Genomic DNA, 69,419 nt, shown 5'->3' with positions numbered 1-69,419 from the left:
CGTTTTTAGCCGAAAATAACGACCATGTATAGTAAGGCGTTTTTAGCCGAAAATAACGACCATGTATAGTAAGGCGTTTTTAGCCGAAAATAACGACCATGTATCGTAAGGCGTTTTAACCCGAAACAAACGACCATGTATAGTAAGGCGTTTTTAGCTGAAAATAACGACCATGTGTAGTAAGGCGTTTTTAGCCGAAAAAAACGACCATGTTTTGTAAGGCGTTTTAACCCGAAAAAAACGACCATGTTTCGTAAGGCGTTTTTAGCAAAAAAAAACAACCATGTATAGTCAGGCGTTTTAACCCGAAAAAAACGACCATGTATAGTAAGGCATTTTTACCCGAAAAAAACGACCATGTATCGTAAGGCGTTTTGGGCCGACAAAAACGACCATGTATCGTAAGCCGTTTTGTGAATTATTTCTTGGTGTGAGTGTGACCACGAATAGTATCGGAAAAATGCACGGCCATGCACAGGAAAGCCGGAGCCAGATTCGAGCCCTGCACCTCTGCAGCACAAAGTTGACGCACTTACCATTCGACTACCAGGCAGGTCATGAGTACTCTCCAGGGTTCCCATGGTTCTTTAAAGTTCATAAAAAATCTTTGTGTGAAATTAAGTTATTCATTGTCCTTAATTTTCAGGGAAAGCTTCTAAAACCAATAAAAATCCTTTAAAATTCACCTGTGGTGTTCATTTCATTTGTGTATGTCACTTTCCCCACCCTTCCAATTATTAGTTTTGTCAGAAAATGCACCAAGGCGCTCTTCCGTTCAAACCACGCATTCGGGCTTCATGCCTTCCTGGTTCTCACTCTGCTTCTCCCGCCATCTCCGATCAGTTCCCGATGATGATCACGTGATCACTTCGGATCATTTCGGGCCAGTTTGACATACAGTATGTCAAATAAAGGGTAAGCTGATTGAAATAAAATAAAATGAAGATGTGCCCTTCCTTTGGCAGCAATGATTTGAACACCAGCTCAGTGATATGTGGCTTTCTGTTCATTAAATCCACCGTGAACCCTTGCTGAATGGAGAAAAAGTCCTTAAAAGTTGCTAAATTAGCCCTCAAAAGTCCTTAAATGTCCATAAATAAAAAGCAAATGGAAGAGTTTGAACCCTGCTCTACATTGTCCCTTGGTGTCAGTGTGAGCGCGAAGAGGATAAGAAAATGGATGGCGACACATCTTTTTGGAAACCTGCACAGGTACAGGGAGAACGTGCAACCTCACACCGAATGGCTGGAGCCGGAATTGAGCACTGTACCGCCGTAACACAACGCCGACTGTGAGGCTGAAAAGTTGTGCGGAAAAGAGGATCAGAAAATGCCACACACATTTTTGAGCACATAGAGGAAGAATAGAGCTGGATTCGAACCCTGCACCTCTACAGCGCAATGCCGACGCACTAACCATTTGACTACCAGGCAGGTCACAAACATCTTACATTGTCCCGATATAGGACCGTTTTTTGAAATGTGAGCTCATGGATTGTAAAGCTTTTTTTTTTTTGTAAAGTATTTTTTTAAGGATAGTCAGGCGTTTTTCACAACAACAACAAAAAAAAAATTGACCATGTACAGAAAGGCGTTTTTACAGCCAAAAAAACAACCATGTAGAGTAAGGCGATTTTAGCACACAAAAAAACGAGCATGTACAGTAAGGCGTTTTTAGGCCCCTAAAAAACGACCATGTATAGTTAGGCGTTTTTAGCCAAAAAAAAAAATTACCATGTCTATTAAGGCCTTTTTAGCACACAAAAAAAAAAGACAATGTATAGTAAGGCATTTTTAGCCAAAAAAAATGACCATGTACAGTAAGGCGTTTTGGGCTGAAAAAAGGACCATGTATAGTAAGGCGGCCGAGAAAACATCGACCATGTATAGTAAGGCGTTTTCAGCCGAAAAAAACGACCATGTATAGTAGGGCGTTTTTGGCCGAAAAAACGACCATATTTAATAATGCGTTTTGGCCCGAAAAAAACGACCATGTATAATAAGGCGTTTTGGGCCGAAAAAAACGACCATGGATAGTCAGGCGTTTTGGGCCGAAAAAAAAAACCCACCTTGGACAACAAAAAAATGACCATGTACAGAAAGGCGTTTTTACAGCCAAAAAACAACCATGTAGAGTAAGGCAATTTTAGCACACAAAAAAAAACGAGCATGTACAGTAAGGCGTTTTTAGGCCCCTAAAAAACGACCATGTATAATAAGAAGTTTTGGGCCGAAAAAAAACGACCATGTATAAAAAGGTGTTTTTGGCCGAAAAAAAACGACCATGGATAGTATGGCGTTTTGGGCCGAAAAAAACAACCATGTATAGTAAGGCGTTTTTAGCCGAAAAAAAATTACCATGTCTATTAAGGCCTTTTTAGCACACAAAAAAAAAAACGACAATGTATCTTCAGGCATTTTTAGCCCAAAAAAACGACCATGTATAGTAAGGCATTCAACCATGTATAGTAAGGCGTTTTTGTCCGAAAAAAAACGACCATGTATAATAAGAAGTTTTGGGCCGAAAAAAAACGACCATGTATAAAAAGGTGTTTTTGGCCGAAAAAAAACGACCATGGATAGTATGGCGTTTTGGGCCGAAAAAACCCACCGTGGATAGTAAGGCGTTTTGGGCCGAAAAAACCCACCTTGGATAGTCAGGCATTTTGGGCCGAAAAAAGCAACCATGTATAGTAAGGCATTTTTAGCCGACAAAACGACAATGTACAGTAAGGCGTTTTGGGCTGAAAAAAGGACCATGTATAGTAAGGCGTTTTGGCCAAAAAAAACAACCGTGTATTGTCGTGTATAGTAAGGCGTTTTAAGCCAAAAAAAACCGACTATGTATAGTAAGGTGTTTTTGGCCGAAAAATAACGACTGTGTATAGTCAGGCGTTTTGGGCTGAAAAAAACGACCATGTATAGCAAGGCATTTTTGGCCGAAAAAAAATGACCATATATAGTAAGGTGTTTTTGGCCGAAAAAAAACGACCATGTATACTAAGGCATTTTGGGCCGAAAAAAACCACCATGTATACTCAGGCGTTTTGGGCCGAAAAAAACGACCATGTATTTTTAGGCGTATTGGGCCGAAAAAAAACGACCATGTATAGTGAGGCGCTTTTGGCCGAAAAAAATGGCCATGCATAGTAAGGCGTTTTTAGCCCAAAAAACGACCATGTATAATAAGAAGTTTTGGGCCGAAAGAAACCGACCATGTATAGTGAGGTGTTTTGGGCCGAAAAAAACGACCATGTATAGTAAGGCGTTTTTAGCCCAAAAAACGACCATGTCTTACAAGGCGTTTTTAGCCGAAAAAAATAACCATGTATCGTAAGGCGTTTTTAGCCGAAAATAACCGACCATGTATACTAAGCCGTTTATAGCCGAAAAAAACGACCATGTATAGTAAGGCGTTTTTGGCCAAAAAAAACTGACCATGTATAGTAAGGCGTTTTAAGCCGAAAAAAACCGACTATGTTTAGTAAGGTGTTTTTGGCCGAAAAAAAACCGACCATGTATACTAAGGCGTTTTGGGCCGAAAAAAACGACCATATATTTTTAGTTGTATTGGGCCGAAAAAAAACGACCATGTATAGTGAGGCGCTTTTGGCCGAAAAAAACGGCCATGTATAGTTTAAAGTAAGTAAGTTAAAATTAAGAGTCGTATGCTATTTGTACAGTACACATTGTTTCAGTATGGAATAACATTTACCGGTACGTTTTTGGTTGAAAAAAAACGACCATGTATAGTAAGTCGTTCTTAGCTGAAAAAAAACGACTATGTATAGTAAGGTGTTTTTGGCTGGAAAAAAAACGACCATGTATAGTCATTAAAATTAAGAGTCTTTTGCTATTTGTACAGTAGACATTGTTTCAGTATGGAATAACATTTACCGGTGCATGGTAATGTAAATTATTGTTATTATTCCTTTTTTTTTTTTTTCCACTGTATATTCAACACATCAGTTCAACAGGGAGTGCTTGGATTCCCAAGATCCCAAATCAGCGGTTAATAATTTGTGTTTACTCTAAGATAGGAGTCTTCAGTCGAGTTCCTTGAGGGTCGCAATCCTGCCTGTGTTCCATCTCTCCCTGCTGCAGACCACCTGATTCAAATGATCAATCTTCTGCAAGGACGGCAGAAGTTGGATAACATCCCGATCATTCGAATCAGGCGTGTTTCAGCCAGCAGACTTATAAAACATGCAGGAAACTGGCCCTCGAGGAACAGGATTGAAGACCCCTGCTCGAACAGATGTCGCTGTCGGCGGGTGTGCGATCTACTAAGATTTCAATCTTTTACCAGGATCGCCAAGAGCGGGCGCTAAATTTAGTGTTCCTTTTCTCATTCCGATAAGATTGCACGTGTTGTTGGCAACGGGTGCTTAAATTGGAGGAGCACCCCATGCGCAAAAATCAAGTTTGAAGTGATGTCATTGGAAGTGGAGAGTTCATTAGAACCCTCAAGATCAAGGATTGAAACCTCCTTCACCAAGAACTAGTCATCCTCTTTCTTCAGCTTTTGTTTAACAAGCATCAAATGTTATCATGATATGCGCAATGGCTTCATATATTTAAAGGGTTAAGAGTCGACTGTGCAGTTGTCTCATCGCCCTTCTCCCCCGCTTTTTTTCTTTGTCGTGAGGCCCCATCCTGTACATTCTGATACAGTCGTGAATAATCATCAAAAGGAATTCACGGGTTGCAAATGGTATACAATTATGATCCACGTTAGCAGAATATTTATTTAAGAATAGGGTGAAATATTATTTTGGCTCAAAAGGAGAAAAAAACGTTTTTTTTTTCATTCCCTGCTTGCGTCCGTCCCAGTTCAAAAGACATACATTCAACACGGGCAAAAAGTCATTTTGCCTCAAAATTTGCCAAGGCTGTGATTCATTTCGGACTCAACTACTGCACGTATTTGGTCCTGTTTTTGAAAAGCTGTGCACCCATCTTCCCCCACCTCCCAAATTTCATTTCAAGCAAGCCTCAACTTTGTGCAGAGCGGGATGGAGGAAATAAAGCAGGCGAGCGCAAGAAGAGTCGCAGTCATGAGGGGCCAGGAGGGCAGCTCAGACGGGAGATGAGAAAATTAGGCATTCTGCTCATGTGCTGCAGGAGGGAGGAGGACACCTAATGCATCCTAACATCAAAAAGCAGAAGGATATGGGTTTAACCTTTGCACACAAGGCCACATGGGTTTGACACCTGACCTCAATAAAGATACTATTTCTCTGGCTGCACGCACACGCGCGCACACGCACAATCCCACAGAGTGTTGAACCTGTTCAAATGTATCCTCGTTCTCTTTGTTCCCGTGTGGGTTACATGTTGTACTCTCGCTTTGGTCGGTTGGAAATTCTGCGACTGTGGACGTGGTTGTTTGTTCCTACGTGCACTGTGATTGGCCGGCAAGCAGTTCAGGGTGTATCCAGCCTCTTTGACCATATCAACTGTACCCCTCACCACACTGATTCAGGTGGGCATGGACGGAAAGGAGTAGGAAGTCACTCTGGGCAAATTCCAGACTCGTTCTTTGGCAAACTCCTACCAGAAAATTCGTTAAATCGACGCAACATCGCGAAGTGTCTTTTTACCGTCGCCATCTAATGTGCTTGGAGCATGCCGTGAAAGTCTGAAGATATTTTCAGATCTGTAAAAAAAAGGGACGTGATGGCCCGTTCACTGTTTAATTATTAATTATTAATCACACCCTCCCCCATACATGATGAACTCTCAAGTGCCTCACTTAAATTAATCATACCCACCCAGTTATTAACATTCAACGTGTTCGGATCGTGGCGTAAGATTTCATAACACCGCGCGGATCTCAAGGCTCTCGGTTTGCTCTTTTGCTTCCACGGACGATTCAGGCAGTGGCAAATGTATGCAGATGCATGCGCCCGCAGTCCTGCTGGCACGGGGTTGTAAGGCTGCAGGGCGACTACTTAATCACACATCGTGTCAAAACATTTTTAATGCTTTTTATTATTTGCATATCTCCAAGAATGCCCCATATGGTTGGAGGGGCAATTACAAGAAACAGCTGCATAATGTAGTCTCAAGCCCTTTTTTTTTTCTTTTTTCAAATGCAATGTCACATGCTGGGCAGCAATCTTTTTTTTTTTTTTTTTGGTGCATTGTCATTTTAAAAAACAAGAAAAGAAACCAATGGTTTTGAGAAAATCAGTGGCTGGAGCAATCGACGTCACAGAATGAACTGTGTTTCGCATTTGTGTGTGTGTGTTTTTGTTTTTTGTTTTTTTTCCCCTAACCACCGTAATTGAAAGCAGCATCGGGTCAAGGGAGCATGAAAAATATGACGGAAGGTATGACAACACACGTTTAGCCCGGCAGCATCTGTTTCCCTTTAAGAAGCCCTTTAGGTGGTTTAGTGGATGACAGAACGCATCACTTGTAACCTCCCTGATAGTTTTGCGTTCAGCTGGTCCACCTTCGATTTCGAGTTAAGTCGGAACATTTGTGATCACAACAGCGATTGAAAATGAAGATTTCCGGGCTCGAATATCGCTACCGCTGAGACTTAGATTTGTAGTTCTTCTTCATCTGCTTCCCAGTACGGGGTATAGAATTTGGCTTGAAATGCAACCATTTGTAGCAGTGTCCAACTACAATGCTGCACAATCATCACAGTGAGAGGTGCCGGTTATCTAACTGCCAGTCCGCGTTACATCACCACTCAGAGAAACACCTGGATGTACATTATGTAACACGACGGGTTTCGCAGATCCTCACACGTTCACCGTGGGAGCCGGTAAGGAACACCAGGCCCGCTGGAAACGCGTGAACACAGAAATGCAGATGTGCACAGGTCTGCAGCGATGCAGATAAAAGTAGGACGAGTTGGAATCTCAGAGGAACGCAACCTTGTATCCGCCAAGTGATTCGGCAAACACAAAGTGCACAGGCCGGGCGAGCTGGATAAGTGGTTTTATTTGTCTCATCTTTGCGCCTCCATGGTCAGACTAGTCGCAGCCATTTGTCCTAAAATAAAGACTCATGACTCTGGATGCACACTCGGAGCTCCTTCCCATTTTGCACATTGAGAAAAAGTATTGCTCTGGTCAAAAAGATCGTTTCATACTTGGGTATAAAAAGGGACTATGACCTTCAAAGTTTTGGGGCCACAATGTTGTATGAAAATATGCCTGAAGGTTCAAAACAATTTGGGTGGGACAGTAAGATTATTGTAGTTAATGAAAACCAACAAAAAAATGACTGACTGAATCTAAAATTGCAAAAACATTCAAAAAAAAATTACATTTAAATGAAGCCTTTTCACCATGGAAAAAAAATAACTGAAACTGCATTCTATATTACTAAAACTAACTTCAATAATAGCGAAAAATTTCTTTGTTTTCCTCTTTGTCAATTAATCTCATATCTGAGTTTTTGAGGTTTTTTTAAAACCTATTTTGATGTATGTACGGGAGGAGGAGGGTCAAACAGTTTGTAGATTTTAAAAATAATAACACTAAAGCTAAAAAAAAACGTAACAAAGCTGCTCTAAAAACATTTTAAAACTTGCTGACATAAAAATTAAACATTTTGAAAAATCCTAAACTATTATAAGCCTTCGGCACAGCAACCATTTAATAAAACAAATATTTTATTTTGTCCGTACAATCAATTCATCATTTATTGAATAAGATTAATAAATCCACATTAATAACACGTGAATCGAGACATTTTAATTGACTAACGACAACATGAACATGCCAAATTTTACAGTCCTCTTGATAAAACCTATGGTCAGTCTGCCTGATTAATGAATGGAGTGGGGGCCGTATTTTGTCCGCGGGCCACACTTTGCCCACACCTGTGACAAACACATGGTCAAATATGGATGTCTTTCCAAAAAAAATTGATGTCTTTACAAAGGCATACAAATAGCAAATCAAATTAATTCCTTATAGTGAGCGCTGATTCCGATAGGAGAGTTTTGAATAAACGAGGAGAATGACGCAAGTGTACAATAGCAAGCATATTGTTCGTCAAAAACTGAGCAATATTATCTCCAAAGACATTTTGCAGAAACCTGAAAAGATCACCGGTCATCAAACCATGACAGGACGCACCAAAATCAACCGGAAGTTTTCGGTGTGCTCTGCATTAATGTGCAGCACCCAGTGGGTCCTCCTCATCTTAACATAGCTCGCATACTGTAAAATATCTAAATGAGGCCCATCGGGGATATGGAGACGTGCAAGTAAACACCAGCAGCCAGAATAAATGCAGCGTCGTGGTGCTACTAGGACACGCTGGGTGACAGCTCGGCACCTGCTCGACTGCTTTCAAGGCTATTTGGGGACACGGGGCTGCAAATGAGCAGAGTGAGAACCTGTGTGAAAAATTGGACTGACTTGGATGTAAATACAAACAGGCCGTCGGGCGGCAGGGTGTCACATTATCTGATTTTATTCTCGCGCAATCGCAGCTGGTTCGCACCCTTGTAATGAGCTCACTTTGCACTCCTGGATGATGGTGTCTGCGTGTGTGTTGAGGACACTGTCACGCTGTGGGGAGTCTTCAAATGAAGTCTTACTGTCGTGATGTGATTGTTTGGGCTAATGTTTTGAAAATTACCCGCAAGGCAGATTTACCTTTAGGATGAATGTCACAGATTAACAGATTAATCGGGTTTACATAGATTCAAATCAATAGTCATTGTTTGAGTCGAAATATCAGTGTTTAGAATGCTGAATCTATCCGAATTGTTTCAACTCTCCCTCCTTCTCATGCAATGGACTATTCCATTTGTTTGCTCAGCATGCACAGATTTGATTCAGGGAAACAGTCGCACAGGAAACGTGTTAGTTTCGTTGTGAGAGGAAAAAAATGTGTGCAACCAACAACAGCAAGAGCCAGACACGTTTGCTATTAACTGTAGCAGGACGGTTTGTGTCACCCTAGGATGATGCAGTCGAATTGAATTGGAGAGTGAAACACGCAATTGATGCTTTTAACCATTTTATCACTGATGATCTTATGGTGTTAATGTATGTTAGCCTGTGAGTATTCCTGTAGTATCTGTCTAGCTGTGTTGCCCCACCGTTTGCGTTCAAATATCTCTCGCTTCATGGGTGTAACCCCTTAACACTGCTGTAATTCGGAAGCCCATCTCGGGCATTTGGCTTTGTTCCTGATCATTCAGCTTAAACGGACTATAGCAAAGCTGCAATATGTGCTTGTTTTGATTACGCAACTTGAAATGTTCTCTGAATGGCAATTAACATCTTGAAACAAGCACAATTGGCCTTGTTACCGAAGAATTGTGGGTGCAGCACTCACCCTTCCTATCTCAAATATTAGCATAAATATAATAAAGCAAAAACATTGGCTGAATGATGACGCGCATCTTGATATATATATATATATATATATATATATATACTTCCAAAGTTTTAGAGTATAATTAGTATAATTCTGCTTTTCGCAAGTGTGCCTGACATTTATGGATGGCTCAATATTTTGCCAAGCACGAGGTTATCCCGTAATTCTTATCTGATCATATCCATAACAGGGTGTTAGGGTTTAACAAAATGCTTTATGAATAACTATGAATAAGGGTGCCCTTCTTCATGACTGCAAAATGGTAGTGGAAATTCTGTTAATACTACAGGCTGGTAGAAATTAATTTTTTTTTTTTTTTGTGTGTCCCCCAATTTTGCTGCTGTAGACTGTAAATTTCCCCAGTGTGGGACAAATAAAGGATATCTTAATCTTAATTTAAATGGATGGATTGTTTGTGATGTTGTGTGTGTGAGTTTTTAACACACGTTATTTGTCTTTTGGCTCTTTCTTGTGTCATTTCCAGCTGAAAGACACCCATTTAACACACACAAACATTTTGCCCCCAGGTATGAAACATTTCGGGCCCAAGTTTACTCTATAGATTATTTACACACCAAGAAGCAATTAAAGTAACAGCACACAAGTGGCTAACCTACTATGGCGAGCAACGCTCCTACGTCATAGTTTAGCAACACAACTGGGATCATTGGTGAAGTGAATATTTGCATGAACTCTCCCCCTGAAGTAATCCTGCCCCTTTAGGATTATTAGAAACAATGCTGACCTCAGCTGGACCAGCAGAGTTACTGCTTTAATGACGAGACTCCGAATCAACGCCCCAGTGGAGATGTTAGCCCATTTGTTAGTTGCTTAAAATGAACAGGTGGACGCCCATAGAAACCAAAGAAAGAAGGCAATGAGGCACCGAGGAGAACTAATGAGGCAGCTGCTTTGCAAGACATTGTGTCTGCGACGGCCCGCGCTGCTGAAAGCGCAAACAAGCACGCATATAAAGATAACCTTGCATAACCTCTTCTGCGGGGGAAAAAAAGACTGAAGGATGGAAAAAGAGCAGGCAGCAAAGTAAATGAGATTGCGGGGATGGGGGGAGGGGAGGGGAGACAGCACCGAGAGGATGAGTAGGAGTGGGGGTGGTAGGATGGGAGGAAAAGAAATGGAATGTGGTACCAAAAAGAAAAATAGAGAAGGTTACAGAGGGCAGGGTAACGACGAGGACCGAATTTTGAGCGCAGCAGAGTGGAGAGAGGAGCGTGGAGGCCTGATGAGAATGGAGGGGAGCTGCGACCCTCGCAAGCGGCCGCGGCTTGAAGATCATCTCAAGGTTGTCAGATAAGACGACGGACGGGAAGAAGGGATGCGTGGCCATTCCATCGAATGAATGGTGGAGAAATAGGAGGGGAGCATAACCGAGCAGGAGAAAAGAGAGTGACCCAGCCCACTGGAAATGATTCAAGCACCCTTGCCGCTCTGAGGCGTGTGTGGGCGTGCGTGTGGGTCTATGAATGTGTGCGTGAAGGCGAGAGAGACTTGGACAGGAGTGATTAAGTACAAGGAGGCGGCCAGCCAATAAACAAGCAGGCTGTGTTCCATTCCTTAATGAGTTCCCTATCTACCCCCCTCCTTTGCTTGCGCTCGCCTCCTCACATGGATACTTTTATTTACTGTCCTTTACATGATCTCATTTGCTCTTCCTCCCATGTCCCATTATCATTCGTCTTACATTTTCCACTTCTCAATATTTTCGGCCTCCGCTCTTTTTTTATGTGTCGCTTTACAATCCCACCTCTTTTGTTTCTGTCTCTCTTTACCGCCCCCCTGGCGAGTTGGAAAGCAGGAGAGGACACAATGTCACACTTTGTTATGTGGAACACTAGCATGGCTCATTTTCGCACATTTAGAAGGCTCTTCTTCACACAGTTTCTTGTTCTCTTTGATGCTGCGGGAGTGAAAAAAAAAAAAAAAACTTTAATAGGCAGAGGTGTCAAACGCAAGGCTGGGGGGCCAAATTTGGCGCACTACATACTTTCCAGTGGCTCCCAAAGTGAATTAAGTGCTCATGTTTCTGGCTAAAAACCTTAATACAAAATTTGTTCAAAAATATATTTCTCCACTTTCACTGGGTTTACAAGATTTGTTTGAAAATACATCATACATGTTTGAAGATATGCCATCTGATTGGCTGGCGACAATTTCAGGGTGTAGTGCGCCTTTCTCCCAAAGTTAGCTGGGATAAGACTCCAACCCCCCCCCCCCCCCCCTTTTTTTTCACTTTAGGATACGCGGTGCTGAAAATGGATGGATGGATGTTTGAAGTTTAAGAACTTCATCGTTAGTGGCTATCTGGCATAGTTGCGAGTTACTTAGTTATAACAGTAATCACATTTCTATCACCATAGCGTACAGTTAGCTAGCTAGGTAGCTATACCTACACCCTGATCAATACACCCTCCTTGGATACCACAGTTTACAGAACAGCTCGGTGTCATTATAGAAATTGCCAAGTGTAATGAATTTGCTTGATAAACAGTTAACTTTCCCTGAAGTGTCGATGTTATGTGGACCCATATAGCAAGCGGGGCAGTGAGGTATTGGATGAGCCCGCTGCCGATCCGCGGCGTCTGGGAGCCTGTTAGCCCACGCTTCTCGTCACGCCCTGTGATAACGATTAGATATTTCAGCTGCCAGAGGCTTGAAGTGAATATATTTTCTCGGCTGAAAAATATAAAGATGTGTTGGCATGAAAGATGCTAGACGTATGAATGTATTTGATTGCCATTTGGAAGTTAAGCGGGGTGTGTTTTCAGCAGACTTAGTGGACACACCTACAGTATATGAGAGTCAAAAGAACATCACGATATTCAAGCCTCATTTTCTAGAATCTGCAACTTTTTTTTTTATCATTCAAATTTGGCTGCGTTAATAATAAGAGCCTTCTCTGTGGTGTGTCAAATTTATATGGCGTATTTATTTTCACTTTACAAGGACTAACATCACAAAATCAACTCGAGACCAGAAAACAGAACCTGAGAGCCCTGACCTCAACCCAGCCAAACACATTTAGGGCAAATTCGGGCAAACGGAAAATATATTCTAAAAAGTCTTGGAAACTAGTGCGGCGGCAAAGGAAATGGACATTTTCTTTCTGGAGTTGTCAATTGACTTTTTTTTGTCACAACACAGGGCAGTCGAATTGAATTGGAGGACGGAAACTGAGCAACCTTCCCCGTTCTCATCATTGAAAGAGTTTTTGGTCAGAGACTGTGGCTATGATGGAGGGTGACGTTCACCAATCAGCAAAACATTATTGTTTGCCTGGAGTGATTCTGAATCTATCATTTCCAACGGAAAGATATTCTCGGGGTCCCATTACGCAAGTGTTGATGTGACACGATATCACCTGCACTTGACTTGAACTGAACCGCTGCCTTGTGTAAATCAAATTAACGCCAGTTTGATGGAGTTAATGGGATTAGAGTCAGGGACACAATGCTTGAAGACATCAGTCCGGTCTGGAAGTGGGCCATGGGTTTGGTTCTTTCAACATCTCGCAGGGTCTCCTTAGCCAGCTGGCAGGTGCTGCTGTACTTCCATTATTCGCAGCAATCTCTCCATTATTTGGGGGATTTTATTACTGTTTTCAAATGAGTGGAAGTTACGTGAGCGCTATTTATTTAATCAGTTCGATTTGTAGTGGATGATAGGCTGAATAATAAACCTTTTTTTGTCCATGTCAGCACTTCTCTTTCCAGTATTATGTCATCGATGCTGTTGTCAAATCTTACAAGACAAACAGCATACATAGATCAACAAAACATTGTAAAATGGAGGCGTTAAACCATGTTTTCATAGGGGGAGACATCCAAGTGAAGTTTGTTTCAAAAATATTGACAGCTAAGGAAAAATACTCGCGAGCAGACATTTACGTGCTTTGGTGGGCCACAAGAAATGGTGTGGCAAACCAGAGCTGGCCCGCAGGCCTTGGATTTGATACAACTGGTGGAAAAAGGTTCTTGTGGTTGGTGACTTCACACATTCAAAAGACAGACAGCAGGTGCATCTTCAAAAATGAGAATAACTTAGAACTCCCTTTAGATTCAAAAAGTGAAACTTATATTGCCACACACAGAAATATATCATGATTTGAGCCAAGAGGAGATTCAATCAACATTATTTTTAATACAGAAATTAAGTAGTGTTTGTTTAATGAATCTGTAAAATATATCAGTTCCACTTTTTTAGTCAAACTGCTGGAAAAAAAATAAAAACATTTCTATGATTTCTTAATCATTTTTTGGATATGCACCTATATATGTGATACTCCCCCCCCCCCCCCAAAAAAACCCCAGAAAAGGCATTGACAAGCATATTCCGAATCAAGAAATACACAAGACATTTGAATAGCTCCTAAATTGTAAAATATCAATACGGTATTTTTATTTTTCAAAATTGCAGCAGAAATGTTTTATGCTTTCACACAATCGCACCATCCACCGAGTCAATATGAAAAAGAAAATGCCTCAATCAACCTGTTCCACTGTTGTTTCAGTGGGATTTTTTTTTTTTTTTTTTTGCAAAACTTCTTATTTTACCATCCAAAAATTTACATTTTTTTTCCAGGTGTTTGGCTGACATCAACTAAAATCTCTTATGTATATTGGATTAAATAGTGTGGCAAAGTAGCATGGTTTTGGAGAATGAACATTTGAGTGAGGGAACAGAAAACGCAACACGGAAGTTGAGGCCGTTGCAAAAGGGTTACTCAAGTGAAAATGCAGGTTGGCCAACTTTTTGATTTGCAACAGGACTGGGCCTTTGTCAAAGTCAATTTTTGTGGCAGCTACGAGAGCGGCATCACTTCTGCGACGTGACTAGTTCATATGAATGCACTCGTATTTATTTATTCGAAACGTAACTGACAAAAGAGCCCTTAAGCTGTGTGAAGCCAGCTGGATAACCTCCAAAATCTGTCCAAAGTAGAACTCGTCATGATTTACACAAGAAGCTGAAGCCTGACTAGAAGAATGGCAACTTGATTACAAAAAATAAAAATAAAAAATTAAACGGCCCTTGCAAGGGTGTTTCAAATGCTAAAAAAAAAAAAATTAAAAAGCAATACGCGGCATGAGATTAGTATAGCAAGTCTTCAATGGCAAACGCAAAAAACAAATGATTAATGGATCATTTCTTTTTTTTTATTATGCGAGAATAAAAGTGAAAGTAATTGAACCCTTTATTAGAGCACTTGTTGAAAGATTTATAAATTCAACATTCAAATCCCAGGAAATTATTGCAAGACATTAGAAAACTTTTTTTTTTCATTACCATGATATTAAAAATACTTGTTTTACATTTCTATCATTAAATGTAATTATACTTTGGCAACTGTTTTTTTTTTTCTAATTGGCCAGAAATCATCCGGTTCCGGTTCCTTGCCCTGTATAGGGCCACGTAATGATCAAGAATAAAAATTGAACCAAGAAGTGAAAGTGACTCATTCGTCAAATGGCAGGATGCTTGTCATTCTTTTGCTTTGATTTTTTTCTTATCAGGATGCAATTATATTTTGTTGAGTTTATGGCGATAGTTTTAAGCCATTGTTGGTTAAACAAAAAACTACTACAACAAAAAACTACAATGCGTAGAAGTGGTTGCAAAGAAAATATTAATTTAAGAAAAAAAAAATTACATACAACACCTCATGTTTTTTTTTTTTTGTAATTATTGTATTTTCTGGTCATTGTGAACAATGGAGGTAGAATCTTAATTTGCTCAGTTTTTTTTTTCTTCCCCAGTAACCTGTGAATCAAAACAAGCAGCCTTCAAAATAACTCAACCGAATTGGACCCTTTTAGGAAATTAGGGCCAGACGAAGGGGAAGGAGGGCAAGCGTTCTGAATGGCGGTTGGCTGGTGCTCAGTCATCTTAGCAATGTTGCATTATCTACACAATACGATCTCATCACCCTGGTGGTCAAACAATTAGCCAGGACGCTGTCCGAGAATTTCTGACGACGAAACAAGTAGACCGAGACGATTACAGTGGAGACTGGTTGAAATGATGACAAACAGCAAAAGAACGCCTTTTAAATATTAAAGTAGGTGAGCGAGCGAGACATACAACCAGCCTTGCTTCAGGACATCTATACAACAATAGAGTAATATCAGAAATGAAAGCAATAATGTGGTTAAATAAGTCAATGCAAGATCGAGGTAAATGCTATAAATCATAAGCTATCATCTCTCCCTTCTATTTACAGTAGTTGAACACATAGCTGGTTAGAGTGATGCTCGAGTGGAACATCTCGGAGAGCTGGTACGATATACCGCTCTCGGTCAAGTTCGAATCTCTTTATTTTTCCTTCAGCTAAGGTTGTTTTCTTTTTAATATGTAGTCCCTCCTGCTCTCCTTCGTTAGGATGTTCTCCTCAGCTCAACTTGTTCCGGGACAAATCTCTTTTTGTTGAAAAACAGAAAAAGAAATGCTACATTCACATTTCACAGGTTGTTCAGGTGGACAGCCAAAGTCCCTTTCTGTCTCGCCCCCGTTCTTTCTGCGTGGTCAATTCTGTACCTTCTCAACTTAAGTCCGACACTTCCAGTCAGAGAGCTACAAGTTGGTCCACAGCTAACCGCTACTTGCTCAAGCGCAGCCAAGAGCAAGGAGGCGGCGTCATATCCAAAGCTGCGCCGCATACAATTTGCTCCAGCACAGACCGCTGTTACTCGAGCGCCCCCTTAGCTACACGAGTTAAAATTAAGTCCCCAATTGACTGCTCTTGCTCATCGCCATATCCGAAGATTCGCCAGATACAAGCTGGTCCACCACCGACCTGCTGCTCATTGCTTGAGCGCCGCCTCGAACAAACATGGCATATCCAAAGCTCTCCTCCGTAGAAATGCATCTCCACTTCTTCATCTGCTCCCACACAGCTGTTGTTTCCTCCTACTGCTATGTCTCTCCATCTGGAACAATCCTGCAGGGTCATTAGTAGAGGTATTTGTGTGCTATGGTTTCGTGTGTGTGTGTGTGTGTGTGTGTATGCGTGTAAGCATGTGTGTTGTAATTATGTCCCGCTGGGGGCAAGATTCTTGCTGCGGTTATACACGTGTGGTAGAGTGTGTGTGCGTGGAGATGTGTGTGTGTGGCAAGTGCGTATTACTGTACGGGCTGTGGTGCGTGTATCCCTGGTGGGGATGGCCCATCCGCATCCCTACCACCGACCCGGGCGTCATGGGGGTCATGGGTGTGGCGGGGGTAACGGGGTGCGAGCCCGGCGTCACGGGTAGCGAGCCCGGGGTGAGCGAGGTCATGAGGGGGACGTCGTCGGGCGAGCGCCGCAGAGTGAGGGTGTAGTCAGGCGGGCAGGTGAGGCGCACCGTGTCCAGGGTGCTGTAGATGTCCTGCGTGTCCAAACCGTCCAGAGCGTCCAGCGTGTCCAGGGTGTGATGGTGGTGCGTGTTGTTCCTCTCGTCAGCTGACGCCACATCAGATTCCAGCTGCTTCACCTGCAACCATCAATCCAAGCATTAATTCCCGAACAGTTTTAAGCAGCGTTAAGACTAGATTTTCAAAACAGAGGGCTAAGAAATCTCAAATTATATATTCCTTTTGAAACGAATGGATATCCCATTAATCAAGCCCAGCAAAAAGTGTGGAGCAAAAATAGCACTTCATAATATTGTAAAAGACGGACAGAAAATACATAATTGCATAAAGTTACAAATAATAGTTTTTTTTTGTTACACTGCATCAATTGGTCATTGTGCTGCCCCTTCTGGTATTTCTGCCTTGGTCACATGGGCGCAGTTTAAGACAGATTGATATGTTGTTCAATCTATATGCTCACTCGTCTCTCAGCTCATCAGTGCGGCACAAATATCAGTCACTCTACACAGAGGACAAATAATAGATCACTGTGGGTACTGATATATTGTCTGCATAAATGTGTTGTCACAAAAAGATGCACGATTGGGGGTGGAACGCAGTCTCCAAGTGCCCACTTAACTGCGGAGAACTTTACATCATCCGCAAGTCGAGAGCTTTTTGCAGTCCCCTATAAACGTGTCTTGCATAGACTCCAGCAAGCGAGCCGCTTCACTTGGCTGGGAATCAAGTCACAAAGGTGCAAACACTCATTTCTGACTGCGCGCGTCGAAGTCTAGGAAAATACCAAAAGAAAAGACATGCGCACAGTTAGACGACACTTTGTGCCCGACTTGTACTGGGCATGTAACTAGGGCCCTACATGTCATATATTCAAAGCCAAAAAAAGATCCCTTAAACCACCCCATCAAACTTAAAAGAACTTCACCCCAACTGCCAGCCCACCTCAGCAAACAGTATAGCTTTACCTTGGAATAATCTTTGTACTTGTATTTAAAAAGATGACCTTGGTCACGTGACTCCAGCACAGCACCCCCCTTTGCCCATTTGTTTTCCTACATTTGGTTGAATCCCAAAACGTATAAATGAGCATGTCATGACAAACACTTTGCAGTGGTGTGAGCCGGAACCACAACAGGGAGAGAGTGAGCACATAGAACCGGGCCCATCGGGTTGTATTCATGACAATTATGCCATATGCTAATGCATGGTGACAGGTTCGTCTTCACGGACATTTTATTCAATCATCCAACCAATTTCTCAAGCGCTTGTCCTCATTAACATGACAGGTGATTGGTTGCCAGCCAATCACAAGGCTACATATATAAGCAAACATTCACACAATTACACAATTCAGAGTCTTACACCTAAAAGCAAGCATGCAGAATCATGCAAGCTCTATAGATCTTGTGTTCGTTTACTGCCATTTTCGTCCCGCAGTCACAATTATGAGTAACGCAAACATCACATCGGTAATGTGCTCATGGGGAGGGAAAAAAAGACAAAGTGTTGGATTTTAATTTGTCACACTAGATGTACCCGTGGGGGAAATAATAGATGCGGAAGAGGAGCGGATATTCCAAATAAAGAGGACACAAAAGCAGTTGCGCGGCAATCAGCAGAGCATGTCAGTTTGAAAGGAAATCTGGCATTTAGTGCTCGCTAACACCACGTGTGAGCCAACAAACAGAGCAAACAACAAGCCAAATAGTCCACAGATGACTTTAAATGGGAATCGAGTGAGGCACCTGGACACGACTCACATGTGCGCATGTGCCCAAACACACACACACACACACACACACACACACACACACACATACACACACACACATACACACACACACATACACACACACATCTTCTCGCTCCAATGGCATGCTATCTTTTGCAGATGTGCTCCAATGGCAGCTGATCCACTGACAAGAGAGCACCATAAAGATACTCACGCACAAACCCCTCACATGGCTTTGTGTTACTTGTAATGAAATTGTTTGATTAATTACATTACTGAAACGTTTATGTGGCCACTGGTTCCAGACGCCCCCCCCCCCGACCCCCACCTCATGGTCTGGCATTGAACCTGGACTGGCCTGTGAGAAGCAAAATGGTGCCCCAAGGCAATTCTAAGACTCAAAGGGGACACACTGTACAAACATTCAACTCAGAGTTACCCACTTTCGTGTTTCTGAAGTCTGGCAACAGAATCATAAAGGGGTACTCAAAAGAATTCTTTTTGGTACTCTTGTGGCACCAACCGCAGTGGTCAAAAGATGGAGCGGTACTCGCTGCACTCTTATGATCGATTGGCGGCGATTTGTCAAAACAGGGTTGAAGAAGAACAGAAACAAATCAAACCAAAGTGTGACTTTTCTGCAACACAGTTTGTCTCCTCGTAATAAACGGCCACAAGCCGAGAAGAAAGATGACGGAAACGCCAGCCAAGATCAAGGTTAAATCATTCCATTGAACACGGACAAAAACCGCTGACTCACCTGTAATGACATGAGTCCTTCACCCTGAAGGTGAGCGGCGACATCGGCGGCCGTGATATCTCGCCGCGGGGGAGGGAGCGGACGTGGCCGGCGATGCTCCAGCCGCCTCTTGTCTTTCTTGTAGAGTAGAGCGGCGAACGCCAAGATGTTCAGAAACAACAGCGAGGCTCCCACCGCGATGGTCACGGAGAGTTCTGTTGAATAGTCCTCGTTGGCGACATGGACTCCGTTCTCGCCGCCGCCGCCCTGTCCTAGAGCTGACTCGGGAGGCTGTTGCGTACCTCCTTGGGATCCCGGGTGGCGGGTGCTGCTCGGAGGCCATCCCTTGGAGAGGCGCTTGGTGTAGGAATAAGGAGTGTCGTCCTGCGGAGAGGGGCTGTGCGTAAAAGAGGACACCGACTGGAGGAGCTCGTTCACGTGGTGTAGGTGAGGAACCAGTTGGAGCCAGAAGGAGATCTTGGTCGCTCGATAGTGGTCTCGGACGCGAGGCTTCAGACCGATGTGGAGGTAGAGCTGCTCTTTCGGGGTGTACTTAGACCAGGCAACCTCCTCAAAGCGGTTCGGTTTCGTGTGGATGAACTTGGTGTCTTGGGGAACAGGCTGGTTGGGGTCCCTGGAAAGGGAGACATACAATATTTGAAGTTTCTGCAGTATGTTGGCGCAAAGTCAAAAAAGGTGTTGTCAGACTCAACGATTTGAAATACAGGATTACCTGAACATGCAACAAGTTAATTGTCATTGCGGTATTATTTAATACAAGCAAAACCTTAGCTTTGTTTGAAGCAATGAAAGAGGTAGCCCTTTCTTTCCCTTACTGGAGAAAGCTCAACATATTGCAAAGAAACCTGTCATGAAAGAAGGTTGTTAGCCAGCTCTCTGTTCCAAATTATACCCTTACCCCAGTAATCTTGGAACTCTTTGAAGGACACTACTGATGATTCACTCAAAGTGGAGCAGACAAGCTCTTTAGAATCGTTGCTAGTAATTCATGGAAATCCAGCGCAAATTATTAGAATGGATGACAAACATCCGCACTGGATCTGCTTGTTTGGCTTTAAAAAGCCAAAGAAGATTTCATTCTTGTCCCGTTCTTTAATATAACTTTTTTTTTTCAGGAACGTCAGATGACATTATCGAACATCTCCATCGTGCTTTTTGCATGCAAACTGACGCACAATTGGAATACTACGAGAGTTTGACTAATAGGGCATTTCTGTGAAAGGTCTTCTTTCAACATTGACAAGGAGGTCAAAAGAAGCAGGGGCCTCATATACAGAGGATGGTGCGTGCAAAAATATGGCTGGCGCACTTTTCCACACTCATGTTCAGATGCGTCAAGTGTGAAAGGATCGTGGAAATGTGCGACCAACCACCAACCAGGCATCGTTTATCCTGATTTGCATATTTATATAAGTCGGTGGACAGGGAAGAGTCTGGTAGCGCTAACATTTTCGCATTGATTGAGAAAGGAATGCGTTTGGCTTCATGTGTACGAGGAGACTCACGCATCTGGATTATTATTTTTTTTTTTTTTGTGTGTTCGATATTTTCTGCACCTGGTTATATGGCGTATTTTAGTATGAAAGCCACGCAAGTCTCTGTACAATGAGGCCCCTGGACTTTGGATGACACTTGGAAGAATCCAGGTTTTACTCAGAAACAACAAAAAAGGGAACGCTATAAATCTTGAGGTACAGAAAAGGATATCCAAGGAAGATTTGAGAAGTCCCAGCACGCCATTCTTTGAAGTCATTTCGAAGTCCACAGCTTTCTGTACCACAACCCATAAATAAATGTTCTCTTCTGACAATACGTTCAGGTTCACAGGACGGGAATCTATCCCACCTGACTTCATGATTCTAAGGCAGACTTCACCTTGGATGGCTAACCAGTCAAACTCAAGATTCAAACATTGAACTCGAAGACAGATAAGCTAACCAACAGGCCGCCAATGCTGTCTGTCAGGAGCATCGTATTTTCCTCATGTTCTTCCAATCAATGGATTTCGGACCTTCCTTACGCTTACGTGGTACCCTTGACAGCCAAATGAAGAGATTTTGTCCGAGGGAAACCGTCAACTCCAAATGAAAAGCTACATAACTTAACTTTAACGTGAAGAAATCAATTTACTCTCTCGTGCCTATTAAGACAACATGAACTCAACATTGACAAATGCGTGTTACCGCCATAGTAATGACTCGGCAAATCAAATCCAAAAGCCCTTCTTAAATACTTCAATAACTACAGGCTTCACATGTGAACACCCTGCATTAAAATTGAACCAAGGCATGGTAAATATCCATTTCACATTCCGGTCGAACAACACGGGCGCAATCAAGTATTATTCATTCATGTGTTTTTGCATTAGGAAATGTCAGGAGAGCCGCCGAAGACTTTTTTTCCGCCCGACCTTGCGCACACCCTCTTAGGACTTTCTGTCATCAATAGAGTGGCCGAACATCTTTTCAATCAATAATCAAGTAACGCAAGACAAGACAATGATCGTACTCTTGAGAAAAAAAAAAAATGTTTCCCGCAGAGAAAGCCAATATGTGATTCTGCTAGCATGTAACTGCTTTTGATCTTGATTGTATACTTTGAGTCTTGGTGGTATTTCAGAACATTGCTGTACATCCAGGCAGAGGCACGTGGTAAAAAAAAAAAAAAAAATTGTGTGATTCTTATGGCATCTGCTGCTTTTTCCACAGCTGTAATTGACACTTTCTCCCTTAAAACTCCAAATTGAAAGCTTTGGGGTTTTTTTTTTTTTTTTGCAATGAGGCATATGCCCATACAGTGAACTGTTTTTTCTGCCATGGCACGTTGTTCTAATTCCGTGTGCCCCGACTGACAACATTTCTCTGTGATTTAGATGAAGGCCGCTCTGTAATACTTTGTACAAAGTGCGCAAGAGTCTCGGTGGAGCGTGCCTCCAATGGATTAATTACTGGGAACGACTCACTTGGAGCGCTGAAAGACGGTCCAAACACAACCAATGCTTTTATCTCGAATGTGTTGTCAGCGCAAAGCGATAAAAGGTCCCCTCATAAGCTTGTATTGTCACATTTTGACCGTTTTCATGTGGAGTCTTTCTGGATTTTCCACGGCCACTAATGTACTTCCACTTTGAGATAATTAAATTGGATCTACAGAAACATTTTTCAACAAGTGGCAGTTCATTTTCATATGATATTATAAAGGAGGCAGGAATAACGGCGCCCTCTTCTTTTATTACGTCGCTTCGGCTTTCATTGGTGAAAAGTGGTTTGAAAAGGCATCTCGGATTCGCCCAGTCGCAGTCCAAAGAAAAGCTTCAAGATGCTGTTGTGACAAACGGCATTTAAATCACGATGCACTTTTCAAGTGTCATTTGTTTGCTTTCCGGATTACATTAAGGTCAAGTTTAGTCATATCTTTTGCTTGTCTGGTCGTGACGTTGGCACAATTTGAATTTCAATATGAAGGTAGTGGAAAAATATACGCAAAAAAGAAAACGAAACTTCAAACTGCAATCATGCGTGAAAAACCCGAGAGTCTTAAGTTCATTGAGCGTCTGCTTTTTGCATGTGTTCTTTGTTTATTTATTTTTTTAATGATTCCGCCACAGCATTGTACCAGTAATAGCGAAGAGGAAAACTGTGATGACAACCACATATCATTCCATCTTCTAAACAGCAAAAAAAAAAAAAATCAAGCAAAGAAATGACGAATATATGACTAAATTTAAGCAAAAATATCTGCCAATATAACAGGAAATTCTGACTTGGCAAAACAGCTAAACGTAGCTCATCCCAAAATCCCCCTCGGGTGTTGAAAAATTAATGTATTCATAGCACCTACTACACCTGAGGCATTATTCACTTCTTTTTAATTTTCTTTAATTTCCGGCTAAACACGACATTCTGATTAATCTTGTTTAAGTGGAATGTGAATTAAGCAGCAAAAGCCACCTGTCATCTCAGAGGGCGGCCATTTTGTCACTTGCTGTGCACGGAAAATGACATCACAATGCTCAAAGCTCAGTTAATGAATATTCACGGCTCAGCTTTCGAAGGTCACATGACCAAAATCGTAGAACAGGTGTATAAGTAGAATATACTGTATATCTATTTTAAAAATTAATCTGGATCCAGATTGTTTTGTGCAGCCACTTGATGAAATAAAATGGAGTAAATTCAACACCTAGGCTCCAGCACCCCCGCGACCTTTGTGAGGATAAGCGGATTAGAAAATGGATGTATGGATGGATAAATTCAACACCATTTTTTTTCTAGTGTAAGAAGAAATACCTTGACAGACAAAAGCAGATTTTGGTTTGAGATATTCAAGCTCAGATTTTATGATTTGCAGTGTATGGCACTTGTCCTCCTTCGGGTCATGGGTGAGCACACTGCCTGCGTGTTAAGTCAGGCGGGCGAATCACGATACTATCAGTGATCCAAGATGTCATTAAGGCATTAAATAAAAAACTGCTGATCAACAAGTGCACGACGATTATACTGGTCAGTTGTTTCTCATGTTAATGATGTGGGAAAAGAAGTTGCCTCAATGCCTGTTGCTGTTCAATAGAGCACACCTAAGTTAAATGTAAATTATCTTCATAAATGTGTAAACGTATATAGCATCAAGCACAAAGCAAACCTGAACATGACCAGAGAAGTATTCCATCAAAATTATTATTTTTTTCCTATTTGTAAATCGACTTAGCTTTAAAGGGTAAGAAGTTTTATTTCTTGGTCGTTTTATTCAAATATACACTTGTATGAAACGAAGAAAGTTAAAACCTTACTAAAAACATCGCTAGTACAGTTTAAAGTTTTCTAATGTTAGCGTTCGCTTGACGTTGTAGCTTTACGGAAAAAATGAATTTTCGAAATTACAACAACCAGCGTTTGAGAACGGATTCTTTTCAGCTTTGGAGGTTCCGCTGTAATGATGGCTTGTGAGAACAGGCTGTTCATTGAGCAGGGGTGGCAGAGGTGGTCAGTGCGGGCCAATGCGGCATCTTGCGTCTAAAATTTAGACTCTAAATCATCCCTGACGTGCGTCCCGGTGTGTTTATGAGTGACCTTGTCCCGACTGGAGAGTGTGTCATTTTGTTTGGTGTGTTTAGCATTGTCTATGAAGGATGCACACACGCTTCAGGAGGCCGGCAGAATAAGGCTAAGCCAACAACAACGTATAGTAACGCACTGCACAATGACAACAGGCATGGTATTCGACAGTAGTGTATAATAAATGTATTGTATGTGCACATTGATGGGCTGTTTGGGCCTATCTGTGTCTTATAAAACAAGCACTTGCTATTGACGTGCCTGAGAATGCAACAAAGAAAATGTGATTTCATGTGAGGAGGTGTTTGGGTTTTACGAGCAAAGGCGGCAGGAATCTTGGCTCTTATTTCTCTCATGGAAGAAATTTGCTCTTGTGCTGCCCACACAGGCAGCGTGTATTCACAATGTGAAATCTTTTTTCTCCTTTCTTTACAATGAATGTCCATTTTTTCTTTATTCTAGTAGAGCATATTTTCAATTCTATAGTGGGAATCTTTGGGCTTTCACTTAGTTGGTGAGATATTGATTTATTTGCAAATAATGTATCATTGTCCCTCTATCTATGCTGGCGATTTATAATGACATCAAGAACAAATAAATGATCTTCTATAATATGGCAAAAAGGATGAAATTGATATTTGTATCCTCTTTTTGTGACAAGTGTGTTTGGTGGTGTAACGTGTGATTTTTCAAACTTGAAATATGTGCCTTGGCTCAATTAAGATTGGGAATCACTGCTCTAGCTCACCCGCAACCCCAAGGAGGACTCGCGCTAGATACACGTTCACAGAATACTGTTCTGTGACTCACAAGGTAGTCGATATAACAGAGCATAGTCAATTTTTGCTCAAATGATGAAGCTTAACTTTAATGTTAATTTTATGTTTGCTTTTTCTTATTTTCCGGGTGAAGATTGAAGAATGACATTTATGAGCATTAAAAAGACTGCGTGTGAGAATGTCGTGGAACAAGGTCAAACAAGCCCTTGCAGTGTGCTTTTTTTCAGGAAATTCACTAAAAATAAACCAACGAGAAAGTACATTTGGGTATGGTACCAAACATTCAGAGAGGAATGAAAAAAGGGAAATGTTTCGTCTCACAGGCGGTGCTCATATTGCTTTCTGTGAAGCTTTATGAAATCGGTGAGAAAACCCATTTGAACATATTGTTTTAGCTTTGATGAATACATCTTTTATTTTTCAACATGAGACCGACTTTAAATTTTGTTTCGCTGACATGTAGTTGTGTACATATATTCCACTTTTTTTTTTTTTTTTTTTTTTTTGCAACACCCAGTATAATGTAATAATCAGTGCTCCGTATTTTTATGGCTGCTATATTGAGATGGGGAAAAAGGTCTCCAGTAAATACGCCCATGCATGGAAGTAACTGTAGTCTGGCCAAAGGGGGGCTAGCAAAGTTGCGCACTGCAGCTTTAAAAAAAAACCAAAAAAAAAAAACAAATTACAAATGGATGCGTGTGTCTTGAAGGGCTGATATAAATAGATGTGAAGAATGCTGAAGCTGTGCTTTTGTCTTTTGGCTTCTTGCAGTAGTCAGTTAAAAGACACAACATCTCCTCGGAGGGCAAATCAATCCTTCGCGCATCCGTGTGCTTTTGTAAACACTCACCCCGTCTTGGCAAAGTTGGTCCAGTAGGTCATCACCACGGCGCTAAGCATCACATCGTTCTTGGAGAAGTTACAGTTGAACAGATCGGTGGGACCCACCATGGGCACGCCAAATACATACGGCACCTACGCCACACACACACACACACACACACACACACACACACACACACACACAAAGATGTCAGTGGGAGGGGGCATTTAGTGTGACAGGTTACATTCTCTTGACAGGAAACCTAAGTTTAAATGACTCATGGCAAAATGTGATGTCACAGTGTCAGCGGAGGTAGACACGTCTTCATGCTTGAGGGAGCTGAAAGTCATTTCTCTAAACTCATCTTCAGCTTGACAGGTCGCGTCTAATCATTTGGGAACTGAGATCCAGTGCGACCGTGTCCTACTATTCGCAGAGCTGCACGTATGCACAGACGCACACATAGTGAGTGCTGAGTGTGGACTTTGAAAGTATTTGAGTGTTTAGGATTACAATAGTTTTGTATTTTTCATCATAGTTTTTATTTTGGTTTGACTTTTGTTTTCAGTTAGTTTTAATTCATTTTTAAAGTGGGTTTCTTATATTTTATTGAAATTGATGCTCCATTTTGCTTTAGTTTTAGAATTAGTTTTCGTTTTTTTTTTTTAGTCTATGGAGTATTTGTCGAGTGCAAAATGAAAAATGGGGCCATTAACTAATGTGTAATAAAGTAAGCTTTGTGCTTCCTGTACAATAGGTGGCAGTATGCACCAAAGAGCTGTAATTTACCAATGAACCAAGAAGAAGAAGAAGCAGACCACGAGCATTTATGGACAGGTGTTGGAGTACAATCGACTTGGATTGGAATTCACCTTGGCAACAATGCAAAGCAACATTCTGGTTAGGATTAGCAATTTTAAATTTTGAATTGAAACCGATTGGCGTTTTAGGGGTTAAAACAGTTGCAGGCAGCCACCAGCATGCCTCCACTTTACTTTTACAGGTCAGTAGATTGGCAAATAAGTGTATATGAAATGTATGTTCGTGTATGTGTGTGTAGAACTCCCATCCTATGATATAGATACACTGACATATAGTGCACCCCATTTATCATTTTTATCACAGTGGATTTTATTATCTGTTGGACAATGACATTTTTAGAGAGGGGGGTGTTTGACAGACTGATGATAGCAAGATTAGCGGACCGGTGAAATTTTCTCTCGGGAATGCGGTTAAAATAACATGACGGACTGACCGACTAACCATTACAGTTTGGTTCAGCTTGAAAAATTGACGGCCAGGCCACTGACGGATGACAAATGACAGACTGGCAACATTTTGTAAAATGCCGACTTCTGTTAAAGCCCAAACATGACTGAATCCAGTAATTTTTTATAGATTCACCCGCTTGCGTATTGGAGTAAGTTGCTATTTTTATCATTCATCCATAGAATTACAAATTTGGATGTTTCATTTGTCAGATACTTAATATAGTCCCAGGTAAATATACAAAAAATGTCTGAAAAGGGAATACAGTATTGAAAACTGTGTGAATTGAAAAGCCTTCACGCCGGTTAGGTATAATAAGCAGCTCTTCTAAAGTCACCAAACATTCTCTGAATCTTTTAAATCTCTTTAACCATTAATCTTTTACACATCCTCAGTCTAGCATCAACAATAAAAAAATCCAATCTCCACGTTGTGGGTTGAGCGGATGACAGTGTGCTACTGCTCACACGAGATTTGCGGTTTGCCAGTTTTATTATCACTGTAATATATAATATTTTCCACAAGCGTGATTATTACCGCAGGCAACCATGAGCGCAACACCTCTCCTCTGTTGCTAGATTTATGTTGATCAACCACAAGAAGCAGTCAGGCACATCAGACCCCTTAGCTGCAGCTACGCTAACATTAGCATGTCCGACCCGAGAAGCGCGGTCCGTTTAATGGAGTCGTAAAAGAGAGGCGGAAGAAAGAGCTACATATTTATGAAGCTGACGACGAAAAAACTGTGTGTAGGGTCGGCCTTATCGGCACACTTTCAGGATTGCGGCGTGCAGGTGGGCGGGAAGAGATGCTGCCGCAGTCCATCTCCATTAACTGCTAGCATTCTGCCTTTAGATACTAAAGTCTTCTAAAAACATATAGTTTGTTCTTGTATAATAAATAAGTCTGGTGTGAAACAATCTGATATTGAAAATGTATGAGCTCGGCAAGTTTTGACCACAATTATTGTTGAGTTGAACTTCAATTTGGTTGGCTTACAAAGTAAAACCTATGTGCTCGGTGTTCCTCCCTCAAAGTACTGCTGGTATCAAGCTCATGCAATCATTGGACGATCTCACATGTCAATCATTGTCACAGTGCCCCTCTTTCAAGGTGAAATTTCCCCTCAGCTGTCAAAAAGTGAACATGCTTCCTTAATGTATACAATTAACGGTAAAGAATATGACTTAATGCTTAGCATGACACAAGAATTGGGGCTCAAATCTTGAGTTTACATGCTCTCTCAGAACTTGCCTCTCGCCCTGATTTTGGGCGTGAGGCGGGGTACACCCTGGACTGGCCGTCAGCTAATCACTGGGCACATATAGACAAAAAAATCATTCACACTCGGATTAACACCTATGGGATTGGAATCCCCAAAAAATCTTGGAATTTTGGAGCGTTATTTTTCACCAAACAATCAATACATCTCCAAATCATAGAACATTTATTTGTGTTTTCAGCCCCTAAATTTCCATGATCATTTTTTTTCCCGTTTTTAGTTGCACAGAGCGTAAGAAATGACATTCAGACAAAATGCTCATTTGTGACCACAAAATGTTGCGCACAAAATACAAATTTGGGGTTTAAGATCATTCCTATGAACAACTTGGACACCTAGGTAAGCATATGGAGCATACTTTTGCTAGAAATAATACCGTAGCAATACACAATGAATAATTCCTTGTGATGGCAAGCTTTTCAGAATATCTTTACTGCTCATCCCCAGCCTCAAATTAAATTCAACACTATCCTCAGCCATTGTATTGCTCTGGTCACAGATGGTGTGCTTGATTTGCTTATCCAACTGGCCACAATGAAGCAACAGTTATTTTACTGCCACAAATTAGTATTGGGTGCCCACATTATTCCTTAGTTATTTATTGCAGTATTTTGTGGCCATAATTGAAAAATATTTCCCAAATGTCATGTCTGGGACTCACAAAATAACAAAAACAGTTCAATATAAGGATTTAACAGGATAAGGAGGTAAGGATTTAATATCTTACCTCATCACCGTGTGCGGAGTCTGCCCAGGGGGGCGTGGCTTCGCTCTGGCAGTGGTGGTAAAAGGAGTAGAAGTAGGTGGGTGAGCCGTACTGTGCGTGGAGGTCCGCCGTGGCGATTGCCGGAGCCACCCACTGGTGGTCTGTGAACAGCGCCACCAGAGTCTTCCGTCGGGTCTCGGCATTGTCACGGTCGGCCCAGTCCGTGTACATGAACCTTTGGGAGAGAAACACGAAAGGCATGCTAGTTGAGCCAATCAATTCAGGACATTATCGATCAATCATTCACCACGAAAATACATGACAACATAGATTTTTGTGTCGGCCAGTGAACAGCTGAAAAATATGGTGGCTTCAAGTCATCAGAAATGCTCCGTTGAATGTAAACTAGTTGCCATGTCGCATGCGGTTGCAGGAAACAGAAGAAACAAGCGCCATTTGCGAGTCATTTTCCAACAGTTGCTTAGCAACGTGATTGTAACAAACCATCGCTTAAAATGAGTCCTTTAGCACTCAAGCGAAATAGACATGACGTGCTAATGTATCATGACGCTGTTTTCCTATTCAGCCTCTATGTTAAGATAATAAAATCCTAAAAGAAAACATTACAACGAACTTGAGCCAATTTAGGGACTGAGACGAACAAAAGTTAACAAGAAAAATGTATCAGACTTATAATCAAAACTAGATGTTTGCAATTTTCTGAAAGGCTGAAATGCTGAATGGAAAGACATGGAATGATTTTGATTGATATTGAAAAATATGGAGAAAGATTGAGAAATATACAATGATGTGAAATGTTATCGAATGTAACGAATGCTTTTTCAAATGTGTCATTGGGAATCAATGTGTAATTTTCTTGTTTAAAACCCTATCCTTAGTTTAAAACCCTACTTGAAAATCCCACTTGAACCCTTGTTTAAAACTCTCCTTTGAAATCCTAACCCTAATTTGTAACCCTTCTTACAATACCTACTTTGAAACGCTAACTACAGTATAGTGTTTTTAACGCTTATTAGAAACTCTAACCCAGAGTTAAAACCCTACTTTGAAACCCAAACCCTAGTTCAAAACTCGACCTTGAAACCTTCACCCTAGTTTAAAACCCTACTTTGAAACCCAAACGCTACTTTAAATGCAAGATTACTTTAAAACCTTAGGTCACACATTCTCACATCTGAATTATTTATTTCTAATTTGTAAAACATTAACCGTCCTTTGAAAGATGTAAAACGGCGACACTACGACTTAAAAACATGATGGAAACATTTTTACCTGATACTCTCTCTGAGCGTATCGCGGCCCTCCGGGTATCCATACAGGCTATCCACAAAGTCCGACACGGCGAAGTCGAAGTCCTCGGCCGTGACGCCGTCCTCGGAGTCCACGATGCCCTCCACGAACTTCACCCCCTCGCCCTGATTCACCCCCAGCATCACGTCGTAGTTGAGAAACTCCCCCTGCTCCATCAGGATCTGCGGGTCGTCCGGTATCACATCCCCGTCGATGACCGGCGCGAAAGCCGTGTGGTACTTGGCCGGCGTGACGTGCTGCTCCACGAGCTCCCTGTAGCTGCGGCCCTGGAGGCAGGCCACCAGTTGGGTGCTGTCGTCGATGCCGCAGCCCACCCGCTCCCCCAGCTGTCGCGCGTACTTGCTGGGCTGGTAGTTGACAGCCCAACTGGCTAAAGCGCTGCCGCTCTGGATGATGGCCCTGTGAAACAAATCTGAAGCAGACAGGAAGACAAATTGTAATCACGTTCCGAGGAGGATGTGTGTGTGTGTGTGTGTGTGTGTGTGTGTGTGTGTGTATTATTATTGTGTTTAGAATTTAAACTGTGGGGTGATGAATAGCACTCTGGAAAATTGGCTGTCATGTCTGCCACACAGCTGTCACGTTTAGAGTTTGAATATTGTCTCTGGCTACTATCCATCATTTTTATTTATTTAGTATTTTTTTTTTAACTGTTACTTATTGAACTAAAAGAATGTGGCTAACATGCTGACTGCAGCTTTAGTTATTTACTCACCCTCAGAGTAGTGAGACAAAGTGAGGAGACTGTGTTACTTATTGAACTAAAAGAATGTGGCTAACATGGTGACTGCAGCTTAGTTATTTACTTACCCTCAGAGTAGTGAGACAAAGTGAGAAGACTAACGCAAGAAGCGCCGGCTCCGGATCCGAACACGGTCACCCTGTTTGGGTCTCCTCCGAAGGCCGCGATATTCTCCTTGACCCAGCGCAGAGCTTGGATCTGGTCCAGTAGGCCATAGTTGCCCTTGGCGGCCTGGTCCCCCGTGCTCAGAAATCCTGCGGAGGCACACACTGTGTCAACACACCGTGTGTATCATCATATTCAATAATGTACACAATTCACGCTGAAGGTGTGTAGCTGCTTGGAATGTAACCCAAACCGTTTTTTCAAATCCCTTATTTGAAAGACTAATCTATTTTGCACCCTGAACCCATGCTGGATCGTATCATTTGAAAACCTCAACCTGGTTAGAAACAATTACCTTATTCTATTTTAAGATGAAATAGAAAAAAATCTTTGCTTGACACCATATCCTATCTTGAAACCCCAATTTCAATCCCATACACTTGCTTGAAACCCTAATTATGGACCTTAACTCGCAGCTGAAAAGCAAGCTTGAAGCCCTGATTTCAAACTTTAAACATGTCTTGTAACCCCAATTTGAAACCCTTTACAAGTCGAACCTTGAACCCCAAACCTTTACTTCAACCTTAACTTAAAACCCTAATTCTGTCTTGAAACCCTAATACTAAACCCCAACTTAAAATCTAACCCTGGCTTCAAACCCTAATCTTAGACGAAATTTGGAAGCCAAGCGCTGTCTTGAGACTGTTCTTATGAACCCTAACTTCAAACCCGCACCCGACCATAAAGGCCTTTCTTTTACACTTTGCTTGAAACCTTAACTCTGTCTTGAAACTCTTAATTTCCAAATATATCTCTCGGCTTTCAAAACATCCTCGGGCTAGCTGGCTTCCACCATTGGACACAATTTCAACACTCTGCTTTTAAAGAATCTCATCTGTGCAGAAGCTCATTCAGTGCAATGAGAGAAGAATGAATGAGAAAAAAAAAAGTGAAACTCATTCATTTTATAACCCACACCAGTAATCCTCTCAAACAAGCAGCATATTAATGGCCAATTAAAGCTGGTTTCCTTTTTTGGGTCGCTTTGAATCTTCTGTATGCGTTCACACTAAAATCTGGGTCAGCATTGGAATTTTGTAAGACTGTTCAAGATATGCTCGAGTTCCCGCCGAATACGATTAGGAAGAGGAGAAAGAAACTGCGTGATTTGCATCCGCCGGCTCACCTCACACATCCAACAAGTTTGACGAAGAACGGGTGAAGACGCCGTCACCCGTGATGGAGGATGATGATGATGATGATGATGATGATGATGAACATGATCTTAATAGAGGTGATGTAAACACAGAAGACGCAGATGATTAAAACACAAACGGGATCGTTCTGGTCGACCTGAATAGTCATTAAAATTCCAGCCATTCAACAAACTTAATGAACCATTTTTATTTTTATTTTTTTGGGGTATACATCCATGAAGAAGCAGCAGATTTGTGTCATTTGTTAAAACCGATGAGCCTCTCCTCAGCTCAAATCATTGGGGCCCAAGTACCAGGCGATGAGAAGGCCTGCTTGAAATGGCTTTACATAATTCTTTTGACAAATGAATCGCCATTTGGAGGATCCAACAATCCTGAAAACTCATTCAGTTTTGCAAACGCCACGGTTGGGTCTCAGGGGCAGCAGTATCAGCAGGAAAGTCCAGACTATACCTTCTACAGAGACTTCAGTCTTTGTGAGGAGTCCTGAGGTTTGTTGTTGAATTAATATGGGACAGCCCCATTAGTTTTCACCAAGCAATATTCTTTCAAATCTAAATGAGTGCAATCCTTCACCTAAATATTTTTGAAGAAATTAAGAGTAAATGTGAATTGAGCCTGCAACATTTTTTAAGATTCTAGCCCCACTCAATCCCTTCATGTATCCCATCTCCAAATGGTATGTGCCCAAACACCTCGCCGGGCTCCTCTCGATGCGGACGTGCAGCGGCTCTACTTTTAGTCCATCGCAGATGACCGAGCTTCTCACCTTATCTCTAAGGGAGACCACAGACACTCTGCGGAGGAATCTTATTTCGGCCGCTTGTGTCCGCAATTTTGCTGGCTCGGTCATGACCCACAACCCATGATCACAGGTGAGCGACGGGCAAATCGAGAGCTTCACCTTTTCAACTCCCGTTTTCATCACAACAGACGGATAGAGAGAGTCTGCACCTCAGCACACGCTGCGCCAATCTGCCTGTCGATCACCCGCTCCACTCTTCCCTCACTTGTGAACAAGAGCCCAAGAAACTTGAACGAGGATCTCCTCCCCAACAGGGAAAGCACTGCACCCTTTTCCCGTTGAGAAAGATTTAGAAGAGATTTCGAAGTGCTGATTTTCATGCGACCAATCACAATTTCACAATGACTAAGTGAATTTTGAATTCAAATGAGAGCATCATTAGTTTTTTTTCTCCCAAAAACTGCACTCGAAAAATGGGTGACGCCATTTGTGAAGCTTTTGTAAAACCAAGGCATCCAACATGGACGGAACATGGGATCAATGTTTCATGATCGTTGAAGCAATCCTCAAAGGCCCAGTCAGCGTTACATATCACTGTGATTTCATTGTTGAATATTTTAATTGTAAAAACCTCAGCCACAGTCATTGGGCTTGAACATCTTCGCAGAGATACGCGCCTCCACCTTGGGCAAAATTATCTTCATGATTTGCATGTGGAACTGCTCTCAAAGCTGGAATATATAATATGCTTTTTAATTATTTAAGGAAACTGAGCACATAAATGCTTCTCGCATACATTTTTTGAACTACATATTTAATACCACTTCAGGGGAAAATGATTACTAATCACTAATGAGAAAACGTGCTGTGTCAGCTCGCAAACCTTGTGAACACATTGGAGAAGTAGTGGGCGCGAATGGCATCATCATTATTCATGGAAATAGAGGTGTAATGTATGATTACTTAAAGAAAATAATGTGTTCGCGCAAAAGTATACAATGTAACATATCTGCTTATACGCTCAGTGGCCCACATAAAAATGATGCCAGTCGTGTTTTTTTTTTTTTTAATTATTATTATTTGTGTTTTATCAATGCGGTCAGGATTACATCATATTCAATCAATGGAGGCTTTGTGCACTAACCCGTCAAGATAAAGTTAACACATTGCAACAGGTGTCGTACAAGACAAGATTAATTAATATTAGGATGGCTCATTTAGCTTTATGACAGGTGCATTATAGTATTAATAAGATAAGAAAACCTTTATTTGTCTCACAATGGAATGTACAGTATTAAATGTTTCTATATTATATAAGAATAGATTGTATTTCATTACATTCCATTACATTACAGTCATGCGTCAGCATGTTGACATTGGGCTAAATTTGGTGGGCAGGCTGGGTTGCTAGGGCATATTTTTCACTTGATTCCATTCATTTTAATACAATATTTGTTGTATTAATTGAACATGTTTGTAAAATCACTTAATCATTTGTGTGTATGATATGTTCAGGTATGTACGTGCTGACCTTTCTGCTTGTCTGCAGCTTTTTCAGTCCAATTCCCACCCCCCAAAAAAATTAGCTCCGCTCATCCGGTTTAATTCTCATTCAGCAAGTGTGCAATGATATTAGCGGGCCAAAAATAGCATCATTGGTAATTATACTGATGCTGCTCCTCTCTAAAGGGCAGAGTGGTAAATAAAAAAAAAATGGTAAAGTTCAGCATGCATTGTTTGCATACAAACAAATGTTTTACGGAGGATACAGCACACTCATTTAGAACAGTAAAAAAATGAACACACGGTGTGCAGGGTGCCCAGATCGTTTACTGTATTTCCTCAAACGGCCTGAGCTCTAAGAGAGGCTGGACGCAAACTAATCAATACACAACCAAACACACACCACACTTGGCAGGCCACAGAAAGAAAAACAAGCATCCACGCTCGCATTCACAGCTAAGGCAGAGGGAAACATGACAAGCATGAGCAGAACATTTGAAATGCAAAAAAACTAAGATTCTTATCCGCCGTTCTTTGCTGAATAACCCAACACTTTGCTGGTTTTGTGCTCAAGCCAGAGCCATGTCTAAAATAAAAAAATATATTGCTATGGTGCCATCTGGTGGCATCTTGATGCCAAGCAGCTATGTTGAACTGAAAGAGGCGCTTCTTTTCGTCATAGCTCTTTCTAATTGAAAAAAGCTGAAGCCTATCCCAGCTGACTAGACAAGAGGTGGAGTGTGTTATCATTTATTTGTCAAAAACAATCTTCTTTAGCAAATGGATATGTGCAAATACAATCCTCCGCCTCCATAAATGCCCTGGCCGAACACATCCCTAGAACTTAGTTCAGTTGAGTAAACACCCCTTGCCTCTATATGAGCAAATATGTTATGTATCATTCTATGTAATGCTGAAATTGGGGATGTACCAAATACCAATACGGGTAAAGTATTGAGTCCATACCGGCCTTATTATATGGTATCAGGTAATCATAAAGGCTGCCAATGCCAGCCATTGATACTTTCGGTAAAAATAAATTTAAAAATAAAAAATCCTAATGTGACATTGAGTCGGTCCTCCTCAGCAGTAGTTGGGGGCTAGAGCGCAGCAGTTTGATACATCTTGCACACTTTTGCACATCATTTCCGAGTACGGTATTACTTTACCGAGTACGCCCAAGCGGTAGTTGAGCGTGATGACGATGACGTTGCCGTAGCTCGCCAACACGCTTCCGTCCATCATGTTGCCGGTGCCTTCTGTGTATGAGCCGCCGTGGACGTAGACCATCACGGGCCTCTGCCCACCCTCCTCGTGAATGTCTGAGAGAAGAGAGAGAATGAATTTGCGTGTGTGTGTGTGTGTGTGTGTGTGTGTGTGTGTGTGTGTGTGTGTGTGTGTGTGTGTGTGTGTAATAGCGAGTGACAGCTTGATTGGCCTCCTGTCTGTTTGTATGCGTTGAATCAATCTGCGAGCAGGTGGAACCTCCCCTGCATCCTTCTGCTTTGCCCCCCGGCCCTCTTATCTTAATCTTTCTACAAGTGGATATAAATGGAGGCATGTGATAGTTTTCATTTTAGTTATGGAGAAAAAAAACAAGTGCGTGTGTGTGTGTGTGTGTGTGCGCGCGCGCACACTCGGCATGTATGAACCACTCTGCATGCATGAGTGAGTCTTTGTCCTTCTCACTTCTCTCCACAAGTAGAGGCGCAAACCCCACAGCAACTGGCGCAGGTGTCTGCATTTTAAGCTCCAGCTCGTGCATGCAAAAGGAAGAATTACAGCGGAAGCACTAAAATCAAACACAAGCTGATCCAGTATGCTCATTTCCAAATTATTGGTATCATTATTTATTTATTTATTTTTTTTTTTTAATAATTACAACAAGAAATACAAGATAGTAATTTCAAGGTCAAACCTAAGTCATCAAAAAACCTTCACTGACTGTCCAGGCAACGTGAGAAACATTGTAACATACTTAATAGTCATACAAGAGTAAAATGAAGGTAACTGCTGTACAAAGCGAAGCTGAACTGGGAGGCAAAGCATTTCAGAAAGCTCGCTGTATTCAATTTTCAAGAGACAAAAAGTGTTTTACCATTCAAGAAGAAATTGTAAATGCAAGTGTACATGCACATGCAGAATTTTGATTGGAAGGGAGGATTTATTTATGATTATTATGATTGTTGTGTTTGAATTTTGTGTATACGTGTACCTTGACACCACTTCACAGCAAGCAGGGCTTTGACGGCATCCACATGAATGGGTGGATTTGTGAATGGTGAAATGCAATCACGCAAGGCTTTCTGTGTACCGTATGACTTCTTTTTGTCTTTGGATGCCAGTTAGGAATGCTGAGACTTTGACATGCATCCTCACCTTCTTCGGTGGGCACGTAGATGTTGAGGTAGAGACAATCCTCACTCTGGTGGGTCAGGTAGGTGGCCGCGATGTCCAAGTTGGCCGTGAGCCACGAGGGCATCATATCTCCCAGTATGCTCCTCTCGTCCAAGGATTGCGGGCAAACGGGCGCAAACTGGGTCACGTTCCGGATTCCGGGCCACGGTAAGGGCGGCTCGGGCGCTTGGAAACGCCGGTCCCCGGTCGGGGGCCTGGCATAGGGCACCCCCAGGTACTGGATGACAGGGCCCAGGAGGTCAGAAGGCAGTGGGGTCAGGATGCCACGGATGCGCCCTTGCGCCGTGGACACGATGGGCACCGTCTGCTGGGCCCACGAGCGGGTTGCGCACAGGCTGAGGTGGAGGAGACAGACGGCGGGCAGCGAGGAGATGAGTCTGAGGAGAGACGAGGCTTGCCGAGAAGCTCGCCTTCTCCTCGTCGGCTCGGGCATGGCGAAGGGATATTGGGTAATGTCCGTTTTATGATGGTTTACGAGCCTTCAGTGGTATCCGGCATTCTCATGCAGCTTGGCCCATAAACACATCGCGCGCACACACCCTGACCCTTGCAAATAACTTTTCCCTCTTGTGTGTGTGTTTGTCTGTGTGTGTGTGTGTGTGTGTGTGTGTGTGTGTGTGTGTGTGTGTGTGTGTGTGTGTGTGTGTGCGTGTGCGTGTGTGTGTGTCATTCAGTGCCTCTGAGTGTGTGGTGAGTCACTTGGCGTCATTCCCTTTGCGTCTGTGTGTGTGTGTGTGTGTGTGTGTGCGTGTGTGTGTGTGTGTGTGTGTGTGTGTGTGTGTGTGTGTGTGTGAATGTCTTGTTATGTAAACAGTAGCATCACTGTTCCTCTGTCACTCTCTCCTTCCGCTCAACCCCATGACAAGCCCAAACTGCCTCCTGGAAGAGAAGAGGAGGAGGAGGAAACAACGATGGAGAAAGGAAAGGACAGAATGACATCGTTAGTCTTCGTCAATGATATCGAAGTGTAAATCAAGCCAGAATGTCGCACACACGTGCTCTGAAAAAAATGAAGACCACTGGGAAATTATCTGTTTCTCAGATTTTTCAATGTAGTTATAAATGAGAGTAAAATTAACATTTTTATTGTATTGTATACATATAATTACTAATGACAAATTTCAAGACTGTATATTCCAGTGTTACAAATTTAATTTGTTCTCTGTCGAGGCTTGTAACTTGAACAATAGTATCTCAAAACATTTTTCCTGACTGAAATGAAGACAAATTCCAGTGATTTGTTCCAGCCCCCACCCCACCCACAAAACAACCAAATAATTTTGTAACTTTTTTTTTGTGAGAAACAAATGCAGTCCTTAATATTATACTTAATAAAAACGTGAATTAAGCACACATTTTTTTAAAAATGCACATTCAATAGCTTTTGTCACTCTCCCTCAATGCACATTGTGCTGCTCATTCCAACGTTGGCCACCTCGGGGCTTTATAAGATAGACATAAGAATATACAGTGCTGTATTTGAGAGCTAGGCACTATCTCAGTACGGCAGTAATGTAAGTCATTCTTCACAGATCATCTGTCTCCCTGTGTTAAAGCAATGGTTGTATACATTGCTTAAAGGCGAGCAAAAGCACTGCTACAAAAAAACGCTAACTGTAAACCCGGGTGCCAATGGAGTTTCCCATTCTAGATTAGCATGAGCCTGTTATGTGGTTGTATGAACACACGTTTAATTCTCTTTCTTTTATGTTTAGTTTGACAGCAACCTTCAACTGAGAGTGGCAATAAACAGTTTGGAGAGCTTTTTTGAAAAACATTTCTAATTCTCATTTACAGCCGCTTTTTGTAAAGTGAGTTGAGTCACTTGCCAGGACAAAGATCCAAAACACACCAGCAAATTGGCTTTTGAATGACTTTAAAAAAAATGGAGGTTTGGTAGTGGCGTAGTCAAAGTCAGGACTTGAATCTGAATGGAATGGACCTTAAAAGGCTGTTCATGCTTCATGCTTGAAATATTTATATTATATACTGTATATATATATATACACACACACATAGTATATATGCATGTGTGTACTTTTCTCCACATACCCACCCCCATAATAGACTTACATGTGTAAATAAAAAAGGAAACGGCGCCGTTCATGGTGACTGCTCAGCTTGAACTGGTGTGTCGGCGTGTCAGGACTGATGTGTGCGAGTGTGAGCTGCAGACATATGTCACTCCCCTGCTACGCCAGTGCACGCATCCCAAGATCCTGTGGAGGGCAAAGTGGTGCATGGGGGAAGTGGGTTAGTGTTGAGAGGGTGGAGAGTCACGTCACATGCTTAATTAAACCATGAACACACATGAGCTCCTGACCCTAGTGGTGTTAGGAAGCCTGCGCACACACGTTCTCTATCTCGGTCTCACACATGCACGCAGTGTTTGTATCCCCAGCACAGTACAGTTGCAATTACAAATACACTGACTTAATTTTATCATACAGACACATGCGCGCACACACACACACACACACACACACACACACACACACACACACACACACACACACACACACGTATAGAGTGGAAGGTCGATCAAAGGTTAGGATTTCCAAATATTTCCCCAAGAGGAAATGATGGAAATTGAATTAATCTCCGCCAGTGTTGAACTGCCGCACGAATAAAATATTCACTGCAGAGGGAATGTTTTTAAGTCATAGAATCAGAGACTCAACAAAAAATATTTTACTGTTGTTCAGAGTTTGAAAGAAATTTTATTTTAAATATCAGGTGCATCCGCCTGTGCCTCAATACACAACGCTTGTATCAGTCATGTTTTAAAATCTGGGTTCAGAACTTTTTTCTTTTTTTTTTCACCCTTAATTAAAGCACTTGAATTTTTTTTTCAATGTATCTCGTTTTCGTAATTTCGGTAAGCTGTCTTTTTTTTTTAATGTTTTTTGTTCCTTGTTTTTAAAATGCCTTGAACTGTTGTACTTGCCCAAAAAAGTCAACCCAGAAGCTAGCAAAAATGAGTAAAAAACAAAAGTCCTTGGAGAGTTTCTTTGCAAAGAGGAAAAGGTCATATGAGGCAGACAAGAAGCTACAAGTTTCTATTTTCAACACGCTATCTTTGCAAAGAGGGGTTTTCGGCCATGCCAATGACGAAAACAAATTTTACAGGGTAGACTGGATGGAAGTGACACACCTTGGGTGTCGTTGTCTCCCATTAACTCAAGACGGGTCTCGTCTGTTGAGGAGAAAGAGTGCAAGACTCCCAAAAAAATACTGCTTCCTAAGGAACATGTGGCACAAAATAAGGTTGGGAGCTGCTTATTTTACATGACATGCTGAGGGCTCAAGGATATTTTACAGCATATGAAAGAATGAAATGCACTTCAAGGGATTCCAGGGAAAACAGTTTCATAACACTTTGACTTCATTTGACCCCACAATGCTTCGTTTTCAGCGCCATATTCAAGGGCACCAACGCAAAACGGAAACATGAAGAGAAGTGTCATCTGTCTACTTATGTCTCGTTTTGTGAAAAATGTCCCTATTATGTCCATCACATCGACATATTGGAACCAGTCGTTCAAAGTCGCTATGTTGAAAAACTTTAGTTGGTTGGAGGGAAAGACTGCGGGAAAAACATCAACTCCTTGGATAAACTTTCAAACTCAGACTGTTCAAATGAAGCCAGTTTGTTCCTCAAAGTGAGCTATAGCAACATTCTTTGTTGTTGTTGTTGTTGTTTTTGTGAAGAAGAGTGCCTACACTTGAAAGGACTTTGATTCTGTCAAGAGCTTGGAGGCTTCTAACTTTGTATCTGGATGAGTGAAGCATGTTTTCTACGCTTCTTTCAACACATCTCGTGACAGCAAAGGTGTGTTGCTTTTATTTGACACAAGACTGTGATCACTTTATACAAATAAATACATATAATGATATAATCCAATGGTTCTCCAACTTTTTACACCAAGTACCCCCTCAAAAAAATACTTATCACTCAAAGTACCAAGATAAGGCCAACATTGAAATACAGTCACATAGTAGGCCCAAGTGTTGATCAAAAACAAGGAAATTGTTTAATTCCTAAAGAATATATTCAATATTTTTGTTCCACTGTAGCATTAAGCACAATTTGAACATTTAATTCAGTGAACCTTTTCGATCAAAATGGAGTGCACTGACGTAGCACACCATTTGCCCTCCAAATCTCTTTACAAAGCCTCATTCATTCACTCATTATTCATACCAGCTAGCTAGCATTAAGCTAACTTATCGTCTGCTGTCCGCCCATGTCAATCTCCCAGGCAGTTTTGACCAACGAGAATAGCTAGAAAAAGCATCTTGGAAAACTGATAAAAGGACACCAAATGTAAAACATTGAAAAATAAAGTCAGTGTCTAACACTAACAATTTCGAAATGTAGAGGGGGCTCACGTATGTCACTATTCAAACACTAACCGGCACACGTGTAAAAATGAATTAACTGCTGTCATATTTATTAAGGTAAAACAAGCAACTCGTAATTATAATGAGAAGCCATGAGGTAGAAATCAAAAGTGCCGTCAAATTTGAAGCACCCTACCCTTGATAACAAGTGTAGAGAAGCTATGCAATCAACAGTTAGCTGACTAGCGGCTAACCTTAGCATCTCCCCAAGCCCACTGTGCCACTACATCTTTACGACACGCTCAACTGACAATCAATCCTGACTCAGCATTGCATCATCTTCAGAATTTTACATTTTGAGCCATAATTTGGCTTCAAAAAAATGTTTCAAAAGCGTTCTCCATTTTCTACAGTGTTTGTCTTCCCTGGAGTCAATGAGCGACACCTTGGACTTGTCAGCCAATCACAGGGCACTAATAGACAACCCCGCGCATTAACTACGAACAATTCCAAGTCTTCAGTGAGCCTAACAAGCATCTTATTGGTGTGTGGGGAAAAATTCGGCATACACCTCACATAGAAAGTGAAGATTTGAATCAAAACCTCTAGACTGTGAGGCAGATGTGTGAACCAATAGGTCACCGTGACGTTTCATTGAAAGAAAATGCACTGCAGGCCTACATCATGTTTCTTGTGCTCCACTGAAAGATGCACCTTGTTGTCTATTTATTGTGCAGTACACGCACACAATAATTAGAGTGCGTCTGCAAACTATTCAGTCTCTTTTCTCCCCCATGTTTTATTGTTTTGTAGCCTTTTTCCTCACTGCAGACCGTTCATTTACCTCTTGAAATTTCAACTGACAATGTGCAACAATGACAAGGTGGGAAAAAAAGATAATTGAAATATTTGCTCCTTTGTTCACGGTGTATTCACAGTCGATATTTTGTTCAAGCCCCTTCGGCAGCAATTAAGTTCCTATGATGCTGCAGGCTATTTTTAGGGACGTCCGCCCCCTCCCCCCTTCCATAAATTTGCACAAACATCAAAAGTAATGTTTTGGATTTGACATTGTTTGGTGTCAAATTTTGTAAAAGAAAATTTCTTTTGCAACGTTTGAAATACGTTGTGATCTGCTGTAGATTGTAAATTTCTCCATTGTGAGACAATAAAGATTTTCTTATTACTTTCTGGAAACACTGCACATTTCAAGGAATTGATGAGTATTCCCTTTTAATCAGCAATGCGCACATCTTAATTTCATTACACTGTCTCTCTCTCCCAAACACACACAAACACACACACACACGCACACACACGCCCTCGCACACTCACTCACGCGCGCGCTTTCGTCTTCATCTCTGTCCCACAGAAGGACTGTTTATAAGCCCCTGAGCACAAGTGCAGGTTTTTTCTCTTTCCCAATGGCGAAAACAAACTCCTTATCCATTTCAATACACACACACACACACACACACACACACACACACACACACACACACACACACACACAGACTCACACATATGCATGCATACAGCTGCTATCACTTCCTGCAGACCAGAGGGCAGAATTATGACACACGCAGACGCCCAGACAGTGCAACATCAATTCAGTCTAATCATACGCACGCACGCACAGATATGACAGTGTGGAGGTGATCAGCCTCGCTCCTCCCACCAGCACACCACCACGGCGGCGGAGTGAGCGTGCATGCGTGTGTGTGAGTGTGTGTGCGGGCGTGCGCTGTCCAAGGTGCTAGTTAACATTCCAGTGGTGATCACGCGCACACACGCTGCTGAATAACGCTCCATTTACCAGGACAAACCCCTGCAGCCCGCCACCGTGCAACCATCCCCGCGGGGCGCCCTCGCACGCCGCATTCCCCCTCACAACAACAGTAATACTCCAAACAATAACGCAATTTTAAAAATAAAATACATTGGCAGTGAATAGCTGGACTAAATATTGTGAGTCTAACTAAATAAAGAGCACAAACCTGTGTCCGGCGCTGCAGAGAGCTGCCTGAAATGTGCGCGCACGTCCGCGTTGGTGCACCGCGTGTCACCGCGGCTGAAGCGCGACGTGGTCGGGGATGGGATATTTGGAGATGCGACTTCTAATGCTGATGCTGCCGATGCTGCTTGCGGGCTCGTCCTCTCCTATGAGTGCAAACCTGCCCCCCCCCCACCCCCCGCACCACACACACCCACACAAACACACACACACACACACACAATTATGAAAAACAGCACAGAACAGATTCCCTTCTCTCAAAAAGAAAAAAATATCCTCACAACCTGTAATCCAAATGCAATAGCGGCCATTAAGAGAGGATTTGAAGTGGTTGTCCGATGGGATGTGAAAGGCCCAGGACGAACGATCAATCTCCCCCCTCTCTTCCTCGCTAACTCCCCCCCCCCTTCCCCATCCAGCCTTCTCTCTCTCTCCCTCTCTCTGGTGCTCCCCCTAAATGCGATTGGACAGTGATGCAGCGTGCAGCCACAGATCCAATGATGTTCACCTATGAGGGAGAGAATGTGCATGCCATTACATGAAAGCTACCTATGCTTACACGCACGCACACTTGTTGTGGGGCAAGAGTTGGTCAGTAAAAGTAGAGTGGAAAAGAAAAACAAAATAATGTTGCTCCTGATCACTTGGTCTCATGATGCCAAGGTGCACAGTGACCTCTTCAGGAATAGACCAGGAGAGTTTGTCTTCGTTCTATTCTATTCAATTCTATTCTCAGACCTTTTTTTTTTTCTCACTCTGGCCTACTGTGTGCATGTGTCGCTTCCAACCGTGTTCGACCGCATTTCGGAACACTCGTCACGTCGGGACAACCTGCCGCAAAAGCGTTCGCGACTTTCTGCTCTTTGTCTCCACAATCCGTCCTGCTTTTTTGTTGTCCCTTATAGTGAGAGACAGGGTGAGAGAAAGAAGAGAGAGGAAGACAGACAGAGAGTGAGAGAGAAAGAGATAAAGACTGACTCCTTGCAAAAAAAAGAAAATCCAAACTAAAAATGACAATCAGAGATCCACAAGTCGCTCTAAAGTGCAAATCTGACATTCATACAGGACATTGTCGTTAACAACCCTGACAAATTGCAAAATTGTCAAGTAACAAACTGAAGTTTCAAAATCATAACAAATCAAGTCTTTCTCACAGTTTTACTTTTATTGTTATGTTGTAAGCTGGGCTTGAGAGATAACTTTTTGGGAGGGGTGGGTGGGGTTTTTTTTCTTATGTTACCATTCTAAAATGGTGACATTGAAACCCCATTATTTGCCCCGTCTTGTTTGTTTGCTTGCGTGGGTTTTCTCTGAGTATGCTGGCTTCCTTTCACAATCCCAAAACTTGATTGTTAGCTTCATTGAAGGCTCGAAATTGTCCATATGCATGACTGGTTGTTTTGTACGTGCCTTTCAGTTGGCTGGCAACCAGTCGAGGGTGTTTCACGCCTCTTGCTCGGTTGGTATCGGCGCCAGTTTAAACCGTCAAACTAATGAGGACAAGAATAAGAGACCCTAGATGGACAGACGTTATTCAGATTCAATTTTCATTTCAAATGATGACAACAAGAAAGAGACAATTTTCTTTCCTTGCCCCCTTTTCCTCTTTAATGAACATATTGAAGGCAAAAAAAAAAAGTCTTTCTCCGAGGGTTTCTCAATTTCCTGCAAACCCTCCTGACGTGAGATCTTTTTTACATCATAGGCAAGCCAATTAAATTTCAGTCAACCTGCAATAGGGCTGTCTGGGAGCTTCACCTCCTCTTGCCCATTTGCCCGCCTACGCTCCACTAACCCAGCGACATTTTTGGAGTATTTTCATCCCTCTTATCGTATGATATGGCTGAGCGGTCACGTCCATTCACTTTTATTTGCGAATCGCTTGCCACAAAATGATCTGTCAACAGGGGAAAAAAAAACAGAACACAGCAGATGAGGTTAAGTGCCAATCAAAAACACATACAGCGTTTATCGTGGCACAGGTGTGTTTGGAAGGGTTTTCATGCATGGATGAAAAATACTGGATATGACATTCTACATACTACTAGTTACTGGCATTATAAAGAAATTATAAAAGGTCTGTGGTTTACGACGAAAAAGGCATTTAACATTTTGGGATGAACACCATCATGACCAAGTCTCTCCACTACAATACTGTTGCACCGACGAGTCATACGAGAAAAACAGAAATCGTTTTGGCTCGTAGAAAAAGAAGCATTAATGACAACATGTCGGAACTTGATGTGATGGATTTGTGCGATGAGAAATTCGCATTGTTGCAGATGAGTCATCTTTGCAAGATTATGAAATAAAGTGTGCAACAATAGATTCTGTGGATAGAGTGTTTGGAACCGATGGATTTTTGCATTAATAGTAAGTGGTACCTCAACAATACAGAAACATTAAATCACCTTTAATGGTTATCGAATGCGCTGTAATGAAAAACAAAACAAAGAGGACGCAAATGTGCCCCCGGCTTGTGAGTTGTGGCTTCTTAAGAGTCTGTTTGGGAAGATTCTGCCATTTCAGCTCCAATTAGTCACCGCAGATATACTGACTCCTATCAGTCGGCGTAACATTTCAGTATTTTTGGGTCCACATACAGTTGGAACCCCAAAAATGAACAGCATCCATTCCCTGACGCTTGCTTGACTGTCTTATCTATTCACAGTCACGCCATAAAACGGTCAAAACAGTTCCAAAGTCAAACTGTCCCCATCAAAAAGAGCGTCTTAATTGTAAAGCAAAATTTTCAACTAACATTGTATTATTTCGCATCAAACACTGTGTAATACCACAAACCTGAAACAAAGTGAAGTAAAAGGCAACTGTCACTCGGTAGCGTTTTGTATGTATCGTTGAAATACAATAAAATAATAAATAAAACGGGGTCAATCAATAAAATAATAGTTCTCATATTGTATTGAGAAGCCATTCTTTGTACTTTGCCACCAAAAACGAAAAGCACCCCTTGTGCCTTTTGCTCACTGAACTGAGGTCTAGTATGATTTATTGACTTCTCGTGTGATGTCTGATAGAAGGTAGAAGGTTGGACATATTTTTGGGGAAATATTAAAGAAATCTTACATTTCAAATTATTCACTAGAACAGCTTGTGGTCTTTTCCAAGACACTAGGAACATTTTTTTTTTTATTTTTCAGAGGGGAAAAAAATTCATTTATTCAGCCAGATTTTCAGATGTTACAAATATTAATGTTATCCTGTTAGACCCATTCATATTCTCCATCGGAACATTTTCGATAAATCAATGTGTTGGAAAGAGATCTTTTTCAAAGCTGGCTTCTGTCTCATCAAAGAGCTTGTCACAGAAATGGAAATGCGTTCGGAAATCTCACACAAGCGTGGCAAAAACATGCAAAAGTGCCACAAAAAAGGTCTAATGGTAACACACAAACCACATGCGCCACAGTGCTGTCCCGGTTCATTCCAATTAGCATGCTACCATTTGACTCGGTTGGGGCATAATTTAGCAGTGTCGCATTGGTTTTGACAGAAGAGAAAACGACCGGCGGAATCTGTGGCTGCAGTCGAATGCAAGTTGTGAGAGAGAGACAATTATTCTTGCTGCCAATGGCCTTAATAGCAGCAGGGCATAGCTTGGAAATGCATGAGTCTTGTCCAAATTGCCTTCTTTCTTGATAAATCTAATATGGAGCCAAATGTTGGACTTTCTGCAGTGCAGTACCTGTGAACCTCTCATGGTGACCATACAATTACACAAAAACCAACCAGGAAGTATAAATACATCTGCACTTTTGAGCAATAATTTTTCTGATGATTTTGTACTTTTTTTACTCCGTGCATTTATTTAAAAAAAAAAAATCCTTTGATCCAGATACAAGTACATTATAAAACTACGAACAAAAATGTATCTGGATCCAAAGGATTTTATCTCGTGCAACCATTGGATGAAATAAAATCAAAAAAACCTTTTTCAGTGAATATGAACGAACATCACAAACATGATGGAAATGAAATGATTTGTGAACACTGAAAAATAAATTGAATTTTACTCAATTTTATTTCATTGAATGGTGGCACAAAATAAAATATTTGGATGCATTTTGTTTAGACTGTACATCGACTTAACCAACATAACGACATCCAGACAATTTATAACATTTTGAACAGCCACTTGACGAAACAAAAAAAATGGAGTAAATTCAACACAGCAATGTTTTCTGTGTTGCAAGAAATTGAGAGATGGAGTTGCTTTAAAAGTCCACCATACATGCACTAAGAATTGTCGCGATTGTGTGTTCGTGTGCCCGAGCAAGGCACAAAGCTCATTTCTCCTACAATTCAGCACGGGTGTAGTTGCTGCAGCTATGCAGGTTGCAGGAGCCCATGAGGCTCTGGTGCAGACAGCCTTCACACATAGAGCTCAGTGCTTTGGGAGCACGTACACACACGTACACACACACACACACACACACACACACACACACACACACACACACGTACACTTGTCTCCCGTAAACAGCAGCAGTGCTTATTGGTATTTCTTACAACATCAGCAGGGGGAGGAGAGGACGCCGAGATTGGAAAGTAAAGGACAGGCGAATACGAGGGCGACAGAGCAATAGAATGGAGGGACGCACAAGGGAGAGGGATCTTCCAAAATGAGCGAGGATAAGTATGGAAAGGGAGATAGTTGTAAAAGATGAAGAATGAGTCATATGGGAGGAAGGGGAGGCGGGGGGAGGGGGAGCGCGTTAATAGAGGGGAGCGAAGGGCATGAAGAAAAGCAATTAGGAGAGGTGAGCGAGGGCCGGTGATAGAAAACAAGACGTTAGGCACACACCCAGTTTTATGCCATTTTGGACATCGTTTAGGTGCATGTGCTGTGATCACACTTGAAGCGAAATGGGTATCGAGGCCAGTGAAGAGTATCGATCGTCATCACCTGGAGGCCGTGAGAACATTGAGGCGCTGGAGCCTCACAGGAGAAAATAAAAAGGATGTAATCAGAGCTTCTCTGCAGGCTTGTTGAGGCAGAGGTCAGAGCAAATAAAAATTACAACACAACAAGAGTGTCCAATGGATTTTCCTCTTCATCAAAACTATAACAAGCAAAGCATGCTGCATCACACTTCACCTGACTGGAGACAAAATAACACCTCCTTTTTTTAATTGTTTTTGTTTTCGCCATTTACTGTTCATTTAATTTAGCTTTTATTTTGAAAGTGGTGCTTTCATTTCATTTCGGTGTTGGTAACCTAGCGACTTTTCCGACTACTGCCACGACTGTTTAAAAAAAAAACCAACAGCAAAAAAACGTTAGCAACATTCTTATCAAGAGGAGAACATGCCCTGGAAATGATTTGTGAGTCCTAACTCGGGCTGCAAAATTAAGCAAATTCAAATTGGCTTCTCAATGTAGTAGATTGCAATTTTCATGTTACAAGTCTGCCATTTTGGAAAAATAAGACGTTTGCATCCTTTCAGTTGGTAGGTATAATTTTTATTGCTTTTTCATTATTAATACACTGTCTAGATAGATTTGGTGCTTTCAAGGGACCTCAGCCAATTCTATTTAAATTGACTTCAAAACAACATGCATCTCTTGTGTGACCTTACTCTGCACATTTCATTCATGTGTAAAACCTTGACGAGCAGCAGCAAACGTTTTCACTTTTCACCTGCGTCCCCTCTGAGTCTCCACATTTTTTTTTGTTGTTGTTGTTTTAAGTTCCCCGACATTGCAAGACATCCAAGAAATGGACGTTTTTGCCCACTGTGACATGCATTAGTAATGGCCACCATGCAAAATAGATCAGATTTGCAACTTCATAGAGTGGCAGTGCAGGTTGCGGCTGAAAATAACACATTTGTCTACGAGGCACGTGCCTCTGAGTTAACACTATCTAACCCTTAAAGCGTCAGTATTTGCGATGCGCATCGCATGAAGTCCCTCTTGCGCATGCACAAAGGACAGAACGGTGTGTCACTGATGTGTTTCCCCTTTTCCTTCAGGGAATGTTTGACTTTGATAAGACAAGAAACTGTCTGTTAGCTCATCTCTGATAGCGTGGGTCTTTTTCTACTGTTTCGGTGGGCTTGACAGACAGATAGCTGGATGGATGGAGAAATAGAAAACCAGATACATTGACAGGCTTCGGCAACAAAGCAGATGCTATGAGGATGCCACCAACGTAGACGCAGAGAAATCACGAAAAACCGACAAAGTGTAAACAGGAAACGCTAGCAACAAAGAACCATGAAAATCCAACAAGAACTCCAAAAATACACAAAAACGAAATGCCAAAAGTCCAAATACACGAAACGTAAATCAGCTGTTAAACAAACCAAAATACTGACCCAACGAAAAATTATCGGAACAAGAGCGACTATGAACATGAACGTCTGAAAAATATCTCTTCAGCATGAGCAGCAAGCAAGGTCAATAATCCGACAGTGACTAGGCAGCTTGGCAGTCCTTAAATACATGGCAGGCTTGATTGGTAACAAGGCACAGGCGCATCTGTTGAAGAGGCATGCCCTCCACTCCAGCTGGTGCCGAAAACAAACACAGACAGAGCCAAGACCTGACAGATATACAGTACAGTCGTGCCATGCACAGATCGATGGATGCACAAATGGACAAATAGGAAAACAAATGACAGACAGACAGACTTGCTCTCCTCCTCCTTCCCCTTGTAGCACTCTAACTCTAACACACTAACAAAGTGCTGCTTATATATCAGGTCTGCGAGGTCGTTTGAGACTTAATCGAGACGGGGAATAACCAAATAGCCGCGGCAGCCTCTCAGCTGGCTGTGAGTCATTTTTGCTCGAGTTGCCAAAGTTCACTTCATGTAGGGCTTCTTTTTCTTATTATGTTCAGGATTGCGACATTGCAGCAGCCGCCACTGACAAATGATGCTGAGAACAGAGGAAGTTAATGTATCACCAGGGTGGTAGATACTCATTTGGGGGGGGCCAAAGGCGAACCCAGTCATGAGGCTCTCCACAGTGTCTCAACAAAACGCATTTTCTCAAGAACTGAACTTGACAAAAGGAGAGTATGTAATATAAGCTATTTTGTCGGCTTTTGAACACGTACAATTTTGTGACATCTTAAAGACCCTGTAAAGAGAATTCTGAGGTTTGCTTCGAAATCTATTTTTCATGTTTGAAAATAGTTCCTGAAAACGTGCAAAGACTGAGAACTATTTACAATAGCACTCAATTGTGAATCCCAACGTTTTAGTTTTCCAGATTTTTCTTTTTCTGGGCGTGGCTAAACCGGCGCCATGTGACACACTTGCCATGAGTCCCACTTGACAGTCAGCATGTGGGCCGGAGTCTCGCACTGGTTGTGACCAGTTTAGAGCGTGCCATTATTGGTCAAGACTGCGTGCAAGTCATTCTGATGATGGCGAAAGTGCCAGAAAGGGAATATAAAGTCCAACTTGACAACCAACATGTGGAAACTTTAGAGTGCCTCGTTGTCGCAGTGTGGAAAACTACCACGATGGCTTACTGGAATATACTCCATCCATTGGAGGTTTTACGCGGATATGTTATTGCGGCTCAAACATTTATTTACGGTATGAGTAGGCAAAAGAAAGATGCCAGACAAAGTTGCATTTGTTTTTCCAGGTCATAGTGCAGGTATTTGACTGACAGTTGACAGTTGAACTGAGCGTGGTTTAGTGTACTGGGCGGACACGCCCACATTTCTGAGAGCGGAGAGAATAACTCTAAAAATGTCTTTCAAGTTCCAACCAATCCTAACAAGTAAACGATCTCTACGCTTTTATTGGTCGGTTTTCTTTTTTACTGCAATTGATAGGAGCATTAATTAACGTTTAATATACTTTGGACCACTTGGCTACACTGTTTTAATACTCACACCTTCACCATCAGCTGTGCTACTTTACTGCCGAGAGCGACTTGGTCTCGCTGTTGTCAGTCCGGCACATTTGGCACAGTGAAGAATTTGAAATTTGTTATCGTTTTGACATGAATTGTTTATTTTCCGCTTGCTTCCTCCTCTATTTCCTACTTACAACCACACCAACAAATTCAATTTGCAGCCGTATTCCCGAATCAATTCTGCACAGGAGCACGAAGAAGATTTCTTTTGAATGAGATTGGAAGGAGTGGGACTCGCAATATAATCAGCGTTTTAAGCGCGTGAATTAAGACCAAAATGATAATTGTTGGGGGGGACAAAAAAAAAAGCTTGGGGCCCGCTGTTGTATCAGATGAGCACAATGAGCACAAACTGAAATGCAAATTGTTGCAATGAATGCCGTCGACCTCGCACCTCATGAAAATGATACATAATTCCAGAGAGGATGGAACATATTGCTTTTGTAAAGTGACAGGGCATTGTGGTGTCACTCTTGAATTTGAAAAGGGCTTTGTTTGTTTCCCTCCATATTTGTCCTAAAAATAACCGTCTGTGCATTTGTGCGTCTTGAGGCGTGAACTATCTCACCAACCATGTGTCAACCGAAGAACATGGAACAAGCAGAGAGCCACTTAATCTACATGCATTTTGCATATGCGGATATCTACTTACGAGAAGAAGCGGGCGTGCTTGAGATGACGATTTCACCTGGCATTGAGAAGAGGGCTTCTTTACATGCAAACCTCGTCCATTGTGTGGCGGATATCCTTTGCAGCAACAGATGATGGCGCTCTGTAGCAACAAGCCGCAGACAAAAGGAAGGGTTTGAAATATTGGGTTGTTGATGCTTTGTAGTTGTTTTGTAGTCATTTACGTATTTGGAATCAAATCTTTCCATATCAATATTCAATAAGTTGTAGGGCGGAAGAATTAAGCGATCAGAATTGACATGGCAATATAACGGAATTTTCAAATTGCAATGGCTATAAATTGGGGCAAAAAAAAAAAAATAATTGTTTGGTCAGTATTGATTTATGTGTAAGGTATCTAGATAGGGCGACACGGTGAGCGACTGGTTAACAGCTACAGGGTTTAATTTCGGCTCCGGCCTTCCTGTGTGGAGTTTGCATGTTCTCCCCGTGTCTGTGTGGGTTTTCTCCGGGTACGCCGGTTTCCTCCCACATTCCAAAAACATGCATGCCAGGTTAATGGAACGCTCTAAATTGTCCTGAGGTGCAGTCCACATGTTAACAGATCATTATTTCATGAAACATGACAAGTTTAAGTGATAGTCACAAATTTATTTGCATTATTGTCGCCATCGGATTTGTGACTTACTGATTATTCTTCACACCCACCACATTATTTGAGAAGTTATAGACTTAAAACTGCAAGTCAAAGGGTTTTGTAAGTTAACAACTCTAGTTGCAGTACAGAAACAAAGTTACACGAAAAAGCAAGAACCTCCTCAATATCACATTGTTTTGCATTCACTGACCAGAGAGTATTATTTTCTTGCTCTATGTTTCTCAAGCCAGAGCGGCACCGCTAAAGTGCTCAAGTGAAGCAATTGTCTTGCTTTGGAGGTGCTTAAATGACTCAAATGTGACAAACGTAGCTTCGACTTCATTAATTTAAAACGATTTTCCTGAAATTTATAGCAAGCAAACAGCAAATCCTTGCCTTGTTTTGACTAATAATGTACTTGTAAACAATGATGCAGACATTGGCATTTTCCCATCACTGTTGTTTGAATGCGGGTTGCGTTATTTATCACAGGCCTAGTATGAAAAAGTGACTTTTTAATTGTACACAGATATTTTTGTTCTCTGGGTGCCTGTCCACCTGTCAAGTTTGACATCACACAAATGCGTAAATCTCGCTATCTCCCCATTTCTGAACAAGCGTCTGCCGTACAGAACGACAGGGCCTATTACATGGGACCATATTCTGCTTAAATGGAAAAAAAGGCACATTTTTCTGGCTGCGCAGACTCTTTCATATACTTAAGTCTTTCATTTAGGATCGTTTTTGCCAGACACGCGCTCTGGGTTGATTCTCTCGACGATTCCATGACTTTTCCTCTTATGTGTGTCAGAAGACTCATCTGTGGCAATCAATACAAGGGCCACCACACCCCCTTTTTTATTGTGGGACCTTCAAACAAGCCTTTTCGTTTTTATTAGCTTCATTTCATACAGAATGAATTAAAATAATAATAATCTGACTTTCAAAGTGTTGTTTCAATCTGTTAGAAAGAAGGAGCAGCGCTCAGGTCTCGCCTGGCCAGAAACATTGGCTACTTAAGGTAGTTTCATCATTAAAATGTGCTTTATTTTTCCTCTAGGATTTCAATGACTTTCAGGAAAACGCCATGTACCATGATTTAGAGCCGGCCTCAGAGTTCAATTAATCACGCCTGCTTGGTGTTTGCCCACTCATTGTTAGATGAAAAGTGTGGGGAAAAAAAGGATTTTTGCGTGAATGGGCCACGAGTTTCTCCATCCACAAATTCGCCATTTTTAGCAAAGGTCAGACTACACTGCCAGAAACGCATCATGGTGTCAAAGCTAAAAAGGTAAGCCAAGCTAACGTGAGTTTTGCGAGTTATCATCATGAGCTAACAACATTAACATGTGAGGCAAAGACGGCATGTGTGTTGGGTGATGTGTCCGCTGCATGCGCCACCTACACTGATCTGTTGCATATACAGTATTGACAAATGGATGGAATGTTGTGTATTGTATGCATTTCGGACTTCTCAAGTGAAAATGCTGACGGCATATTGTCTTTTAAGGCGCTTGTTCTTTTTTCTTTATGCCTGAGACTCAGCTTCAATTAGAAGCCTTTTGCTGTGATCAACCTGCAAGCACTGCACCCCGGTCATCATTATAATGAAAGCCGTACAGTACTTGACATTGTCGCAGTAGTTCAGACAGCGAGCAGGGTGAGCACAGGCTCATTTTCATAAGAAACGGCCCCCTATGCTCCAAATAGGCTATATTCCAGGAGGCTTAAAATCAGTATACAATTCTTAACACAATACCTGAGAAACGAATTACGGAAAAAAAAATGCAAAGCACAGTATACCTTTGAAGCAATCAGAATTTGATGTTCATACTTTAGCATTTATAATTTACAAAATGCACGTACGATCTTGTTGGGTTACAGTATATCAATGTGAGGCTCATCGCATGAATAATTATGTGCATTATATAATCAGACCTTGAACATTTTAGGGACGACTACAGATTTACACAACACCTCTGTAGGCTCTCAACGTCCTGACCCTTTAAAGAAAAAAAAAAAAAAACAACACTATAGCAGGCTGGGGACAAATAGTCACAATAGTGCATAGATTCTGGCTGATTTGACAAACTGGAATGGATTGAGCACCCTCCTCAAGCAGCAGCTCATGCACAGTCACAACACAGGGTGGGCTGACAAGTGAAACAGACAGGATGAAGAGCGCGCAGGGATTTTCCAGCTGGGGGCCCGGGGGGGTGCAATATTTTGCTGGAACTGGGAAAAGAATTGTGCCTGAGATGTGCCTGCAGTTGATTTACCAGCTGCCATATCCATTCAGGAGAAAAAAAATGGCAGAGACTGTTTTGCTGCTGTTTGCTAGGTACCTTTGGCCATAAATCTCATGACATTGATCACACACAACTTATGTGTTACATAGATGCACACACGCTGTATATTGGACATAATGAAATTGAGAAGGCCGCATCCCTGAACAAGAAGCGATTGTAGTCTCAGTGAAACAATAGCAGGAAGTTGTCTTCAGGGGCTTGACATTCAATTTGAGCACTGGAGACATGTGTTGGACAAAGTACAGTGGTGCCTTGAAATATGAGTTAAGTTTGTTCCTTGAGAATGCTCGTAATTCAAAACACTCATATCTAAGATCATCTTTTTGTCATAGAAATGAATGGAAATGCCTTTAATCCATTCCAGTCTCCCTTAAAAAAATAACATGATTTTAAAATAGCACTCTGTATTATATTTTATCAACAAACAACAATGACATAATTAAAATTAAACCATTTTTGTCACACTTCAGTGCAGATTGTGCTGTATGTTGTGCTTCTCATTATTCGCATCTTGGCCAACTGGTGGCAGTATAAGACATACATACAGCTACAACGTACGTTCGTCATTCTTCACAGAGAATAAAGACTAGACGGTGCTCTCTTTCCATACATCCATTTTCTAATCCACATTTTGCTCACAAGAGTCGCGAGCGTGCCGGAGCCTATTCCAGCTGTCTTCGGGCAGTAGGTGGCGTACACCATGAACTGGTTGCCAGCCAATCACAGGGCACACAGATAAACAACCATTAACGCTCACAATCACACCTGGGGACAATTTAAGAGTGTTCCATTAACCTGCCATGCATGTTTTTGGAAAGTGGGAGGAAACTGGAGTACACGGAGAAAAGCCACGCAACCACGGGAAGAACATGCAAATGCCACACAGAAGGCCGGCGCCAGAATCAAACCTTGCAACTCTGCACTGTGAGGGGGATATGCTAACCAGTCACCCACTGCCTGTCTCTATTGTTTCTGTTTTTTCTATTGTTTTTATTCTCCAAAACCCACACTTGGCTTTTGTCTACATGTGTTACTGCATCATTTACGTTCATCTATCCTTCGCTTAAAATTTAACACTCTCAAATTCAAGCATATTGCTAGCATAAAGTCGCCATTGTATGTTGGCATTAAGGAAACAGGTTTTATGCAGTCGCAAACGTAATTCTTTTTGTTATACGTTTAGTTTGACAGTAACCTCCAGATGAGATTGGCAGACATATTAAAACCCCTGTGCAATGCAGGTACACTTCATGTACACCTGACATGCGTTGTGTTGCAAAAACAAATGCATGCCATGCATGGGTTTTAAAACTGTTGCATGCATTCGTTTTTACAACACAACGCATGTCAGGTGTACATGAAGTGTACCTGTATTGCACGGGGGTTAAACAACACACATGCACAAATAACCAAATTGCACATCACGCAACATCAACAGGAGAGGCAACACATAAGTAAATAACAATACACAAATAATATGAATACGGTAAAAACATAATCGTTTAAATGGCCTAGGGGCTGACTTGTCCTCTATCAATTTATCGGAAGCAAACATCGGCATTACTCCACTGGCAGCCATTGGCAATTATTTAGCCTTTTAAATTATAGACACACCTCTTCGGGGCAGCAGTAGCTTATCTGTAAGGATTTGGCCTTAGCAGAAGCAGGGTCACGGATTCAAATCCAACTGCTCTCTCCGTGTGTGCCTGCATGGGAGTGTTGTGATTCTCTGTGCAGTGTGTAACACAAAATATATATACCGAAGAGTACAAATTCAATTTCGCCTTGAGGGATTATAAATAATAAATTAGTTAAATTCAATGAGAATTAATGTAGCATATTTAATAGCTTATGCAAAAGCTCTAGTTTAGACTTAAAAGGAATGTTTGTGTTGTTTGGGCAGAGGAGAATGTGTAGCTGAATGAATTGCAATTTGCTTCGCCAGGGTGTATCCCATCTGTGCTTTTTTTTTTTTTAACACTGCCATGATTCATATTCCAATTGTGCCAGTTGAAAGCAAGAAATCTGAATTATGCCACTTCAACCATGCACTGTAAATGTAGCCTAATTTGCGTAACCTACTGGAACTCAAGCTCGGCTTTATCCGAAACCTCAACGACAGTGCCAAGGGGATCACTAACACAAAGAACAGAAGACATAAAAAGCATACACATCAGGGAGGGTCTATTCACCCTTGTCAAATCCGCTCGGAAAAAAAAAGGACCACTACACCCATAGTGAGAACAAAAAACAGATGGCGGTTGGTCTGTCAGAGAAACTCCAAAGGATTTTCTCCAAATAAAGTATTGCAGTGCACTTCAAATCCCGCAACACTTCCAAAAAAAAAAAAAGGATCACCCCTAAGACAAAATCCCTAGAAGCAAACTCACTTCTGACATCAGGGAGGGTCTATTCACCCTTGTCAAATCCGCTCGGAAAAAAAAAGGACCACTACACCCATAGTGAGAACAAAAAACAGATGGCGGTTGGTCTGTCAGAGAAACTCCAAAGGATTTTCTCCAAATAAAGTATTGCAGTGCACTTCAAATCCCGCAACACTTCCAAAAAAAAAAAAGGATCACCCCTAAGACAAAATCCCTAGAAGCAAACTCACTTCTGCTGTTTATGCGGTGCAGTGTAGCGAGGAGTGCAGTGACCTCTGCGTTCGAGGGCAGCCTCTTCGCGTCCAGAGTCTACACTTCATTTGCATCTCAAAGAAAAGGGCCATTCCTTTGAGGACAACAATGTCAACATTTCATAGACAGAGCCGATCGATGGTTTGAGAGGCAACCATAACACAAGGCAAACATAACCAACAACCAGGTGGGGTATCTAATAATTGTTATTTTAAATCTATTGTACTTGGTTATATTAGGACAGTGTGGACTTCTGGGTAGCATCACTGCCTCACTGTGTTGAGGTTCAGGGAACAAATCTTGGCTCTGGCCTTCCTGTGTGGAACATGATGAAGCAGAATTGAGCTGTTATGCTGCACATCAATGAAATATGCTGCCAAACAGAAGTGAAATCAGCCCCCCCCCCGCCCCCTGCCCCAAGTGTGAATTGTTTTAAGTCCAGGTTAAAGATTTTTTTTTTTTTTTTAACCATGCTTAAGTTTGTGCATCTTTAAAGCCTTTTTGATTTTTGGAAATCTTTTACTTGCATGGAACATTATTTTATTATGTTCTAAGTTGTTTTTTTTAATTCTTTGAAATGTTGACATTTTATCATGTCAAGCACACGGAGTTAACTTGTGTATGAAATGCGCTGTCTAATTAAAGCTGCCTTGCAAAGTTGTTTCTCTTCAAGAAAAATCAAGGTGTTGAGCATTGGATGTGGGAAAAGAACACAAAAATACCTTGTAAGTTCTGCTCCAATTCTTCTGGTACAGTGGCAGGCCGCCCAGGGTTACTGTTCCAGCTGCATTCATGTTTTTGTCCTGGTAGACAAACACAAGGAATTATCAAAGTCATGATTCTGTCTTGTCTTGTGTTGTTTTTCAGTCTCAGTCAGGCGTGTGGGCGTTTTCCCTTATGAGTCACATTTCTCCTGCTTTAAAAGCCATGCCACGCCGACAACTGGTTGTCGTAACAATCAAGGTAGGCTGGTGTCTGCTCTCACACATTTTCAAATCTATTTAATGTATTAATACAATTTTGGACATGTTCCTCATACGTTCATCAAATGTTCATTGACTAACTTGACACAGAAGTCACCAACAACTTTAAATGAGTCGGCACCAAGGATTGGAGTTGAAATGTAAATGCCTCTAGTGTTTTGCGCCAGGAATAGAAGCTGCCATGTCTCAGTAAGAGGGCCACTCTGCTAACCCATGTGAGCACCTTGAAGCCTTGTGGCAAGTATGAATGTTTAATTAGCGCATTGCAGGTTTCAATATTTGATTACAACGTTACAGGTGGGACGGAGTAAAACACTGTCGAGTATTCCTGTTGATGCCGCCACAATGACAACTGCGATTCAGTGCCAAGAACAGTGTGTTTTTGGGCAAATAAAGTCACAAGCACACATACGCCCGAAATCCTTTGAATGCGCTTGAGAAAGAGCCCAGAGCTGAATTTGAAGTGGCAAGCGTACACACACTGACACGGCCACAAACGTCTTGTAGTGTCATGACCTTACAAGTTGGGTCATTGCGACCTATTCTTCAACATGAGTCAGCACAAGGATAATGGAGCGGAACGTCTGTGCCTCAATCATACAAACACCTCAGGGATCCATTTTGGGCGGGCTTGGATATGTGCGAGACGTACCTCTGCTAAAAGACTTCAGTGGATGCATTGCGACTTGAGAAAAATGCGTTTTTAAAACTGCTTGACTAGGGATGGGCTACTTAAAAACTGGAAGGGTACACCGTTTTTCATCAGTGCCACTCGCTACCAGTATGACAAAAAAGCTATTTCAGATATTGAAGATATATGTGCATATATGCAAAATATGCGCTCTTAATATACTTCATGTTTCATAATACAATTCTCAATGCATATATAAAAGATCCAGTATCCAAACACAAGGGTTTGAGGCAAACTATAAAATAACCACATGCTGTTATTTGAGGATTGTTTTTTTCAGTGCAAAGGGCTCTCGTGCATAAAAATGATCTCCCATATATGGCACAAAACTGCTGAACAGCAAACCAGCATTAAGTGCAAGAGCTCATTTGATACATTTTTCACAAAAATCAACTCACTTGTTCGTCCTGCATATCATACCAAAGCTGCAAAAAAAAAATATTTTGGCCTACTCATGTTGTAGAATAGGTCAGGCAGTAAAACTCAATGCCAATGCAAGATCTGTCTGCCATCTAGTGGCGAATAGTGATATTACAATGGTGATATTACAACTTAAAACATTTGATGCATATTCGCGGTGAAAATATGAAAATGGTCGACTGAATGTTTTGTAAAAATTTCATTTAAAAACGTATTGAGAAGCCACCAATTGCCCATCCATTTGCTCAACCAAGGTTGGATCCCCGTAATGCAAACTGGGGACATGTGACATCACGACGGCATATGCAGCGCAACAAGCACAACTCAGCTTCTTATTGGAAGCACACAGATATTTTCGGTTGAATGAATGAATCGTGCGTTAATTCCTTCAGGCCATGTGGATTGGAGATTGTGAATACACTGACCGAATGAAATCATTTCCTGTTCACGTAGCGGAATTCTTTGTGCAATGGCGCTTTCAATAAAAGTGGCGGCAATCAATGTATGGCTACAACCGTTTGGGAGCCCCTTGTTTCATTTCGGCTTGTTGGTGATGTCTGTGTCGCCGTTCCGTCTGTACTTTCACTGTTCTACCACAAGGTTTTGTCTGTACGCAGAGTCAGAGCTGTGCATAAATTTGCGCACGTCTTCACGCACAAGTCCAAATTGCTAAATCTCATCCTTTGCATGGGAATGTTCGTAAGCACGCTTTTACGCACACTTGATAAATGAGGCCACCGGGAACCATTTCAAATTGTGGGCAGACTGCAAAATAGATCCTTTAAGGATGATGAGGAAGTGCAGTACATATTGTTCATTAGTCATCCTCACTAGAGTCTATTGCCTCTGGAGGCCTTGAGTGTCACCCAATGCTTGGCCGAGGAGGAGGACAGTAGTGGGTGGGGATTGGGGGGGGGGGGGGGTTGTTACATCGCCAACAACCTTGATCTTCTTTGTGAACAGCATGATGACTTCTATCTTTCCACTCTTTTGAAATATAGCACACATGCGCAAGAGCACCGTGGCCTATCTCAACTCTCATTCACATGCAATGGACTGGAACTAACTTATACATTCGTGCGGCTGTCTCTCACTGTCACTCGCGCGCACACGGGGGAAAAAAGGGACAACACACAAGGTCTCCACACGGACCCTATCATATGTGACCCATAAAATTCCTGTTAGCCTCATAAATGAATCAATTGGGGTGCTCTTGCGAAGCCGGGCCGACCCAGCAGCGAGCAAATCAGACTGCTCAAGCCACAACACTACACAGGCTATCATTGTCAGAGAATGCAGTAGCATTACATCTTCCCCTGGCAACGTGCAAAAGTATTTATTCACCATTGCCTAGCATCACAAATTCATACAGGGCCAAAAATATGTGAATATTTGACTTTTTAAACTGCAATATTTTGTTTTCTGTATTTTAAACCACATCATGCTACATGTGAATACCATTTTTGTCTTTTCTTCTCATCTGTTACACAGGCGACGTAAATGTTAAGCACCAAGGTCTGAAGCATTTTTCAGGGTAGGCTTGCTGTAGGAGAGACGACATCACAGATATCATACAAGTGAGAAAATGTAAAACGTTAACAGCTGTCTGCGGAAATTTAAAAACATGAAATTGCGTACTCACCCTTTACCGTGATGACACATGAAGAGCAGAAGGAGGATTACAGCGTGTGCTTGAGAGGTACATAAATCTCTTCAATTTAACATGAAACATGTATTTTATTACAGTGCGTGACTGCCCACCCCGAATCATATTTGAGCAGATCAGGAAGGGGGTAAAAAAAAAAAAAAAAAAAATCACACCACATGATAATCACTCAGGATAATCTTTTGGGGACATCTAACAATCGAGAAAAAGCTCAAATTAGCCCCAGTACATGTGGAGTTTGTTTGAGTTGCTGCGGTGTGCTAATGATCCTTCGTGCTTTTATGCCATCTCCATTACTGCTGTAAAATACTCTCCTGCCCTTAAATATTTTTGGCTGGGAATGATACTGTCGCATGGAGGACATTGAAATACACACAGTGTTGTTTAAAAGGAAACACACACACACACACACACACAAACACGCGCACATACACACTTATGACGGTCGACTGAACTGACAGTCCAAGCCCTGCATTTCTTTCCCTCACTATAGAAGGACCATCACATCTCGTCGGTTTACTTTTTTGACCAAGTCTCTCTCAGCGGAATCTTCTTCGCACATCTTGGGACTCGATTTCATTTTCCTGTGCTCGGTTCTTATCTGCGAGAGGAGCTCACTTTCCCACAAATCCTTGTGTTCCTTCTCTCTTCACTGCCTCCGTTGTCTTCATTAGCCTGTCTCAGATTGTGGAGAAAGAAGCTCCAGTGTGCGTGTGTGTGTGTGTGTGTGTGTGTGTGTGTGTGTGTGTGTGTGGATGTGTGAATGGGTGGGCAGTTGATGGCAAAGCAAAATGGGACGTGCAGGGAGGGAGGACAGAGGAGAAATTAGTGCATGTGACCTCCTTTTAGTGGCTGCACAACAGAGTGGTCGTTGCAAAGCACTCAGGCGTCCATCGACCGCCAGCCATTGATCTGCCAATGCCAATGACTCACTCGAAGCTCAGTATGCAAGTTGTAGCCCGCATATGTAGGGATGCATGCAAACGCCGCTCAAATGGGATGCAGTCTATGCCGTGCTGCTGAAGACACAAGTACAGCAACACAGAAATGACCCTTTCAAAGCTTCTTTCAATAGCCACACTGATTTGTCCCTTATGAGAAAAAAGTTCAAATCCTCTATCCCCAAAAACAGCTTTAAAATGTATATCACATTTCATTCATGTTTCTTTCACTTTAGGCAAGTTAATCTTCAGTTATAATTTATTTTTCATGCTTTAAAGCCCGTGAAGCAGGAGCATGTCTGCTAAATTTCACACACCAGAGAAGAGGGCTCTTATCATTCCTGCTAAATTAGGGAGTATAAGCCAAGTATATAAAATGAGGCTTGATGAAAAATCAAACTGTCTCCATTCTCTATTGAATGCACTGAAGCCACACCCTGCTCAACGGTGAATCATATAACTACCACTTCTACAACCTGATGCTACCTCATCTAGCAACTTTCTAATGCCTACACATAACTACATGTTTGAGCCGCCGTGAAAACCGAAATGGATTCGATCAAAGCCTCCGGTGACTAGAATGTATTTCACCATGGTCATCGCAGGACTTTTCCACAGCACAACAACAAGGCACTCTAATGCAGCCACGCTAGTGCAATAGCCTCCGTCCACACCAGCTATCAAGTGGAAATCATAAAAATTCCCCCTGGCTCTTCCATCTTTCTCTATGCTAATTGAAATGAATCGAGCAATTCGAAAAGCAACGAGGCACGCGACCACTCCACAGCCCATCAGACACTGCTACTCGAACCCAAAGTATTTCACCATTCATCTTCTTTTTGCGGCACACGCTGACAATAAGGTGATCGTGACAGCTGTTAAATCTTGCTGCCAGGTTCGACTGATGGGCTCTGACTGCAGCAGAGGCTTTCATCAGGAGATCTGCAGCCAGGCGGCTGGGCGCTCGAGGCTGCACAACCTCTCAACGTCACTTTGGGTTTTAGTTGACATTTATGATGCAGCCCCATTTATACCTACCGGGGCCTGATTGTCACATTGAACAATAGAAATTTGCACCTCTTGGCTCTGCACTTAGAGCCCCGCTTGTTCCTGCCTGATGAAAGCTGGCATCTCTTTAATTGCGATGTATCAATGTGGTTGTCTGAAGAATGCAAATAGAGAAAGGACAAGTGCCACTTCCAATTAGTTGAGGAGCTCATCTAAATAAACGCAGGATTTACACTCTGGCTGTAAGGAAGTAAAGGGATAATTACGCGTTTTTTTTTCTGTGTCCAGGTGCCTAAATAATGACTTTCTGAAATCACCCTGGTTTTAGAGGCTGCCAGCTCTTGCAAGTCAGACAGTCCACATCTCACCAGATACTGCTAAATTCATGGCACTCTGACTTCTTCAGCACAACTACCAAAGATGCTACCTGAGCTTTGTGATGACATACCTGTATGTCCCCTTCATATATTTATTAAATGGTTTGACTTTTTACCAGCCGGTTTGCCACAATAGTGGAAATGACCCTTGTGTTAATAAGACATTCTAAATAACAGTGGTCAACGTACATCATTCTAGCATTTTTTAACTTGAGCATGATACGCCCACTGCCCACTTTCTTACACTTTCACACACACCATCAAATGATCCAGTTCAAAAGCATGCACAAAGACTATCACTCATTTTTTAAATGCTGTCGGGTGCATCCATTCATTAGTAACAAAATAATTTATTGGAATAGCCTCAGTAATGAAGGATAAAGGAAAACAGCTCTTCTATAAACCCCACTCACATCTTCTGAATATGCTTGTATTTATATTCTATAATTTATATTTACTGATATACTTTTTGTTCTTCTACTTCTCCCTTTCATAATTTTTGCTGCTGTAAATTGGGAATTTCTCCATTGTGAGACAAATAGGTTTGCTTATCTTATAAATTGTTTCGGCAAAAACTATCTCTATATATCTTTCAATCTATCTTATAATTTTAAAATATAAGCGAAAATGAGTCAATTTAACCCATTACAGCAGAGCTCAGAACTTGCTCGCCTCAATACCATCCTGCAATTATTCAATTTGACCACAAGATGGCAGTATGAGGAAGTGGTGAAATAACAGGCTCACGTCTGAGGATAATGGAAGAAAAAGGTAATCATTCAAATGTCACATTAAGATCACAATATAGCATAGTAGGGACAAATTATTTAAAAGGCCTCTGAGAACTCAACGCAATTCTTACAGTTTAAGTGAGCGTGATTTTTGGGAGATGTAAACAAATATATTTAATGTAGTCACAATAATTAAAGTGGTATTTTTTAAAATATTCTACAAAAACAAAAGAATGATCTGAAAAGCTTCATTTTTGTTTTCTCTTATCTTGATTGTCCCACTAATTCACACAGTACTTTTTTTTAGGTTATTATATTCTGGTTGTGGTTAATTATTTTACTCTAATATATGCATTAAAAATGCTTCATGTGAGATGAAAAAAAAACTTAATGTGAATGTGCAGTCATATGCTCAGAACATAACACACAAGGACAAAAATATGTACAGATCAATGAGGTTTTTAATAATCATTATCACATTTATATACAGAGCAAGCAATGTCTTATTCAAATGACCCCCTGAAAAAAAAAATCCTAAAATGCAGATTCCTCTTTTTTCTCCTGTCGTTAAAATAGCGATAAGGATCACCTCAAGGAAACTCATGTGCTGATCGAGAAGCAGACACAATCGAAAAAGAACATCTTATGTTCCGCCACTAAAACAGCCTTGGTCACGAGAGGAAGGCAGCTTATTCATTTTCGCTGTAGTGAACTGACATGAATATAAGTTTTATGGTTATGAACGACATTAATAGGTCGGCCAAAAAACAAGAAGTGATTGTCTGAATCTGATCCACTGTTGGAATCACAGCGAGCGATGTCAAGCTTTTCAAATCCACTATCACTCCAAATAAGTACTCCTACAGTTTGTAAAATGAATTATTTCCTCTGTGCGTGCATCTCCGAGTTAAATTTAGCTGCCACTTTTAAAGAAATAAGAGTCACAACCGGGGCAGAACTAATTGAATTTTGATGTGTTTGGTGACAGGGAGACGTTGCTCCGTCTAATCTGCTTCTCTCGGTTATCCCACAATTTTTGCAACTGAGCATTACCCAAGCTCGTGTCAACAAATCACGCATGAAAATCAACTGAAACAATGTTTTTAAAAAAACAAACGCAAAAACTAGGGAATACAGCAGAACAAGGAAGCAGTGTCCACTATACACGGTCCTTTAAGAAATCTTAAGTAAAACCAATTGAGACGAACTAAGCTTTTACAAAAACAAAACAAAACAAAAAAAAGGGCGCCACTAGTAAGTTTGGTTTCAGTCTTTACAACAGTGACTGCTTGAGGAAGCAGCAACACTGAGGGGATGGTGTTGGTGAAAATCACTATATATATACACACACACACACTCACATTCGCACTATAGTTTTACAATCATGCACACGAGAAGTCAACGTGTCCAGTTTCTTCAGTGGTATATGACCCAGCCACGGCAACGGAAGCAACGTGGGGAAGAGTTGTAAGCAACTCGGATGCTCTCTTTTTTGTGAGGCTCAGCTACACCACGTGACTTCCAACTGGAACTACAGTGGGCATATGGTCCTGAAAAAATCCTTTTTTTTTTTTTGTTAGATTTTCCTGTGCGGGTCTTAGGAGGGGAGGTGAAAAAAAAATGTATCTTCACATAATTTGTCTAACTTCTAGTCAGTGAGCGCCTGCAGAGAAAGAAACATTACATTCAATAACAATTCTGATAGTTCGATGCAATAAATGAGTGAGATGAAATTAAAGCGTGAAACAGCTGCACGAACATTTCCCAAATATGGCATCTGTATTTTGTATTATTTATTCACAAATTACTGGGCACATATTTGATGTTAGAACCTCACAACACCCCACCAAACAAGTGCTACCAAAAACGGGTACACGGACGGGTTTTTAATTACTGTATATACCTTCTGCCATCTAGTGAAAGAGCATTTAGTTGTTCTGCCAGTCACCATAGGTCACTGGCATAGATAGTTGATCAAAGACACAGAATTTGTAGGGAATGAATAATTTTCCTCCCTATTTGGTGAAATGAGAACATGTCCCGTAGCATAGTGATGATTTCTGATGGCACAATACATGACTGAGAACTCATTTATTAGTCTAAAGAAGAAAGGCATTTCTGGTAAAGTAATTCATGTTTGGTTGGGTCATTTTTTTCTTTTACAAGTGAGTGTTAATTTTCGCATAATCTTTCAAGGAAATCCAGACAAATACCCGATCCCTTATGGAAAAAGTACATTGAGGAATTTATCTGTAATACCCCTCGTGAGGGGAAGCGGCTCGGATAATGGATGAATTGCTCGAACGAAGATTGTTGTCTTTACCTTGAAGGGTTTAGAATTCATCATCCGAGACATGAGGTTTAGCGACAGCCATCTCCTCCTTACTGTTGGCAATCATCTTACATTTCTAGAGAAAAACAGAAAAACGGTTTACAGGTGCTCAAACGCAGCCTGCATTAAAAACAAGCATCCTTTACCTCTGTCAGCTCCTTTATGGTGTGGATGTTCGCTTGCTGCGTGACTTTCCTTTTCGCTTCTTCAATGTGGTCCAGGTTCAGCGACGGGGTTGGTGGCGCGAGACAAGGGGGAGGTTTGTTTGTGATGGTGGGAAGAGGGGCAAGGGGAGGCATTGCCGCCAAGGCCCCCATGTTGGTCAAGGCGGCGGTCATGGTGGCCGCCGTCATACTTGCCATGGCGGCACTCATGGTGATGTTGGACATGCTGGGCATTCCTGGAATACCGGGCAACCCCATTGGACCCATGTTGGGCATATTTGGCATCCCCATGCCCATGGGGAGGGGTAACGGCAGTGGGAGCGAGAGGGGGCCGGGAGACGGCGTCGGGAGGGGAAGCTGGAGGATGGCTTTCGGCCGCAGACTCTCTGGGATGGGCACGCCTGCTTTGGCACACATGGCAGCTGCGTTGGCCTTGGCTATCTCCAGTAACTGGTCCTTATCTGGGAACATAAGACAAATCACATAAGCACTCTTCTATGTTTTCACTTCTCTGTGATCTAAGCTTGCGAAAGGCTTTACCTAAGTCAGTGAGCCTCGGAGGCGACTTGCTGGCGCTGCGCCGTGTCCGCGACCCTGAGCGGCGCTGCTTGCGGAGAATCAGAACGGGGGAGTGGCTAGGCTCCCTTTTCCACCTATCCCTTCTATCAAATGAGCGACTGCGAAACACCGGACGCTTCCCTCGACCTCTGGATCTTGACCTGCGTCTTCGGTCAGATGAACGAGACCTGGACCTGCGACCCCTGTCTCCTGACCGAGACCTTTTCTTGCGGCCAGTGGATCGGCTCCGGGAGCGCTTGTTCCTGTCCGTGGATTTGGATCTTTTCCTCCCCCTGGCATTGGGCGAGCGAGAGCGGGAGCGTCTCTTCCGGGCTGGAGAGCGGGACTTGGATCGGCGTGCCCTGGTTCGAGACTTGGAACGGGATCGCTTGCGCCGCGTGGCAAAACGAGAAGGGCTGGATTTTCTGCGCCGGCCAGGACTCCGAGATTTTGACCGGCGCTTCTTTTTTTCAGATGGTGAGACAGATTCTCTCTTCCTCACTGGAGACTTTGACCTGAAGAGGATGATGAGCGGGATTACATTAATGACGATCTGGTTCACACTTAAGACCTTTGATTCGAGTCATACAACTAGCCAACCAATACGGCAAACCCCCGTTTTGGGGGGAGGGAACTCTATGGCAAAGAGCAAAGAACAGCGATCAATTTTTCATAATTGGCTATATTAATAGCTCAAACCATTACGGTAATGCAAATTTTGATATCAATACAGCAAAGGTTTTTGTTACCGAGCAAGTAAATGAGACAGGGTGGTCTTAGCGGGGTCAATTTCAAAAGGAACACAACGAGAATGGATGATGATTGAGCATGTTTTAGATGGTATTCACGGGAGGTTTTATTCATTCATTTTAAATCATATTTAAGAAAAATGTGAGCTGTCAAAATAATCTGGCCCGCTTTTTAACATGGAGCAGCGAGCAGGCTAACACCGCACCCGCAATTATAAATTCACTAATTCCCGTCACGAATCACACACAGCTTGACTATTTACATGCCATTTACTAATACGAAATGGGAAATTTGAGAAAACCATAGAAACTATTTTTTCCCCCTGCAGTTGACGTCAAATCTCATTCATCGTATCAAAATTATGAACACATGCATGTGTGTATGCGTGTGTATGCGATCCATCCAATCGATCTCTGCAGCATGCCGCACATGCAGTTTAGGCATCTGCCTCACAGGACTTGTACTTTTGATGAATTGCAGTTGCGCAGGCTACCTCTGGCCTTTTTAAAGTAACCCTCCCAACCCTGATCACTTTAACATACTTCTTTGTCACAATTACTACTTTCCTATTAGCCAGGGCTGCGGTGCCAATTTGTGGCAGAAGCTCAAGCTGCAAATAGTTGGGGGTTGACTGTATTCACAAACTAATCTTGGCGTTCCTGTATGCATAAAGTACAAACCTCTTTCGGGGTGAAGCTGAGCGGGAAGGTTCCCTATGATCTGTGGGTGAAGGCGAAGACTCTTTGCTCTGCCTTTCTGGAGATGCTGAATGTGAAGGGCTTTTCAATGATTCTACTTGCGTGTTCCCCGGCGGGGGGGAACTTCCTATTTCTTCATCTAAGCCTTCGGAGCGTTCAGATCCCTCTGGGGCAGTGACAGGTTCTTGAGAGCCAGACACAGTCCCTGAAACATCGTGTTCGGGGCATATGCTGGCCTCCTCCCTCGGTTCGGTTTCCTCTTCTTCGGGGATCGCTTCAGGTGCTGGAGGCGGCTCCTGCTCTTCATCCACTGGAGCAACAGCTGGAGAACTGGAAACAACCAGTGAGGGCACAGGTTTCCAGCAACCTGTGATTGTAGACAATGTATTCAAACTCAATACATTGTTGGCATTTACAAATTAATCTGTAAA

At 42.0% G+C, this 69,419-nt stretch overlaps 2 protein-coding genes and 2 long non-coding RNA genes across 6 annotated transcripts in view; 1 reads left to right on the top strand and 3 right to left on the bottom strand.

Annotated features, from left to right (window-relative positions):
- Positions 1-13,743: 13,743 nt before the first annotated feature.
- Positions 13,744-37,774, bottom strand: LOC109523401 (neuroligin-4, X-linked-like). The gene is made up of 8 exons (XM_019882537.1): positions 37,159-37,774; positions 35,949-36,101; positions 31,278-31,463; positions 30,429-30,879; positions 29,157-29,370; positions 25,906-26,030; positions 19,220-19,832; positions 13,744-16,846 (listed from the first exon to the last, which is right to left on the bottom strand). Exons 1-8 carry the CDS (start codon positions 37,628-37,630, stop codon positions 16,439-16,441), a joined length of 2,622 nt encoding a protein of 873 aa, XP_019738096.1. The 5' UTR covers positions 37,631-37,774; the 3' UTR covers positions 13,744-16,438.
- Positions 37,775-37,852: 78 nt separating this feature from the next.
- LOC109523402 (uncharacterized) lies at positions 37,853-43,945 on the bottom strand. The gene is made up of 4 exons (XR_002169754.1): positions 43,840-43,945; positions 43,539-43,715; positions 39,271-39,416; positions 37,853-38,076 (listed from the first exon to the last, which is right to left on the bottom strand). It is a non-coding gene; the product is annotated as an uncharacterized LOC109523402 (long non-coding RNA).
- A 13,733-nt stretch (positions 43,946-57,678) lies between these two features.
- Positions 57,679-58,863, top strand: LOC109523403 (uncharacterized). The gene is made up of 4 exons (XR_002169755.1): positions 57,679-57,856; positions 58,328-58,394; positions 58,537-58,632; positions 58,743-58,863. It is a non-coding gene; the product is annotated as an uncharacterized LOC109523403 (long non-coding RNA).
- Positions 58,864-64,929: 6,066 nt separating this feature from the next.
- sona (SON DNA and RNA binding protein a) overlaps positions 64,930-69,419 on the bottom strand; it is a 10,613-nt gene continuing 6,123 nt past the window's right edge. For 2 of the 3 annotated variants that reach the window (XM_019882432.1, XM_019882434.1), the window contains 5 exons: positions 68,971-69,355; positions 67,523-68,055; positions 66,965-67,443; positions 66,810-66,894; positions 64,930-66,149 (listed from right to left, as the gene is read on the bottom strand). In XM_019882432.1, the coding sequence (XP_019737991.1) occupies positions 66,820-66,894; positions 66,965-67,443; positions 67,523-68,055; positions 68,971-69,355 (1,472 nt within the window). In that variant the 3' untranslated portion in view covers positions 64,930-66,149; positions 66,810-66,819. The remainder of the gene's footprint in view (positions 66,150-66,809; positions 66,895-66,964; positions 67,444-67,522; positions 68,056-68,970; positions 69,356-69,419) is intronic. The other variant, XM_019882433.1, reaches the window with a different exon arrangement.

Source organism: Hippocampus comes, unplaced genomic scaffold, assembly GCF_001891065.2.
Source record: "Hippocampus comes isolate QL1 unplaced genomic scaffold, H_comes_QL1_v1.1 scaffold111, whole genome shotgun sequence".
NCBI lineage: Eukaryota > Metazoa > Chordata > Actinopteri > Syngnathiformes > Syngnathidae > Hippocampus > Hippocampus comes.
The sequence above is the reverse complement of the archived record's forward strand: the minus strand, read 5'-3'. Positions and strand labels throughout refer to the sequence as shown.

Excerpts from the sequence above, each read along its gene's own strand:
- LOC109523401 (XM_019882537.1), bottom strand. The coding sequence starts at position 37,630 with ATGCCCGAGCCGACGAGGAGAAGGCGAGCTTCTCGGCAAGCCTCGTCT. Across the intron at positions 30,880-31,277 it reads TTTGTCTCACTACTCTGAGG|ATTTGTTTCACAGGGCCATC; the intron begins GTAAGTAAATAA and ends TGTCTGCTTCAG. Across the intron at positions 29,371-30,428 it reads ACGCTCAGAGAGAGTATCAG|GTTCATGTACACGGACTGGG; the intron begins GTAAAAATGTTT and ends TCTCTCCCAAAG.